We start from the raw sequence: 60,948 nt of genomic DNA, 5'->3' as shown, positions 1-60,948 counted from the left end.
ATATGCTAGGGACTGTCAGTTGGTTGAAAATGTTCAAAGGAGGGCCACCAAGCTGGTGCCTGCACATCTCAGCTACCCGATTGGCTGAAGCGCTTATACTACAGACGGCAGGGGACCTAGTTGAGGTTTACATCTCAGGCACTACGTTGGTGTCATTGAGCTGGCGGATCGCCCGGGCGCTAGATTGAAAGCCGCAAGTCCGGAACCGTGAGGGCAAACTTTTGGATGAGGTTTAAACTCTAACACACCAGAAAGTGTTGGAGCAGAGTGGGCTCTTTCAAGAAGACTTGACCAACACTGACAGTTCAGACATTCAGGGCGTATGCCAGTATTTGCCAACAGTGGTGAAGAGACGGAGATCGGGGGTAGAGGACTTTTGTGAAGAATATAAAGGAAAGAGTCGGACCGATCCGGCCAAGCATCAGTGGCAGAGGATAAAAGTAAAGTAATAAAGAACAGATTGTTGAGCTCATTGAAAGTGGTGCACGGAACATTGATATTGTGAGGAAATTGAACTGTCCTGAGTCTACAGTGCGAAATATTAAGAGGAACTTAGAGGAGACCAAGAGTAGTATTGCACTGGCAAAGAAATATTTCGGTAGTGATGGAAATGTGAGGCGAGCTATGAATGATAAAGGCTATAGAAACAGGTTGTTAGAGATAACAGAGCATTTTCTTGTGAAATGGTTAGGTTGTAGAATGAAAGACAGTGCAAGTGTTAGTGGCCCTCATATACGGAACAAAAAACTCCCCCAAGCTAAGTGTTATATGACTCAAACTCTTTAATTTGATGATTGAATAACAATTCTTTTTATTTCTGCTTACAAAAAGTGTTAGGAGGGCTTCTAAGGGGAAAAATTTGGTGAAATTCTTGGGGCGGCGGCACCGATACACCCTTTTTATATGTATTTTAATGTCACACAAATAACGTTTTCGCTAATAACGGTGTTTTTCAGGTACCTATTAGACGTTATTGGTGAGCCTACTGTAAATTCTTGCATGATTGAATATATCCAAGCAAAACTTTTAAAATGTGTCCATATCTGAACCGACCATAAACATTTATCATCACTAATTTAGAAAAATTTTTATCCTGACAAAAAATATTGTAATTAAATTTTCATTATGTGAAAGTCAAAATGTTAAAACTTAAAAAATCTATCATTAAGCAAAATCATGTTGGGTTCATTTTGTAAAAAAAAAAAAAATCTTAAAAATTTATGTAGAAATAAAATTTTAATTGATGAATGTTTATGTGGTCAAATAATAATTGGTAACTTTCCTCTAATATTAAGATAAATATCAATATCATAATACACAATTCTAATCTCAATTTACAATATAACTAGATGTACAGTACTGTACTGGTCATTCTCTTTCAAGAATTACTGTAACTCAGTGTCAAGCAAACAAGTCTAATCTCTCACCATACATCTCAGTGTAGAATTAGCTTAGTTTAATCCTCTATTGCATTAAAACTCCTATTGGCTAAGCCATCAACCATCAGCTTTATACCCAAAAATTTCCTGTCTAGAACACAGTACAGTACTGTACGTATACACTTATATATTCATGACAATTTGTTAAGATACTGCACTATGTAACTGCCAGGTTAAGACACCAATAAGCTAGATACTAGATCACACTTCTACCTCATGATAATGATATGAGAAGTACAAACTAATCAAATCACTAATGGCATCATATTCCATTATAGTTTGTCAAATAAAGCTGAAAAATATTGATAAAAAATTTTGTAAAATGTAATTTCATCGAAACAATTACTGTACTCAATTTATATTTTGTGCTCACAAACAAAAGAATGTGAAGTATATATTCTAATCTACTGACAGCCAATACATAACACTGCTTTAAATATATAATGTTTATGTAACTTGCCTCAAAAATATAGTATATTGTCAGTTTGCCAGATACCCCTGTACAAAACTTTCCATTATATAATCCTCAAAGTTATAGAAAATTGCTCGAAAGGTAGACTTACTTTTTCCATCAGTAGCGTTACCCTGAGAGAGCCATTAAAACAATTTTTCATAAGCCATCTGTTTACACCAGCTGGCTACATAAAGCACAGATTCAGGTAAACGTGGTGGAGCCATGACTCCGCATTTTTTCATAATTGGACTACTGTCTGATGAACAACTCAACCACTGTTTTTTGTTAATAGCTTCCATCTCTTCCAGCTTATTGTCTCTGACTTGCTGATGAGCATCAATGTTTTTTGATAATAGCCATGACTGTCCATTAGTCGATGGGCTTAGCCTGCCAGCAGGTGTGGTCAAACTTCTCCCAAATTTCACTGCTTGAGCTCATACTCACCTTTTTAAGAGCATCAGACAGAGCTTCTGTTGTGATTTGACTTTCTTTTTCATTGCTACATTTCTCTTTATCCTTTTCATCCTTTTCTTGTGTGTTTTTGTCTTTCTCTTGAACTTGTTAAGAAGCCAGATATTTGAGTGAGTGGCAAGTTTAACTCTTGGTGCCGAGCTGACAGGTGTATTACGTTCTAGCTTCAGCCACTTGCCCCCTGGAGCTTCATACATGGCACGCTTTACAGGCAGTGGTAAAATTGAATACGTTACATTTCTCCAACAGCCATTGTGAATTTTCCGAAGCAAGAATGCTCACCATGTGAGCTAGTATAGGTCTACTTCCTTCAGACTCGGACATCGTCCTCTTCCGACTTGTCTTCGCTCTAAAGTTAGCAGACTGTTGCAACTTCTCCAAAGCAGTTTCTCTGCAATTATTCTGGCATACACAGTCATTAAATGATGAGCAAGTCTCATTGGCTTGGCATACAGAGCTGATATTAACTTGCTGCAGCAGAGCATTTCCAAGATTTGTAAGCTTGTCACTCAGCCACCGGGACTTGTCACCAACAAACGCATGAAGATTCTCAATCTCACATTGCAGAACCTGGTGTACTGCATACATCCTGAAAGATATAAGCAACTTAATACAATCAAACAATTAAATAATTAATTACAGTACATGGTATAGGAAGGCATAATACAAAGGGAGAAAGATAACTTCACCACTATGTTCACCAAGGTCCAAGTGTATAAAGTTAATGTATATTTTCACAATATGTTCAGACCTACAGTAAGTGCCCTTAACCTTGATGATCACTGAAATAAATCACATCATCCTTGTTATACTGTACGCTAATTGATCAACTGACGGAGTTTATATCATGTTAAGCTTTGCTAATGGCTCCTGTGGGTCCAGATCTGTAGAATAACTCATTTTATATGACTGCCAACTAGTGACTATAAATATATGTGTGGATGCCACAATAACAGAGAAAATGCAGTGTGTGTGTGGTGAAAGGAGCATTGCGTTCCTGCCTTCCACATTGGGGTGTTGCCACATCTCCCATTGAAAACTTTCAGGAAACTATCTGACATACAATCTTGTACCTCCAATGAACATGTGTGTATATAGAGAACTAATCTTATAGTTATACTTATCAGTAAATACCAACTGCCATTAAACTAAGTAAGGAGCTTATAGGTCTTTTTCACTGTTACCATGTGACTTTGGGGGTCCTTTGGGTTAGGTTAGGTTGATACAGCCAGTTTCATTAAGATGGAAAAGCAGTTTGAATAACATAATGCATCTCCATTAGATAAGTACATATAAAAGAAAAATTAAACTTCTAAAAAGGATGCCAAGGTCAGCAACAGGCTAAGAAATATTGCAGCAGCTCTTCAAATCACAGTACATACATCCATCTCATACAGGAATACACCTAATGATACAAGTTGCAGTACAGTAACTATTTGTTGAATAGTCAGGGAAAGGCTGGGATACATCTTGACACTGGGTAATGCTTTGGCCAGCTGGGTAAATGTACTTTACACTGAAAGAGTGCAAATTCATGGAAAATAGGCACTTTTCTTTTCATAGCTATTTACAAAACAATCCATTATTTCTAGAACAATTTAGAGGAAATACAAAACTATCAGACACTGATGTATGCCTTGCAAATTTATTTAATTCAGATAGAAGTCATGAGTCATGATTGATAAGTAAAGTTGGAAAACTTAATGCTAAATTTCATGATACGAAGCAGTCACATCTTGCATTTCATATGCAGACCCTATAACCAGTTACTGAATGACATAACAGGTCAGTATTACAAATAGATGGCCAGAGGTAATTCTGTAGGTTCCTCCATATCATATGGCAGTACAGTAGTTTAAAAAGATAAAAAATATATTATCCTAACAGGTTCAGTGAAAGAATGAAGTATCTTCTGGGGGTTGTGACAAATACATCGCAGAACAGTTGGGCCATTCCACACATGCATGGTGTGGAGCCCATAAACAGTTAGCAGGCCAGTGAAATCTTGAAAAGTGGTTGCCAGTGACACCATTCAATGTGTTGGGTATTCAAGTTTCATTATATTTTGGCCCTAACCTGGAAAGATACTTCAGTCTCTCACTGCACATGTAAACATGTATTCCTGTTATTATTTACAATATGGTGCAAAATATTTTTTTTGTGCACTACTATCAAGACAATATGCTCATGTGTAACCTACCACCAACAGAAATAAAAATGCTAAATATATACTGGTATAGTAATATATTTATTTGAAGGTACCATAGGTATGCAAGAAGCAGAAAAAATATAAAACATGGGAAAATTAACAATATGAGCTGCTTAATATATTTATTTAATATGAAAAGAGCTGATCACTGATCTCCATGCACCAGTTAGAATATATCTTTATACATAATGATAATGACTAATTAATGTTAAGCAACTGAATAAAACTATCTCAACCCTGCAGGGAGCTCTCCTCTCAAAGGATGGCCACAACAAAGACACCTCCAGGCTGCCTTATCACTACCTGTTCTTTGCCCTTTCTATTACCCTTTCCACCTCCGATGATACATTCCTTCCCTATTTCTCCAATCACTCTCCTCCAAAATATTGTTTTCATCCTAATTTCATTCTCCATTGCACCATTCTTTCTTAGCATCTCTCCCAAATGCTTACTACCATTATACAGTACAGTATCCAGTGGTCCCTCGATTAACGAACACAATTGGTTCCACAGAGTCGTTCGTGAACCAAAAATTTCGTTAACTGAATCTATTATTTTAATGGGATATTGGGTAATTGGTTCTTAGTCACAGAAAAAGTACATACAAAGGACTGTATACCGGTAATAGAATTAACAAAACATTAAATACAGTCGGCCCTTAACATACGCGGGTTTATAATACACGGATTTGCAAATACGCGGATTGCCCCGCCGGAGGAATGTTCTGTACATTGAAGTAATTGAAGTACATTCAACTCGCGCGCGGCACCTCACACGGGACACCGCCCGCTCCCGCAACCTCACACACACACGCATAGCTCTCCCTCACTCAGTCAGTCTCGCTCTAACCACGCTTGTGTTGACATCAGCATTGTAGTTGCAAAAATATTACATTTCCGTGAATGTATTATATCAAGCACAGTATGAATAGAATATCACTAATATAAGAGTATTTTAACCGAAAACTACTAAAAACGAGTAACATATCTTGAACATCGGAAGGTTAGGTAAAGTCTCTTGTTTTCGTCATGTATTTTATCCTATTTTACATTGAAATACATCACGTTTCAGCAAAACTACTATTTATTTCTGAGAATATATTCATTCAGGCACAGTTTAGGTAAAATATACATGTGCTGTAACATTTTTTTTATTGAAAACGATTAGAAAAACACGTACCCTCTAGCCCTGTTCAAGGAGAAGACTGGGAGGAGCTGTTTGGTGCTTAAGACGATGACAAGGAAAATGATTTTGATGGATTGTAATGAAAATATTCAGAAAGACCCTGGCACTGTCAAGGAAAGTGGCTGCTGAAGGCTTCCAGGACATGGCAGAGGATGAGATTAGGGAGCTAATTGAAGAGCACGACACTGAGCTGACCGAGGAGGATCTACAGGAGTTAGTAGACTCAGGCAAGGAAGAGGAAGAGGAAGCGAAAGGGAAAGAGGAAGAGCACCAAGAAATAACGTTGGAGAAGTTGGGGGAGATGACCTGGAATATTGAGGCACTGAAAAACCTGGCCTATAGTATGGACCCCTCCATGGTGCGTGCCCTGAAATTCATGCGAGGGATGGATGACGTTTTTGCTCCATACAAAAACATCATGGAAGAAATGAAAGAAAGAGACGACAACTCCCCATCACCATGTTCTTTGATCACCGAAGGAGAGATTTAACACCATCAATCACTGGCGGCAGTGAGGAAGCAGCTGAATCCACCGTCGCCCCCACTTCACCACCCGTTATGGAATTCAGTGACGATGAGCCCGATGACCCCCATCCTGTCGCCGAGGATAGGTACTGTACAGTAAAGTGAAATTTTTATCTCGTTTTTTTAATAGCTTTTCTTGCCATGTTTATTGTTTGTAAAAATGCACAGCACAGTACAGTTCAGTACTGTACATAGGAAGTGGAGGTGCAGTTATTCACAAAACATATGTGTTTGTTGTCGGCAGTTGAGGAGGCGGAAGAGGTAGAGGAGGCTGAGGAGGGAGTGAGTTGGGAGGAGTGGTGACCTTGGTCGCGGGAGCAGGGACGAGTGGAGATGCCAGCCAGTACATTTCGGGTGTATTAATTGTTTTTATAGCTATTTTTGCATTTTAATATTAAATACTGTACATTACGTTTCAACAAAACTACCATTTATTTCTGAGAACATGGAAATGTAATATTTTTGCTGAAATGATGTACATATTACAGTGGAAAGTGGGATAAAATTGTGACGAAAGCAATGACTCTTTCTTTCGTTCAAAAGATGTTGCCGTAATCGCTTTTTGAATGGTTTTCAGTTGTGGGATTATAAGGCTAATGATAGGATAGAATATTATTGTAATACAGTACGAGTAAAATAGTTTTTAACTGAAAACCATTCGAAAAGCGATTACAGTAAAATCTTTTGAACAACGAAAGAAAGCGAAAGTCATTGTTTTCGTCATGATTTTATCAGTTTCCACTGTAATATGTACGTCATTCCAGCAAAAATATTATATTTCCATATTTATTTCTCAGTCACAGTTAAGGTAAAATATACTTGTGATGTAATATTTTAATGAAAATACGGTATCGTAGTTTTCTTTTGTTTCAAATTTAATTAACAAAGATTGATGTTTCAAATGTAATGAAAAAAAATTTATGTACAGTATCTATAAATACACTTTAATAAATGAATACTTTGTTTTACATCGTCCTGTGCAACCATACCATGGATTTGGCTACTTTGGGCTTGCTATGATGACGCAAGAGATCTGCCCTGGCAACTGTACCAACACTCACAGCTGGTGGAGCGTTGGTGCATCGTTTCCATTGTTTACTGGTAAATATTTTTCAACCTAATGAAACTATTACCCTTTTAGAGGTCGACCCCCAAATTTTTGCCAAATAATTTGGTCTTAAAAGCTCGAACTACACACAGGTATATACGGTAAATAAGGTCATGGGGGGGCAGCACATATACGCGGATTTTTAACATCCACGGGTATCTCTGTTACATAACCCCTGCATATGTTAAGGGCCGACAGTACAAACTAAATATAGTACTGTACTGTACGCTGTATAATAATAAATAAAAAACAATAGAATACTATATTTTAACTTACTTTGAGGAGTGTATGTCGTATTCCTGGCAGCTTTGTTTACATATCAAACAGCTGATTGTAGAGGCAGTCAATGATGACATGCCATATTCTTTACAGAGTGCATTGGTTCTAATGCCTTCTTCATGTTTCATAATAATTTCTGCACTGAATATTATCAATATGTGAACTAAATTTCAGAATGACCAATAATTTCAATGTAAAAATGCAAAAATATTCAAGAGACCAACAAACTGGATGTTCACACCACTGTGAACAAAGTTAAACTAAAAAGTGTTGGTGGGTGATTCAATCAGCTGATTGGCACACAAAAAGTGTTCCCTGTACAGTACTGTACATATTATCTATATGTTAACTAAATTAGAATAACCAATAATTTTAATATAAAAGATGCAAAAATATTCAAGAGCATGACTTTCTTGACATTTACTCCACTGGAAACGAATGTAAACATAGAACCAATTACCGCATTGGCGGACTATCCGATCAGCTAATGCGCACAACAATGTGTGTTTCTCATAAGGCTTTCGTCAATCGAAGTTTTGTTCGTAAGTGGAATTGAAAATCCTTATGGGAGCTAATTCGTTAACTGAAATTTCGTTAATTAGACCGTTCGTTAATCGAGGGACCACTGTATACCTGCTCGAGTATTTCATTCTTCTTCATACTTTTACATATATGCATCCCCCATATTACGGAAATTCGCTAATATGAAATTTGTAAATTATGGCCACTAAATTTGGGATACTGCCAGTAAATTAAACCTTTCGTAAATGGGGTAAATTTTCAACACAAAAATCACGATATATAACCAAAAAAAATATTTCACAAAATTATAGCTTATTTGGTAAGGATTCCTTGTTGTTTGCTACCAGCAAACATGGGTACACCGGTGTACCCACGCCGACTCGGTGTGTTATCACCCAGCTTGTACGCTTGACCCCAGCTCTTGGATTTATCAATAACATATCTTACTCAAGACTGTCCAGTGTATTACCCTTATTCAAGAGGAGTGGAAAGAGGTCATCAAGTGCAAGTGAAAGCAATACTGTAGTGCTAAAAGACCCTGCAAAAGAATTACGTTGGGTATAAAACTCACCTAACAGTGTTTTGTATACTGTACTGTACAGTAGGGGCAGGGAAAAAACACTTTTATTTGAGTTGCAGGCTGCACTTTTCAGGCATCGTTTGTATGGCTGTAACAAACACCTGTGCAAAATTTCATGCCATTTCATGCATACTTACCCTGCCGCATCGCGAACGACTTTTTGTCAACTTTTAGTGTATACCAAAAATTAGGTGTCATTTAATGTTTTCCAGGATAATGATAAATTTTACATGGGTGACCGATTTAATTCACATGTTATTTTACAGGTACACCGTATAGAAAATCATTACAAGTTCAAATTGAAATTCTTTTTTGTGCGGAACCTTGGCATCATTTTCCTAGACAATAATCTTTGCCTAATATATCCATCTCTCGATTCGTATCCCGTCACTTCAGTGCAAGCTTCAGTCATCACTTTTATGCCTCTCTCGACCGCCTGAGTGCTGTTTGGCCACTTGGGCACCACTAATGGTGTCTCAAGAATGTCATTAACCTGTAGATTTGACAGAGAAGCAATGTAAGGAGGCTCAGTCTTGAGTTCATTCCTCCAGTTAATCATGGAATGATAGTTTTTTGCTTGCCACTTTAGTTTCGGAGTCACCACCTTTCTCATGTTGACTACAGGAGGCACATCCTCATTCCCATCTCCATCTTTACCCTCCTCATCAGTATAGTTTAACAAATTCTCGTCAACAGCAGCATCAGAATCTTCCTCCTCCTCTTCAGATCTGCCAGTGCATTCTTCCTTTTGCTGATTCTCCTCTCTAATTTTTCTTATCATTGAGACAGCTTTTTCTCTAACAGTCATGTCCTCATCTGCACACATACCAAGAAGAAGTTGATCTGTGTGGGCGAAGTATGCATTTCTCTGGACAGCCTTCTTCACTATCGTCTCCTCCTCACTATTCAGGTGTTTCATATATAGCAGGGACTGGAATACGTTCCTTGAGCCGTGTGTTACGTAAGGGTGTATCTTGATGTAAAACCACATTGGAGCACTGAACTTTATTATTGTAATGACAATTCTTTTCAACTCATGGCTGGGTCTTGATGTTGCTACATACAGCCTGAGGATTCTACTCCATAAGGTGTTCCACCTTGACACACAGGGAGGACCTGGCTCAATAGCAGCCAAGTCATCTTCAACAACACCTGTGATAACTCCTTTACAAATCCTATACAGGTATTTCTGATCCCAGGACAGATCTTTCTCCACTTCATCATTAAACACAGGGAAATCAGGGAAACTGACTGGCTGGAAGGCAACAACTGGAAGCTCAGACAAAGACTCCTTGATCTGCTTTCCAATGGGACCACGCCAATGCTCAGGACCACTTGGTTTACCATCATAGTGATAAAAAACTGCGCGGAAAGGCAGCTCATTTCCGTGAAGCTGACATATGAAATAATGGAGCGGGTGACCAAGTAACATTTCAAGATGATGAATGACTCCATTTTCTGATCCTACATTTACATTGGTTCCATCACAACCAACACACACAATGGGCTGCTGGGTTAGATTTTTCTCCACCAGAAACTCGTGAATAGTTTTGGCAATCTGCTTTCCGTGTCCAGTCTTGGGAGTCACATGTGTGAGATATTCATTGCCAGGCTCAACCATGATGACATAATGATCTTTCACCATCATCCTCGAACTCCATTTCTCGGTCTTCTCATTCTTTATCATCACACGAGTGGCGGTCTTCTTACCATCAAAATAGAGTGACGTCAAATTATCGAAACTAGCCATCTCAATTTCTTGCCTCTTAAATCGGTATTTTTGTCTCGCATCCCGCAGCTTATGTGGTACAGTAACACAACATTGAGAAATGAAATGAGAAAAGGCTGATAATCAATATAGACATAGCACCATACTCATCTGCAACAAGACAACTTAAATGAAATAAGAGATATGAAAAAAAAGTTGATAAACACTGAACAGAACATTGCACCGCCACAGCGGCTGTTTGGCTAGTACTGTAGGTAAATTTAATAATTTCAGTAGAAAATGCGGCAGACTAAACCTCGACATATCAGCTTCAAATTTGGCATGGAGTCTTAGATATGTATAAGGAACAATGCCTGAAGAGTGCAGCTTTGAGCAAAATTTCACTGCCCCCTACTGTACAGTATTATTTTTATTTATTCCACATGTTTACTGGTGCAGTATATATTATTTTATGTACAAAGAATAGCTCCTCCCACGCTCGAACCATCCTCTGGGTGATGTGACACAGTTCAGCCGCTTAGTTGGGCAGTCACCCAGCTGACTCATATCGAAGAGGGAGGAAAGGGCAAGTCGTCTGCACAGTTACAGCTCACTGCCTCCACACACAAACATTCACTTCCCACACATACATACCCATGCTCATTTTTCTTATCTTATTAATGCTATAGTATTATATTTTCTTTATTTCTAAGCCACATTAGAGTACAGTATTGAAATGATTTTAATTATCCTTTTTTCAAATGATCACAGACAAGTGATAATCATGTTGAGCAAGCAAGAGATGATGGGTTGACTCAGGCAGGAGCGAGTCCCAAGTGTCAAAAACATATAAGCAACGTACAATATAAGTGGGATTGCGTACTATGGACACACGCACTCCGAGACCCTACTGTACTTATGGAAGTCAATGGGAAAATGGGGTTCACGTTAGTCAACTTTTCAAGGACACATCCTACTGCAACCTGAGGAATTATTGTATTACCTTCCTCAGATTTTCTTTTCTATATGATTATTCAAAACCTACTACAGTACTGTATATTAAAAGCAGTACAGCAACAGTACACACAGGTTGTCCTTAAGATTGTTGGTTCAATTCTGTAAAATTGGGGAAAGGAAGGTAGTTGAGGGCAGTGTCAGCCACCAAACCTATTTGTATAGAAAAGGCTTAACATCCAGTGTGCTATATCCACACTCCCTAACAGTCAGCCATGCCTATGGGACCCATTTTCCCTTTTTCCTACATCAAATCTCCTTAACAATAATAGTTAGAGGGTGTTTACATTCAAATTGCAAGTGGTTTGGTGCCAGAACTAGATACTGTACACAGACGAGTTAGTGAAAATTATGGGGGCATAACAAGCGGAGTAGGGAAAGTAACAATGGCATATGAAGCAGAGGGAGGAACAAGTGCCTCTTAATTATCTTGTAGTCCTTTGTAGTCCTGGATAATTTATAAAAAGTCAAATACATAAACAGCAATTTAGCTTACCTTCTCAGAGTCATAGTGGCTCGAAACAATTTCAATACTTGAACCATCTGAGGTTCGCACAGGACTATTCATGGCCACCATGTCAAAACTCCCAATACTACTTTGTGTTGGAACATCATCTTCATCCTCCTGTGCACCAGCAAGCTGAAGGCCACTTAGCCAAGAGGTAATATCTTGAGACTTGGCTTGCCCACCGATACCACTAAGAGCCTGTATGGGTTGGTGTAATATGTATTACAGTACAGTATTCTGCATTAAAGGTCCAGATTTTCTTAACACATTCACTAAGTAATTTACAAATCATGGCCATGCCTTCCACAGATGGTAAAATATTATACAGCACAGCCTCTTAAGTCAGGAAATCAAATAAACCCCACAAGTTATAGGCCAAAAGAGAGATGTTATGTGATTTTTAGATGCTTTAGTTGCCGGTGTACAGCAATTCAGATGAATATTTGCTTTCAATGAGTTGGTTTTGAAGAAGTTTCTTTTTTGAGGAATTTACTGTAAACCAATTTTCAGACAAAATATGTAACCAAAGACCAACCAAACTAAATACAAGACAAAACTCAAAAAATCAATACAGAACATCATGAATTGCATGAAATAGAAGGTCATTTCCCACTCATTGTGGGGCTTGAAGAAATTAAAAAAAAAATTACCAACACAAGTTTAAAAAATAAATTGTTTTTATACTTGAAAATATTACCATTTATGAATATAAAATCTATGAAGAGATAGATAGACATACCACCTTGGTCCAGTCCCTTAGATGGTCCAATTACAGAGCCTTTACTATATTTGTAATACTACAGGAAAGCCTCCGATAACGACGGTTCTACTAACGACGATTCTTATTTAAGAACCTGGCTAATTTAAGACCCAATTCAATTTACGCCATTATTTTCTTTGTATTTAAGGCGAAAATAGAATAAAAAATGAATAATTTATATAAATAACTAAATCCCGCCTTGCACATGGAGGCTGCCGGGCTTGTGAGTGGTGATGCCAGCATCACTAGTACAGTGGTCCCTCGGTTAACAAACGGTTCGATTAACGAATTAGTTCCCATAAGGATTTTCAGTTCGATTAACAAACAAAACTTCGATTAACAAAAGCCTTACGAGAAACACGTTTTGTTGTGCGCATCAGCTCATCAGCTAGTCCGCCAATACAGTAATCGGTTCTATGTTTACATTCGTTTCCAGTGTTGTAAATATCAAGAAGGATGTGCTCTTTAATATTTTTGCATTTTTTATATTAAAATTATTAGTCATTCTGAAATTTAGTTAACATATTGATAATATAAACAGTACAGGGAACAGTTTTTGTGTGCCCATCAGCTGATTGAATCACCCACCAACGCTTCTCAGTTAAACTTTGTTCACAGTGGAGTGAACATCCAGTTTGCTGGTCTCTTGAATATTTTTGCATTTTTACATTAAAATTATTGGTCATTCTGAAATTTAGTTAACATATTGATAATATACAGTGCAGAAATTATGGAACATGAAGAAGGCATTAGAACCAATGCTCTCTCTAAAGAATATGGCATGTCATCATCGACTGCCTCTACAATTAGCTGTTTGATATGTAAACAAAGCTGCCAGGAATACGACATACACTCCTCAAATTAAGTTAAAATACAGTATTCTATTGTTTTTTATTTATTATTGTACAGTATACTGTACAGTACTGTATTTAGTTTTTATTTAATGTTTTGTATACAGTACTTTGTATGTAAAGTTGTACCCCGATTTACGCGGTCAATTGAACCCACAGGGTACCGCGTTAAGTGAAATCCGCGTAAATGGAACAACAGAACATATGGGTTTAATTCCATTAGAGACTGGCCCGACCCCCAAACTCCACTTTTTGACGACACACAACTATGTTGAAGTAAAAATTTTATCTTAACTTTATGATGGTATGAACAAACAAGTAATATAGAAGAGGTTAGGTTAGGAAAAATAAAAGTTAGGTGTAACACTTACGTTAGTAGAAGAGAGACACTGCGCAACCTTACAGCGCGGCTTGCCCAGGCGGAGGGAGGCAGGAGGGAGGGAGGAGGAGGAGGGAGGGAGGAGGAGGAGGGAGAGGCGAGGCATGCGGGAGCAGCGGGTGGGGCGAATCTAAAAATAGCGTCTCGAGCCGGACACACTGCGCGTATATGGGTAGATGAACCGCGTTAAGTGAAAGTTCGGTTCTGGCGAGGCACCGCGTATATGAGAAATCGCGTTAAGTGAAACCGCGTAAAGCAGGGTACAACTGTATACTTTTTCTGTGAGTTGGAACCAATTACCCAATATCCCATTGAAATAATAGATTCGGTTAACGGACGACTCTGTGGAACCAATTGTATTCGTTAACAAAGGGACCACTGTACTGTATAACCAGTCGCAACGGGCGGGCCCTTTGTTTTCAGTCATCTGAACAGGAATAGGAGAAAAACTTTCTCAGGTTTCTTACGGCATTTCTGCGTCCCTATTCAACATGAGCAAGAGATGGTAGTGCGGGTTCAAAAGCTAAAAGAATTTGTATAAGCTTAGCCGAGATACTAGAGGTGTTAAAACGATATGAAAAAGGTGAGAGGTCTGTGGATATTATATGGAGCAAGCAATGAACATATTTTCTGAAGTGTATCCATTAACAAAACGAAGCATTAAAATTAACAGGGACATGAAAAATGCAAATGACCTCTACATAAAGATGTATAATGAGAAAAGAAAGAAGCTGTGCAAGGTTCTTTCAACACCTTTAATATTAGAAGGCCTAAACCACCAACTTCAGCTACACCATCAAATTCAGCATCATAAGCAGATTCATCAACAACTTCAGGTTCATTAACAGTTTCAGGAACAGCTTCAGGCAGAGTTGAACCTGAGTAAAAACTCACACATCATTGACTGTCTTTATGTTTTAGACTTTACCACCATTGGTGAGTAGAATTTTTTTTTACATTCATAAGTATTTTTATTTAAAATATATATGAACAGTAAATAAGTGTTGCTTTCATATTCTTATGTAGAAAAATGGCGATATGTTTTCACATGTACGCAATTACATACGTTGGCGTTCCCAATCCATCTTGCTTTATTTCTTTACCATTAGTGGTTAGCTACAGTACTTCTGTTCTATTTATCAACATTAAATAACATTACTTAAAAAATACATACAGATATTCATTTTTTTACATTAGTTCACTACAGCTACAACCAGGGTCTTATTTTCTTCAGTTTCTTATGTAGAACCATCGTCACTCACGAAAACAATGCCGTTTCGACTCCTCTTGTGTGTTTTCATATTCTACGTATTATTAATGAATTGCATTGTTCATTTTGCATACACTGTATAAACATTAATTCAATCAAATACATATTCAGTAATAAACAATAATGAATCTTTTGTGCATATTTGTACATATTCTTAAGATAAATGATGCTGTTTCTTTCAGTGCGCACAGATACATTGGCGTTCCACTATCACTCATTTTTTTCTTTAATACCAGTGGTTATTTCCACTGTACATTAACATGAATTAAGACATACATATTTTTTACATTAATTTTACTACAACAACAACCAGGGTCTTATTATCTTCAGTTTCAGGAGGATAAATAATAATAATAAACGGTTTATTAATAAAGTTGCAGCCGGTGACTGAAAATATACAAACTTACATGTGATTTAGACATAATAATATATGTTCAATACATTTACAGGGCTGTACAGAACATAAATCAGGAGCTGTTTATTACTTTAACAATAGATGGGATGGTGCTATTCTTATATCTATCAGTGCGGGATTTTATGGGTTGAATTTTGCTGTAGTGGCGGACTGCACGAGGTGGGGGGAGGACTGCCGGTGGCAGTAGGTGTCAATAACGAGGATGGTGCAGTAGTCCACTGCCAAACCCTCCTAGTGCGTGGTGGTGGTCACTGAGGGATGGCATTTCCAGGGTGGAGAGAGCGTTGTTGTAGCCGGAGTAGTCTGCACCGAGCATGATTCTGCAAGCCCTCTTCTGTACCTTCTCTAGCTGACGTTGTTGGGTAGAGTTAAGAGAAGACGACCAGGCTGGTGACGTATACGTTAATTTAGGGAGAATAAATGCGTTGTAGATAGTCCCCAGCTCTGGCGTGGGTGCCCCAAGTGACCTGAGTCGTCGTAGCATGTAGAGTCGGTACGAGGCTGCCTTGATAGTGTTGTTTACATGGGCCTTCCAGTCCAGTTTGTGGTCTATAGTTACACCCAGGAGTTTGGCAGACTGCACTAACTGGAGAGGATGGGCATCCACTGTAACTGCTGGAGCTTGCACTGGAGTGGTGACGGTATTAAGAACATACGAAAATAAGGAGCCTTACTACAAAGCTGCTAAGCTTATTCCACTCGTCCACCACCCTATTTGTGAACCAGTTCCTTCCTATCTCCCTCCTAAACCTAAACTTATCCAACTTAAATCCATTGCTCCGAGTCCTATCCTGCTCGGATATTATAAGAACTTTATCTATATCCCCTTTATTGATTCCTTTCACCCACTTAATTACTTCTATCATATCTCCCCGCACTCTTCGTCTTTCTAGGGAATGCAAGTTTAGTTTCTTTAACCTATCTTGATATGGAAGGTTTCTAAGTCCCGGAGTCATTTTCGTCATTCTTCGCTGCATCGACTCCAGTGAATTGATATGCATTCTACAGTAAAGGCCCCAGAACTGAACAGCATAATCGAGGTGCGGCCTGACTAGAGCAAGATATAGTTGCAATAAGACCTCTGCACTCTTATTACTTGCACTTCTAAATATAAAACCCAATACTGTTTGCCTTATTTCGAACATTAACGCACTGTTTTCTAGGCCATAGGTCCAGGTTTATAAGTATCCCTAAGTCTCTTTCACAAGTCGACTTCTCTAGGTTGATATTGTTAAGGCTGTATACATTGACAGTATTTGTTCTTCCAATATTAAGTACGCTGCACTTGCTGGTGTTGAATTTCATTTGCCATTTTTCAGACCACCCCTGCAGTTTATTTAAATCCTCCTGTAGTGCATTTGCATCCTGCCCTGAATTAATCTGCCGCCCTATTTTGGTGTCATCCGCAAACTTGCTTATGTCACTGCCCTTCCCAGTATCTAGATCGTTTATGTAGATTATGAACAAGAGTGGGCCTAGTACTGACCCCTGGGGAACACCACTGGTTACACAGCCCCACTCAGATTTAACACCATCTACGCTGACCCTCTGCGTTCTATCGGTGAGCCATGATTTTATCCAATTTAAAACTTCCCCTCGATACCATGAGCCTTAACTTTTCTCAGAAGCCTCTGATGCGGTACTTTGTCAAATGCTTTGCTAAAGTTTAAGTAAATAACATCGTAATTTTCGTTAGACAACAGCAGATTTGTTAGACAAGTATTGAAGTGCATGACCACGGTTTTGGTGTGATTGATGGTGACCTTGTTCGCCATAGTCCATGCCTGTAGCCTGTCCAGGGTGCCTTGTAGCGATGAGTAGTCCGGTGAGGTGTTGTCCACCTTAACCCCCACAGTACAGTCAAACACATATTTCCACCTGTGAGGAGTGTCCGATACAGCGTCATTGATCCGGATTAGGAAGCACAGTGGTCCCATCTTGGTCCCCTGGGGAACACCGCAGGTGAGGTTTTGGAATGTGGAGACGGAGCCCTGGTACCTGACAACGCTCACTCAGGAAATCAGTGAGCCATGAGACCAGGTTGGTGGGCAGCCCTAGTGCAATGGCCTTGTTGATAACAGTGCAGTGATCAACAAGGTCAAAAGCTTTCCTGAAGTCAACAAGGGCAACGGCCAGTGATGTCTTACGTTTCTCCAGGTTTTTGTGTAAGAAATCCAGGAAACTAATTAAGCAGTGATCTAGAGGAGGTCCTCATATTACCAAATTAATGTGGATGTAAACACTGACAGCAACAATGTCGTCTCTTCTCCTCTTGTGTTTTAATATTCTATGTAGTATTAATGAATTGTATTGTTCATTTCGCATATATAAAGATTAATTCAATCAAATACATATTCAGTAATAAACAATGAATAAATCTTTTGTACATATTCTTAAGATAAATGACACTGTATATATTTTGGCGTTCACAATCTATCTCGCTTTTTTCTTTGCCATTAGTGGTTAGCTACTTCTATTGTTCCATTTATTAACATTAAATAACATTACTTAAAACATATATATATTCATTTTTTACACTTTAGTACAGCTACAACCAGGGTCTTATTTCTTCATTTTCTTATGTAGAACCAGCGTACCGGGTGTAAACACTAACAAAAACAATGGCCATATAATTATTCTTTTATATTGTATTAGGTGCATTCATAAACATTAAAGAATATAGTTTGTATTTTTCAATAATTTTATTGTTTGGGGGGAAAAGAGGGTAAAAAGCAACACAAAAGATATGAAAAGTTCACACTTGGGAACGCATCTCATTATTAATGCTTTATTTAATAGTAATTCATGATACGATGATTCACCTTACACTGCAATATTGGAGGACATATTACCGTCGTTATTCGAGGCTTTACTGTACTAACCTTGGGAGATGCAGTCTGACTACAATTTTGTTCTTTCTGTTGTGCAAGCCAATTGTGGTTTGCCAGACGAGGAAATTGGACAGTGATGCGCAGAGGAGAGTCGGGTCCAGAAGCTGCCCCAGCAACACTCTTGTGCAACACATCATGCTCATCATCCTCGTATTCTTCAACTCTACAATGTGTTAATTCTGATAAATATATTAAATTTACCAAAACATATACAAAGAATCAACCAAAGAAATTAATTAAAAATGATACTTAAACTTAAAACATTATACAACCTCCATTAGCTTGTCTTACACAAGAACAAGTACATTATCATACTGTACATCAGTGTAGCTTTGGCAAATTTCAGAATACGTGTGGACAGGATTGAAGTTAAGACGTGTATTAATCTATCCCTCAACCATACTCCATTCTAAATCAATGGAACAGGACACCAATCCAAACACAAAAAAGAATTGATGGACCCTAAATTCCATTTTTTCTTGCAGAATATGTAAAGCATGAAACTTACTTGGCTGGGATGACTGGAGATGGGTGGTGGGTGATAGTGTCCGGTAGCTGGACAGAACCAAATTCCGAGACAGCGGAGCTAAGGGCAGTCTCATCCAGCTGTACTGACACGTGGTTCACCGGCTGAACATTCTTCAAGCTGAAAGAAGTCATAAAGTTGTGATGGTCAATTTGTGTACACGAATCACAAATGTAATGGAGAGATGGCATTAATATATAAAACACAGATGCTATACCTTGACACTAGCTGCAACAGACTACATTTGAGATGTGCTGATACCGATACTCATCCCAAAGGTGATACCATTACCGATACTTTATAGTTCAGCGGACTCACCCACACTGGAAAGGTCTATATACTAACCAGTAGGCATGAATCATTGCTTAGTGCCAGTCTTAATTTTCCTTTGTTAACTTAACTTATTAATTTAAGCTCTTACTCATTACATATATACTTGGCTAGTTATTAAAACTCATTCTGTTGCTAATAGCACTAAGTTGACAACTCTGTTTCTCAGTCCACACTTGAGGGTTGTACAACTGCCAACTCATGATTACTTTATATGTATTGCACTGTACTGTGGTTGTGCATGTTATCTAGAAGTTAGAACTTCAATATTGTGACTATTGTCCAATATTAAGTCTTGGCTCTTTAGATTTGTTCTTTATTATTAGTTTTGCTCGTTATCTTAAACTTAACCCTTAGGCCAATGGGTGACGTTCCAGAACGTCCGACCAGCGCGCCCCGGGTGACGTTCCGGAACGTCCGCCTATTTTATTTTCGTTGGGGAGGGGGGAACTTAATTTGTCCTCGATTTATCCCCGCAGGGGAGGGGGGAGAGGGGGTTACTGCCAGCAGCACCCAAACCCGAGGCTTAAGGGTTAAAGACACTAAGTTGTTTATCAAATTCTTATATCAATATTCTAGATCTATACTGAAAAAAAGAAATTTGAATTATTATGTGAATTTTACTTATACTAAAACTATTGATTTTATTAATATCACCATGTCAGTCAAGAATTTTATGAATATAAGTAAAATATGCCAAAGGTTGGGGGATGCAGTTTCCCGACAATTCCAGAATGACAGTTTCATATAGTACCAGTACTGTACATAATACACAGTCTGTTTTGTTTGTTTGCTGTGCAAAGATACAGTTTTGATAATAGAGTTGAAATTTGAAATAATGGTTACTCATGCATGCCAGAAGTGTAATGAAGGTGGAGTTTGGGGGGTTGCTACCCCACCCCTAAAGGTGGAACCACCTTAAAAACACAGCCACAGTTTTTAAGACAAAGCTGAAATTTGGTATAAATGATTCCGAGAATGCTCTGAGAATATAAATTGGGGGTGAGGGGTTGACCATACTAATAATTGACCCAACCACACTATACATAATACACTAACTTACCACTCCATGTCATCCACTTTAATCTTGGCCAGGGTACTGGTATCTGTTGGAGAGCAGCGCTCTAAAAGGTCGCGTGTGGCTACAAGTGCTCCTTTACCATGCATTAGGCCAGCCTGTTGAGTTCCAAGTAAACAAGTCTGAAGGGCAGTGACAACCTGAATAAAGAAACATACAAATAATGTACAGTAAATTTAAAAATACAAAATGAAATGAAGAATTTGGTTAAACTCAGCATGTGATATAGCAAGCACAAGAAATCCAATCAAAATCCTATAAGTACACTAGCTAGAGAAAGGATCTGCAAAGTTGGGTCCACTGGATGTCAAAATGAACACTACAACTCCTGTTGTCTCGGTAGGGTTGTCAAAACCCTTCATCTGTTCTCATATTGTCTTGTGAAAAATTTAGCAGATACTTTTTGTAGTGAGTGTACCTCATGTATAACATACTATAGCACTCCTTTCTCAATTATCTTTTCCACTCACACAAGCAATGTCTCAGTCAGTTTGGGGATAAAGTGTATCAACTCACTCAGTCCACCTGAATGATGTTCTTCACCTCTCACTAACAATACAGGGCTGCTTTTTACCCCTACGTAAATTCTCTTTCAACACCATCAAACTTAGAAATTACAACAACTTGTATTAATAATGGGTACAGCTTCCAGTCTGTGCAATGATTTTACGATATCCAACAGTCACTCATGCACCACAATGCCTCAATCCTAAATCGAGGCACCCCGATTGATAGTGACGAATCAACCAATGGCGCCCAAATCAGATTCTTGTTTCAACAGGAAGCCCGACTCTTTCTCTACCCAATAAAGGGTTTATTCGTCATCCTTCGACAGAAGGATTGAGGCATTGTGGCGCATGAGTGCCTGTTGGATACCATAATATCATTGCACTATCGTCACTATTCTTCATCCTTCAAAAGAAGGATGATTAACAAACCCTGTACATATTAGGTAGAGAAAGAGTCGGGCTTCATGTTGAAACAAGAATCTGATTTGGGTGCCATTGGTTGATTCATCACTATCAATTGGAGCACCTCAATGTTTCATAACCTGGCTTACAGTGGTTTGGAAAATAAATCTCATTAGTATTGTAAAACTAATCTCTTTAAAAATGAGAACAGTCAAATTCCTTCACAAATATTGTACCCCAATTTAACCTATCCATATAAATATTCTGAAACAGTAGCCGCTATAAAATATCTGTATTCTTAAGTATCCAGTTGGTATGTAACTCGAACTAAGACAACCTTGCATCACTAGATCTTCTCAAATTATAGAACAACAATTAAATATAACTACTGTACTTGTAAAACCATTACAAGTTGCAACATAAACCTATACAGTACTATACTGTACTTACCTCCACCTGCCGCACCAACTGTCTCTCCCTCACTCTTAGTGACCCAACATGTTTCTCAACAACCTCATGGATTTCATCTTTAACCTGTAAATATTTCATTGTTTTTATTATCACCAGAACTTCCAATATACAGAACATGGTTCTAGACATAAAAAAAAAATTCTGGGTTCATCTTTAACAATGTATTAACTGCAAGAATCAAAAACAAATGTGCTAAAAAAGAGTCTTGTCACAGCATCTCTGAGGCTACAGAAATCTTGAAAACCTAAAAGGAAATTTATAATGGTAATACTGTATTACAATAATATGTTAACAGGAGTATCACACATGAAACTGTTCAGCTGAAAAAAAATATCCTATACAACTCAGGATGGAACATACCTCCAGCCATTCTATTCATCAGTTCTGACATCTTCCATCATACACAAAATACCACAGATCCAAATTTTGATCAAGCCAAAATATCCCTCTTGAATTTTTTGTATATAATTTTCTTAACTAGAATCAAAGGCAAAAGCACACACACACACATTCAATAACACTCATTCATAATTACTGTTTAAAGTATCTGAAAATTTTTTACTTTTCTTAAGTTCGAGTTCTTTACAACATAGAAGTACTGTAGCTTGAAATACTTAGTGATCAACAAATTCAAATGCCTTAGCTGTAAATTACAATACTATACAGTACAGTAATTTGAAGACTGCCCTTTACAAGCAGCCAAGGAATCAAAAAATTTTTTTTTAATTAACTAAAGGAAAGACTTGTTCTTGATTTAGCAATAAAGAAGCCATTTCCAGCATTCTATATCCTCCACTACTTGAAGCAAATGGCCAAAACTACCAAATAAAACAATGACTACATTTTCAGCAAGTAGCCAAGACAAAAGTGTACTGATAACTAGCCTTCACCTTGACAGTCTACACGCTGACAAGTAGCTATAAAGATAAAGAGTAAATATTTAATGAGAGAATAACCAGATGTTTGGGATCCAGCAATAAAATATGAAATGCATGACAAATAAAATAATCTAGATCTCAAAATATTAGATACTGTATATCCAGAAAATAGAAAATAAAATATAACAGCTTTGAAATGCTCAATCTCTTAAAAGACTATCAAAAAATGCATCCAACATCAAAACATACTCTGGTTAGATATTTTCCTCCAATATGTAGCTCAAGAAAAATAAAAGAGATATCACCTAGACAACAAATCATTGTAGCCTTGACAACAAAATTATCAAATTTTATCTTGAACTATAAATAATCATCAGAACTACTCAATGTGTTCCATGTCAGTGAACTACTATACAGGATACTTTGTAATCTAATCTGTTTATGATAACCATGACAAATACACAAAGGGCATTGACTTATCTCAGGCTTTTATTAGCAAGTACTTCTCAAGCAAATGAAGATAATATGAAATGTCAACTTATTTTCATTCAATAAACTACTGTCTTAAAACAACCCTACATTTGATAAGCAATTCCTAATACCCTGTAAATGGAATAACAGAACATATGGGATTAATTGAAATAGAGACTGGGCCGACTCCCAAACTCCAGTTTTTCACACAATACTGACTTAATACCTATGTTGTAGTAAAAATAACATCAAAATTTTATGATGGTATGCACACAATTAATATTTAAGAGAAATACAGTCGCCAGGTTAATGTCCATTCAAATAATGGACTCAACTCCCCCCCCCCCCTCTTCCCACGCTCCCTGGCTCCTCCCTTTCTGAGAAATGTTTGGGTGAAAACACTAGATTTTAAGGTATAGAAATAAATAATACCTCAGACTAAAGTTAGGATAATATAATTGACATTGCTGGACTCCTTGCAAGGCCAAGAATATTTTGATTATAAATGTCATATATTTTGCACAAAAGATAACATTTTGGCTTTGTAATCAAAATTCTTAAATTAGATCTAAAATTTGTATGTCTAATGCAAATTCCATTATGTTTATATTTAAAATAATCACAATCTTATAAGAATTCCAGCAATGTAAATTATATTCTGGCCGGGTAATTTATATGAATTTTATGAGGTAAAACAAATATCTTCAGTAAATAAACAAATTATTATTCACCTAGACACTATCTGTCAATCAAAATACCCCCCCCCCTCTTCCCAGCTCACTGCGTCCCTCCCTCCCTCCCCCTCACCCCCCACCTTCCCTCCCTACCAGAGAAATGATTGGGAGAAAACAGTATACTATTTACAATTTTAGTAATAAATAATACCTCAAACTAAAGTTAGAATAATATAATTGACATTTCTGGATTCCTTGCAGGTCAGGGAATATTTTGAATGTAAACTTCATATATTTTGCACAAGATAAAATACAGGTTGTACCTCTCTAGTCCGGCATTCTGTGGTCCGGAAACTCCAGTGGTCCGGAACGATTTTAGTTTGTCCAATAGGTAGATAGGCAGTTTTTTTTTTTTTTTTTTTTTTTTTTTTTTTTTTTTTTTTTTTTTTTTTACTTATCTGAATTATTATTATTATTACAGGAGTATTAAATTTTTGCCCCTCAGGCCCTAATGTGGGTCAGTGACCTATTCCCGGGTGGGCTAATCCCCTTAAAAAAAAAGCCGCGGGAAATTAAGGTTTGTTTACATCCGGCAGTTCGGCTGCTATCTCTCTCTCTGCTTGTCTATACAGAGTACAACATTTAACCCTTCAATATATATGAGCAGTAAATAAGTGTTGCTTTCATATTCTTATGTAGAGTAATGACGATATATTTTCACATGTGCGCACTTACATACGAGCAGTCTCACTTTTTTTTTACCATTAATGGTTAGCTACTTATATTGTTCCATTTATTAACATTAAATAACATTACAGGTACTTCAAGCAACCATATTCATTTTTTACATTAATTTTACTACAGCTAAACTCAGGGTCTTATTTTCTTCAGTTTTATATGTAGAACCAATCAGTCACTGGTTTCGTAAGCTTTAACATAAACAATGCCGGCAGCGGTCTCGTCTCCTCTAATATTCCACGTATTATTAATAAATTGTATTGTTAATTTTGCACACACGTACATTAATTCAATAAAAACAAATTCAGAAACATTAATTAAAATATATATGAACAGTAAATAAGTGTTGCTTTCATATTCTTATGTAAAGTAATGACGATATGTTTTCACGTGTGCGCATGCGCACTTACATATGCGATCTCTCTTTTTCTTTACCATTATCGTTAGCTACTTCTATTGTTCCATTTATTAACATTAAATAACATTACTTAAAACAACCATATTAATTTTACTACAGCTACAACCAAGGTCTTATTTTCTTCAGTTTTATATGTAGAACCAGTCAGTCACTGGTTTTGTAATCAACGAAAACAATGCTGTGTCATTTCCTCATGTGTTTTAATTTTCTACGTATTATTAATGAATTGTATTGCTCATTTTGCACATATAAACATTAATTCAATAAAAAAGACATTCAGTAATAAACAATAATGAATCTTTTGTACATAAGAGAAATGACGCTGTTTAAACGATTATGCACGTCGTCTGCACGTTGGCGGGCCGTTCAAACCCGTCGAAATTCAAGTTTCCGCCGTCAAAATTTTTATTTATTTATTTTTTTGTGTTCCAATAAAATACGTTAAGAATTAAAAACTCGCGAAATTTGAGAAGCTACTATACGACATTTAACCCTTCAATATGTCTTCAAAGAGACCATGACGCAGAGAAAGTGGTGCTAGTGCTTCCAGGCATAAGCAAAAGTCACTATCTATCCAGGAAAAGGGTGAATTTCCATGGTCCGGCACCGGTCAGGTCCCGAGGTTGCCGGACTAGAGAGGTACAACCTGTATTTGCTTATTTTCATGATATCCTTAAATTGCATCTAAAATTTGTATGTCTAATGCAAATGTTAAGATGTTTATATTTAAAATGATCACCATCTTGTAAGGATTCCAGCAATGTAAATTACATATTTTATGAGCTAAAAACATATATATCTTCAGTAAATAAACAAATCATACTTCACCCGCGTAAATGAGTAAATTCACCGTGTAAATCGTTCATTATACTGTATATGCCACTTTAAATCGACACATTCCTAATACAAATGAAGATTTACAAAGACTGTACAGCAATTTTCTATTCATTTGTGTCTGTTAACATCACTGGCAGCAGTGTTGCCAAGTTAGACTTGCCACTACACACATCCACTTTGCCCAACAAACTGCATAGCTGTAGATAGAATTTAAATGGCAGTGCCAGATCATCCAACCATATACAGTACTCTGTTTTCAGAAGAGAGAAATCATAAAAATTATCTTCAATGGTGAAATATTTACAAGTTGCTGGTTCAGGCACACTACACATCTAAATAATACAGCACTGGCAGCCTTTATAGCACTTTAACATTCTAATTCGTCTTTCTCAACCCACTTTTCAAACGTTGTTCTTTATTAACTGCATAGAGTATAGAATTCATATACAATACCTGTACTGCACACCTGTCAAGATGAAGTGGTTGGTTGAGCACTTGTAGAATGATTCTAGACTGTCATTACACAAATAAATAACATCTCCCAAAGATACCAACTGATAACATATTATACTTGAGCATGTTTGTCAATGAAGCATGTACAGGTGCTGTATTGTATCTGCATGCCATAATTCAGTCACATTACAGTACTGTACTTATGAACAGCAATATGATTTTATATATTTTTCATCTACAGTATTATATTTTACAACTATCTTTACAATAATACAGTACACTTGACTTATACTGTACAGTACAATACCTGTACTAAAATAAAAGGTAAAACTGTACTTTATGACACTAACTCTTGAGAAGGAGCAACTTTAGGACAATTTTCTATAGAAAATTTTCTTACCACTTGAATATAATACCTGTATATTAAAAAAAATTTAGATTTTTTTCTCACTAGTTTTAAGTACAGTACTGTAATTCCATGCAAGTGTGCATGATGCCATGTTTGTTCCCCTCCTTGTGCAAATAATTCACTGTAGGTGCGTGTGATCCATGTAGAGTACTGTACAGTACAGTATATGCTGATAACATTATCGGAAAAAAAATTCAAGTGCTTTCGTGTATACACTATTTCACATCTCCTGGAGACAGCAGCTGTCCACCATGTCCTTATGTTGACAATAAGGCAAGATAACATAACACCCCAACCAACCCTAACAAATTTAACCAAAAATTAGACATTTCCACCCCATGATGGATACGTTAGGTAGGTAGGTTTATCTTATCTACAATATACCACCTCTGTTGCTGCAAGACAAAGGTGTACACCTGTCAGTAAAGTACAGTAGATTATTAATATAAGAAAGATCTTATAATCATCTACATACAATGTATACAAAAATATTCTAAAGTTGTTACCAATTTCCATATTGGTTAAGGTGTTACTGTATTTTGTTATTAACAGTTTGTACAGAATGTTTACTCAGCGTTAAGATCCCTTCACCAAATGTGGTGACAGCATCTGAAAATTTAGTTCCTCAATGACACAGTTAATGAAAAGTAAATACAACTCAAACAGTTATTTAATACCTTTTGTGCATTTTCCTGGAGATGTTGGCGATATTCTTCCACCTTGATAAGAGTGTTCTCCACAAAGGCCAGCTTCAGTGCCAAATCGAGTTCCAGCCTCTCTAGAGACATCTGTATAAAAAGAATGGTTACAGCAATTGATAAAACTTCCACACTTCCTAATTACAGCATAGTATAAAGTAGTGTATACAATGCATTCATTTATTAATACAGTACAGGTTTGTCTTAATACCAATTCTTTATTATCCTAGCCAAGAGCAGAGTACTGTACATTAAGACAATTTAAAAGATAACATACCATTAATAAACTGAGATTTAATTCAATTGGTACTAGCCAAAAAGTATCATCACTACTATTTGGTCTTGTTTAACACTAGATCGGCTGTCACGCTTTTTTGACCTTTAAGAAAAAATGAGCTACAGATTTTTTTTTAGAGAAATCTAACCAATTACATAGTCAGTTTAAAAGCAATTACTGCATTTCATATTACAGTAAAGTAAACCCTCGTTATTCACGAAGATTAGGTTCCAAGGAAAGTGCGAATAGGCAAAACCGCAAATAACAACTTACAGTATACTACCTTAATGCACTCCTGTTTACCTACACAGGTACTAAACAACCGACCAGCTGCGGCAACACTAGTCCCCTCTTTTAACTTATCTAATAATTCAACTTTCTTTTTCAGGGTCATCACTGACTTCTGCCTTTTACATTTCACTTCACTAGCACTGACACTAGGCAGTCTTTTAGGGGCTATTTCACACAGAAACACTAAAGTTTTGAGAGTACAACACGAGATGCTGTGTCACAGGCAATGGTTGAGTGCAAAAAGAGGGAGAGGAGATGCTACGGGTGCATGGGGTGACTCGTTGCGCTGCAGGAAAAGGCTCGCAAGCTAGCCACCATTTGCTTGCCGCAAATGGTCGAAATCGCAAACCCACGAATGGCAAGGGTCTAATGTACAGTATATGGATATTTATGCAACAATATACAGTACTGTACTGTATAATGTTTCAGCTTTATTGAAGACTTCCTTTACATTTGTTTTTCTTTTAAAAATGTAGTTCCAAAAGAAATTATTCTGAAATCAAAGATGCGGCCCATAAAAATAAAATGTACACCTAGCATGCTTAGCATTAGCTGTGTAAGTGTGAAGAATTCCCCATAACTTTCAGTGATCAGTACAGTTGATATAAATACTGTACACCTTTTGACAACCTTGCCAGCACACTTACCACATACTAGCTCCTTGCATACAAAATAAATACCGGGGTATCCATTGTTTTATTTCCATTACACATTGAGATTTGGCATTGGCATTACTTTTGCTTTACTGGGCAGCTTTCATAGTTGTCATCACAGCTCTTTTCTTCTCCAAGGCATTACTACAGTGGTTTTAGATAATCTGGCATGTGACATACGAGTCTCTACGAGTTGTGGCCAGCTTCAGAATGAAATCTAGTCGACTGATATTTTTGCCTGCTATTTCTTTGTACAGAATTTGAAAGTATTGATAGCTGCAAGATCTAAAATGTTATAGAATACTTGCACTGGCCATCATCATGATGCTTTGATTGAGTACTGGCGTACCATTTGATCTGAAACATCAACACCATACAGTCAAGGATGTTAAAACATTGTCAGCTGTGACATTTCTACTTCATCCATGAATGGAGCAAGAAAGCGAATGACAACGTTTTCAGAGTGACTCAATGCCCAGACATGTTTCATCTTTGCCCAAGATATGGAAAGCCATTGACAAGATGCTCTAACTTGACATCTACTGCAAGCCAGAATTTTATACCAAATTTGTCAGGTTTGTTAGCCATATCCTGAGTGAATGGACACCTAGCTTTTGTGGGAAAACAGCTGTTCATGAACAGTTATGTTATCACCAGCTTTATAGCAGACAATGCAGTTCTGAATGAAGGAATTCCACACTCAGTTATGTAAGCATGTTTGATTATACTGTAGGAAATGTAATGAATGATACAACAGATCTATAAAACCATTATAATAATGTAATTATAATCAAAGAATCAAAAAGTAAGAAATAATATCAATTCATAAAATTGGTCAATATGACATCTTCAGCCGTTCTAGGTACAGTACAGTTTAACAGTCCGTTTCTCAGACACATTTGAAACTAGGGGTGTACCAAATTATATCTTATATCAACACAACATTTTAAGAAGTCATAAAAGTTAGGGGCCTCTATATTAAGAACTATAGTAATGGTGGGGCAGACAGTTAGCACCCAAAAGCATTTATATATTCTGTTCAGTTTCTACAGTTGTTCTTTGGATATTAACTAATAAAATGGACAAGACAACTTTATATTTTAATAACATTATAAGAATTTTTTTATCTTTCTCTTTCAACCACATAAATCACCGGTAGTGGGCATGGCATTAAGGAAGAGGGAAATTATGGGGTAATACACAAGGGAAAACCTGACCATATGACATTAAAATGATGTTTCTACGTGCTTTGTATTCCAAAAAATCTGCCGTGTCCCCTTCGTATTGTTGTCCACTCTGTTTGTTTCAGTACAACAAACAAGCAGCTCGGTCCAAGTGTACAGCACTTTCACGGCCACAAAAAAACGTTAAATTAAACCATGCCACTTCAAGATAGTTCCTCCCATTGTTACCAGCTATCAAATTAAGTTCTTTTTGCTTAATTTATGCAGAGCCCCCAGCTAGGAAGTTAGGTAAGGTTAGGTAAGTTAGTTTGTTTAGTTGGGTTGGTTAAGTCAAGTTCAGTGCATTCTCATTTTCATGTTCAGTAGCAAACAAATATTATCTCCAGAAATTTTGGTTCAATTCTATAAGTTATTTCTGGTTAGCTCTATCCGTCTCCTCTAGCTATGCTTATTTGTTAATAGTTTTCAGACACATTCATATAATGCATAAAATACAAAGCTGGGGGTTAGGAAAAGCAAAACAAATGTGAACTTATGGCAATACAGTATATACTTTAAACCCTAAAAGAAAAGCCAGCTGTTTAGCGATAGTATTGGTCAGGCTCTGCCAACTGTGCTAAACCCTACTGACTACAGACAACATAATATTATATACTGTACACTGATAAACAAAAACTTGAAAAAAATAAATTATTAAATGCTTGGCTGGTTTATGCCTTCTGTGGTCATAAATAATTCAGCTCTTAAAGTCTATCACCAAACAGTCAACCAAAAATGGTCTTTCTAAGGAGATTAAAAACATAATTTTTGGTAAATTTGCATTGTCACACCATTCACATTTAGCAAGTAAAAAATACATTTTTTTTAGTGTAATTGTGTGTGTTTAGACCGAATATGACCTTCATTTTTGGCGGAAACTAGCCGGGGGTTTTTTGCGATTTTTTTTCGTTTGACGTTTTCCGAAAAAAAAGTGGCTAAGCGACTAAAAAATACACAAAAAAAACACTAGAAAAACAAAAACCTAACCTAACTTAACTGACTCTCACCATATGATGGAATCACCTATTTCTTACCTTATTGGCCTGGTTCTTGTTCGTCGTTGCATTCTGGGATTCTTACACAACGCCACATATGTTGGTCTTTGCAATATTTACATTCAGTCTTGCTCTTAGTACACTTTTCTGGGGTTGGAAGAACCATGCGATCGAAAAAATGCTATAGTTTCCTCGTTTTTTTTCCCAAAAACTCGCAATCAGCTCCATATACTTTGTGATATCCATCGCAGACTTCCATGGTAGGAACTGAACTTGAATTTCAAAATATGAGACCCAAAATAAAACTCGATTTTGATTGGGCCAAATATACTCTGAATTAAACCCAAAACCATTTTAATTGGTTCCAAAAGCAAAAACGCTTTTGATTGGCCACGTAATGTGATAGATGCAAATTATCTTATAATTAGACGTCTTATTCGAATATGATAATAGATTAGTGGTAGGAATGAACGGTGTGTAAACGCAATAATACCTAATTTTTATCACTTTATTTTTTTCCAGCTACCCCAGAATTTTCTGATAACAACAAGCATCTAAGTGGAGAGCCTATCAAAAGATATAAAGAAAATAGTGGTAACCCACCGTATATATTGTACTGTTGACTTCTGGCATCAAAGGTATTTACTTCTACCCGACACCGGCACTCAATTAATATAAATTCCAGTTTATACAACACACCCAAAATTTTCCCACTTAAACACTCCAAAAATAGAAGTTGCGTTGCATAATACCTTCTTATTCTTAAAACAACAGCATTTGAATATCATTAATTACGTCCTTCCATATTTACTGCTAGAAAGCATCAAGGAAGGTGAAAGTATGAGGTTTCATAAAAGCATATTTAAGGTTTCATCCTGTTTGAGGGTTATGATGTAACCCTTTTATTAACATTGGGTCGCTCAAATAAGCATGGATCATTTTATATTCAATAATGTAGTTGTAAGCCCTCAGTAAATCCATCACTGATTTAAAAAACAAACTCAAGTACTTCTGTTTAAAATACATATACTTTTATATCGGTCATGAAACTTTTTTACTAAACAGCTGATTGCTGTCGGCCATGGAGCAGTTCCCGCCCGTCACGTAGCCTTGGCCACCCTCTTATATTCCACTTTTAACAATATAATATACCAAATAAACCCACCCATTGGTAGTACCGCTAGCATAACTCCCACTAGTAAAATTTTTAGAAAAGGTTGTCATGCAGGAGACTAGAAACACAGCGAATTAATGTAAATACCTTCTGTCCTTAGCAACAGCACTTCTCCCTACAACGACTCTGCCGTTACTGAAGGGGTGGACGGATGGACGGTGGCGCCGCTGCCTGCGGGGAGAACCAATAATATGAATCAACACAATAAAACAACTTCAAACGAACTTGATTCAAACACATCGTAGTAATCCCTTTCAAGAACATTTGTTGACAGATAGATAGATTGATAAACATATATATATATTCAGTAAAAAAATTACAATATGCATACATGTTCACATTGATTCAGAGCCTGTGAGTGGTAAAGTAACACACACACGCTATTACTGCTCTGTACACACACACACACACACACTACTACTATTCTGTATACACACACACACACACACTACTACTGCTCTGTACACACACACACTACTACTGCTCTGTATACACACACACACACACACTACTACTGCTGTGTATACACACACACACACACACTTCTACTGCTGTGTAGTGGTTTCGTTATTTGTACATACACACCGGACCTTCTTGTGGAAAATGAAACCCATGGCAGAAAACATCCATCAATGATAGCGAGTGGTATCCCGTTCATTTTTTTCCATGACACCACCTAGCTTGTTTACCGAGTAGCCTTGATAACTTGTAGAACTGTAAAGCATTACTTAAAGCCTCTGATACAAGGGCAATATATATATATATATATATATATATATATATATATATATATATATATATATATATATATATATATATAATCATTGTATTGATTTCTCAAACTGTACTATACTACCGTTTGTCTTTGAATAATCAATGCATAGCTTTTATTTATTTATTTGATTTCATAAAAGCTTTAAGGATTCGCTGACCTTAATCAAAGTAAATTTGTCAAAGACAAGATAACCTTTGGTACACTATAATATTATTGATAGTTTAGGTTTACATCAGGTTTGTTGGTGCTCAGCAAGAGGTAAACTAAAGAATAGACCTGCATCTAGTGGTTCAGGGGCGGTTGCTGCTTCGTATCAGTTTAAGCATAACAAAGAAAATGTAAATCTAAAGTGTAATTTCATGATACACTATAGAATTTTTAAGTTAAATCTTGTTTTCTTTTTAATTCCTGTCATCTCATTAATAACACCAAGAGTTTTCTAATTCTCTTACAGACCTTAGTTGTTGAAGAGCAATAATAAAATCATAACTTTAATAATGTATGCCGTAAAACACGTTTCAATAAAGTATTGTCACTCTCGAGACTCTGGACGATGATCTGAATTGGAGAATAATTTATTATAAATTACTTACCGTGAGTTAATGACGTCTGCAATATTATCAGATATGAGAAGAGTATTAGCAAGTGTGACCCTGTTGAACGTAGCAAATTTTCACCTGAGGCTTGGGCAGTACACTATTTTTTTTTATAGTACATGTACTGCTCACTGGACCTCTATGGAGACCGTTTTGTCTGAACTATCCAGTATGACTATATCGATTGATTATTATTTGAAAGCCAGCTTCATTGTTAGTGACGTTGATTCCATAGATATTGTGTGAATAAAATTGCATTTCTGAGTAACGTTTCTACAGGAAACCTGATTTTTTGGAAGCATTCTTTACACTTTTAGAAATGCAGTAATTGTAGGATGAATGACTAATTAAAGTAAAACCAAGAATATTGTAGTGACCAGATGATCTACTTTTCCTTATAATATGTATTCATGATAACCTAATTTTATTTAAAGGCTATTTACTTTATCAATATAACGCTGACATTGAAACAGTTGCCTTATATAGGATATTAAATATCTTCTCTTAACAATTGTTTTATTCAGTACATAAATACACGTATACACTTCAATGAGCAAGTGAGAGTATAGCGAATAACGTCATCATGGTTTTATAATTTTGGTTTAGGGCAGCGAGGAGTAGTTCCCGGTTTGTGTGGGTACACACCACAAGCCAACCTATCCTTGCCACACGCTCCCCATAACTCGTACAGGAAGTAGGAAGTAGTCCTGTAAACTTAAAAGACACTGCACAATAAAAAAAAATAACATATTACTTCTCTGCATCAACTGAGCACTTCTTTTTTATGACTCGTCTCTGAGTTCTGATGGATAATTACATCAAAACTTACTGTGCAGTGTACTGTTGTCCGGGTGTTTGGTGTCTGTACAAAGGTTAATATTGGTAACACATATAACGATAAACAACACGGATTCTAGTATTTTTCAGCTCGTTCCATCCTGCAAAAATAACATTAGAAATAGAGCTGCCTCGACATTTCAAGAGTAGTTATATAAGCCAATGATTCTCATTAAATCATGTCATTTTAGTAATATCAATGTTGTTTAGGACTTCTAATTGTGAATTCAAAGCCCTATCGTCGAATTTAATTGAATAAACTTGGACTCCAACACTGCACGCGAAAGTTTTGTTGAGCTGAGTCTTATTACAAAGCCAGAACAATGTAAACAAAGCTGATTGACATAATGACAGATCCCTTCATCTTTTATCCTCGAGCTCTTTTCTTTAATATGTTTTCACAGGAATACTTAATATATATATATACAAATAGTTTATCCATTTATTTCATCCTTGAGTTTTCTTTTTCAGACTTCCACAGGAATCTCTGTCACATCCACCCCATCCACCGTGTAGTCTGTGATGGCGCCCTCAGCTAACAATGGCTTGTTTGCCTCCACTTTCAATGTATGCATAAATGACTTGACGACTGCCCAGGTGTAGAGGGAGATGATAAAGTGTGTGATGGAGAAGAGAAGGTGCGGGAGTGTGGTGAAGGGCAGTGGCACCAGTAGGAAAGCCAGGATGACAATGTTGTGCACACCCGTGAAGGCGACCCACCCCTTCAGCAGCGGCACAGAGTCCTGCATGAACGATAACATTAAGTGTTGGGTGTACAGAGGAGGTCCGCAGCCTACAGTACATTACACGATACTACATTACATGGTGTGGACAGATACTGAAAAATCTAGATATTTATTTGAAATATATCACATCAAATCAAGTGATAGAATCTGTATGAATGTTTCCGAAATAGTTTTACCAAATTGAATATCCAGAGCAAAACAGAATAAAAGTATTTCAAAAGTAATATTCATTTGTGGTCAGTGAAACTAATAAGAATAATTTCACTTTTAGTTCATCAAAAAGTCACACTAATATCTTGACGAGAATTACATTATCTCTCAGAAATTAATATATCTTTTAACTCTGTATCACCTCATTACTTGGAATAATTAAAAGAAGATAACCAGGGAACAAATTCTCTGAGGCTTGTTTGAGTGATTATCCTCTTGACTGGTTGAAGATGGGAGAATGCAGGTAACTGGTTAAATACAACACAAAAACAACTCCTAAAGTGGCATCAAAAGTATTCTGTGACTATTAATTGAACACTTCTTAGCACCAGTTTGAGCACAAAATTAATGTAGAAAATCTATTGAAGAATATTTTGTCTGGGTTCCAACATAAAATATAGATATGATAACATTTACGTAAGACCTCACGAGACCCCTTTACACTGCACAATTGGCCATGCGGGTACAGGTGACGCCATTTGTACACAGTTTCCACATATTTGAACCCAAACAAAACGGCTAAAAACGTCCCCTGGCAGCACTAAGCCCCTTTTCCCCATCACCTACCCCCGCCACTGTGTCAAAACCTACGACTGTTGTATCTTGGCGCGAAATGTCAACATTCTTGAGTCTTATTTAGTTTTTAAAGCTTCTGTCTAATATGGTTTGCTTGCTGGTCAACACAAAGAGCTAGTCATATTCTCTCTGCTCTTCGCTAAATATTAAACTTTATATTGTTCGCTTCTGATCATATAATTAAGCTTGTGAAGAGATGAAACCTATGTACAGTAGTGATCCATCTAATAATATCATTTTATTTCACGTTTAGCATTGGAATCATGAGTTATGAGGTGAAAGAAGATTATTAGGGAATGAAGAAAAGTGGTGAAACTGAAATACAGCAGGACTAGAAAGAATCTGGGCTCAACCAGATCGCTTCATCTTATCTATTGTTTTTTATCTTTGTTTTGCTCCCTCGGGTCGTCAGACCTTTGTAGTATTGGTTTATTTATATGGTGCTGCTTATTGTACAGGGCAGTGGCGGCTCGTGCATAGGGCTGCAGAGCTGCAGTCCCCCCAGACACTCACTGCCAGGCGTATGATTCCTTTAGAGAGACAGCTGAATAATACACTACCAACAAATATCTCATTTTATATGTTATTTAATTATTTTCAATACGTTGCTAAGTGAATTTTCATTAAAATCAGACCAAAATTTAAGTTACTTTCATAGTTGCTGTCAATGCTGTACGATTCATGTCTGTTATTAATTGGCGCCGCCGCCGCACTTGAAGCAGCTCAGTCTCGTACAACGTGTGGACGGTGTGGTTAAATCGTGCTTTCTTTAATTACCCTTTGACAATGGAAAATCGAGTGAAGTATTTGCAAAACATAAACTTTTCCCAGCTGACATTAAATGAAAAGACTGAAATCAAAGCAAGAGGAAGACCTACACCAGTTTTATCCATTCAACAGAACAGTACAAGCAGGAACAAAGAATATACACGCCAGTTTAACATCAGTGTTTATCAGAAATGTGAATGGCTCTGTGGTTGTGACGAGGCAAATACTTTATTCTGCTTTCCATGCTTATTGTTTGGTGGGGACTCGGCATGGACGAAAAGTGGTGTGACTGACTTGAGGCATTTGCCACAGAAAATAGTGAAACATGAGCGGTCAGCCAAACATATGAATAACATGATTAATTTATCGTTGCCCTGGGAATTCGTGGACATCAACTACAACTCATACCTGAGGTAGGTCAAATTTGTGTATCCTACTGTTGTGTGAGGCTTGCAGTCCCTCCATTTTATTTTTCACGAGCCGCCACTGGTACAGGGTGTCCATAAATGATTACCCTGATTAAAACGTGAGAGTATGCTGTTTTAGGGTAATCAATTATGGACACCCTGTACTTCTTACTTTGTATTTATATTTTTTTTAGCTGTGGTGGAGTTAGTGAATCCTCCCAGGTCCTTGTGTGGCTGAGAGGGTAGTCACATTTTTATTTTATTTTATTTTTTATTTTTTGCTAATGTATTAGTTAAATGTTAGTTGTATTAGTGTAGGGAGGAGAGGCCTGCCAGGTTCTTAGTGGAGCTGGTAGGTCACTCATCTTTTATTCTCTCTATTAATGTTTTATGTGTATATTGGGGCAGGAGATGGTTCAGTTCCTTTCTTTCTGGTGATTTAAACCAACCATGTTCTTGGATTTCTTCATTATCTATATTATTTATCCAGTTTTGGTAAGTTTCTGTGTTGAGTTCAGTCACTAGTTTTCTGGCTATCTATTCTACAAGAAGCTAACTATAATTATTGCAGTACAGTGTCATTAATTATATAAATGGTTTTCTCTGATTAGACTGTTAGTTTTACGTCTTATTTATTGGATTTGAAACTAATTCTTGATTTTTTAATGTTCCTAAATGATCTAAATCAAAGCAAGATATTTCTTCTGAATCATGTGGAATTCAGCGACCTTGTAAATGTTTAAGCTACGACAGGAAGGTCTTCATATTATTGTCAGTGACTCAACGCCATGAGCTGGCTCCTCTGTTTATCTCTATTTATAACATTCCTTGTACCCTCAGGATAAAGACAAAACGGTTAGGTTAAGTTAGGTTAATGGTTGCGACAGTGCAAATATCCCGGTAGACACAACCCCAGTTCGGTAGACCGCATACTATGGAGCAGGGCCGGATTAACCATGAGGCACTTGAGGCACTGGCCTCAGGCCTCCAGACTCTTAGGGGCCCCCAGATTCTAAGGATAAAAATATTTAGCTATACATGCAATTAAATGGTCAATTAGTAAGTAAGCCATTAACTATTTCGTACTTAATGTGTCCAATTGGATCATACATATACATTTTAGTGACTCGGTAGTGGCGTGTGGCAACTGTTAGTCTGTTCGACAACAGTAGCTGACGACACTCAGCTGACCCGGGACTCCATTGTGACGTACGGACGGTACGGTGCCAGACTTTCGTATAGGAGGACCATTTCAGGCAAACAATGATGTATATAACTTCAGTAATAAGTTATGAATGATCAAAGAATTATGTGAAGTGCAAAATAATGGATAATTTGGAAGGGAAATATGAGGAACGGGTATGTTTATATTGGATTATGTGGCAGGATGGATCACCTGGTCAGCTAACCATCTGGACAAGAAAAGTAGGTCGAATTAACCATGAATTAGCAAAGCAAGTTGATGTTGAATGTAAGTACTGGAAGTCTGTTGTACATCGAGTTACAAGGGTTATTGTATTTCTTTCCGAGAGAGGATTAGCATTTTGGGGAGAAAATGAAACAGTTGGCTCTTCCAAAAATGGTAATTTCCTTGGTATACTCGAACTACTGGCTCAGTATGACCCTTTTTTTTGTCAACTCATATAAAGACACATGCAAACAAGGGTAAAGGGCACACTTCTTATCTGTCATCAACAATATGCGAGGAATTAATGTCATTAATGGGTGCAGAGGTAATGAAATCAATTGTTCTCTCAGCGAAATACTTTAGCCTTTCCGTTGATTTGACACCAGATATTAGCCACTGTGACCAACTCACAATAATTATCCGCTATGTGACTGGAAATAGTCCGGTTGAAAGGTTAAAGACATTCCTTGATAACAAAGGTCACACTGGACGTGGTTTAGCTGAAACAGTCTTTGAATACTTGAAAGGTCTGGGAATTGATATTGCAAATTGTCGTGGGCAAACCTATGACAATGCTGCCAACATGACTGGTGTATATAATGGCATGCAAGCTGCAGTACGTGAAGTAAGTCCTCTGGCAGTCTTAGTGCCATGTTGTGCACACTCTCTTAACTTAGTCGGACAGACTGCTGTGAACTGCTTCACTGGAGCAGTCAAATATTTTGATTTGGTAAAAAAATCTGTCTTTCTCAGCTTCAGCAAATAGATGGCAAAAACTTTCAGGTGTGCTGAAAGAACAGCATCTTATTGTCGTAAAGCGGCTGGCAGATACACGTTGGTCTGTACACTGTGATGGTACACATGCTCTACTGTGTGGCTATAAATGTGTATGGGAAGTTCTTGGCACCATTGGTGAAGACATCACTCAAAATGCTGAAACACGGGTTACTGCAAAAGGACTTGCAGATGTGTTTGCCAAGCTTGAGACTGCAATCATGACCGAAGTTTGGGATTGCATTCTTACTCGTTTCAGTGCTACAAGCAAATCTTTACAGGATGACCGCATGGATTTGAATACTGCTGTCAAAGACCTTAAGTCATTGAAATCATTTGTTTTGTCTCTTCGAGATCGTTTTGGTGAATTTGAAGAATCAGGGGTGAAGAGGAGTAACAACAGTAACTATCAGTCTGAGGTTACGAGGGTTCAGCAGCGAAATCGCAGACTGGACTATTGAAACAGTTCTGTCTCCACGGGACAAGTTTAAGGTCAACACATACATTCCTATTTTGGATCAGCTTGTTACTTTATTAGATCAAAGTGTAGAGGCCTACCAACTTCTGAGTCAAAGATTCAATTTTTTGTCTAAAATTGGCTCAGATGACAGCAGTCCTGAAGCCATCCGTAAAGGCGCGCAGGAACTTGTCTGTGCACTCTGAAGATTTTGAGGCATCGCTCGGTGATGAACTAGTATAACTCACAATTTGTTTTACTGTGCCAAGATGAAAAAACACAAGAAGAATCAAATGAGTTGTTTATGTGTCGTATTATCAAAGATAAAGGACTGTCATCAACGTTTCCGGATGCAGAGATCATGCTGAGAATCTTTCTGTCATTAATGGTGTATAATTCAAGCGGAGAACGAACTTTCTCGAAGTTGAAGCTTACAAAAAATGAATTTCGTTCAGCAATGTCCCAGCCTCGTCTCCAATTTCTGTCTCTTATGAGCATTGAATTTTATATTTTGCGGAAGCTTAATTTTGATGATATCATTGATGAATTTTCAAGAAAGAAAGCTAGAAAGGTGGGTTGTTCAAGTTGCCAATAGTTGTGCATTTTGATTTTTGAATAAACAATAGTAACAATCAATTTAGTTATTTTTTGTTCTTGTTATTTATATATACCTTTAGGGTAGGGGGGCCCCCAAGCTGATCTGTGCCTCAGGCCCCTATTAAGCTTAATACGGCACTGCTATGGCGCACAGAGAGAGGAAAGAACATTTCACCGAAGATTTTATAGTTAAGAGGTAAGACGAATTAGTACCAATGAAAAGATTCCGTTATTTTAAGAGTTTAACTCCCATAGTATTAAACACCTTCCTTCGTCGATGGAGATTGTCGAGTTCATAAACATAGTATTGAAAAAAAAATATGAGTCCCAAAGGACACCGCACTAAAGCGCTTGGCGGCGAGGTGTGGCGGTAACACGAACTAATAATATTGGAATTTGATGGTGTTGCCGGTGGCTCTTCGTCAAAACGATCGTATTTTTTTGTATTAATGGATCTTTTCTATTAATAAAATTACTGAAAAAGAAAAATCTCAGTAGTTTTATAAACTATTTTACACTGTTGTCTTTATGGTCAGTATTATAAACTTTTCAAGAAACTTCTACCCGCCCACCTCACTTTAAAGTTGAAAAAGCCACAAGTTCTGAAAACTGTCAGGGTTAAACTTTTTTTTTCTGGAGTGAGAGTTGTGAACTCTTGGAACAATCTGCCAAAGAGTGTTGTGACGGCACCAAGTGTGAGCTTATTCAACACCAAACTTGACCAACACTGGCGCAGGTACAGATACATTTTGGAGCCAGTACATGCCTTGTACAGCACCTACCAACAATGCATAATGGTTGCCCCTCGTGTAACGAGGATGGCCGGCCCAAGGGCCACCTAGACGTGAATTTGTTTAAGCTGTAGAAGCTGTCGCCAACACAACAACCACACCCTGAGTTAACGAGTTACATGACCCAGAGTCAAGGAATAGTCCGAGAAGATCGGACAACTCGCCAACTGCACTGGCTAACCATTACCCCGGAACACAATCCGCAAATCGATTAACATCCAGATCCCCAATTATTGCTGGGTAGACAGAGGCAAATGGCGTAAAAAACTTGCCCATAGTTTCACCGTGCCTGGGGATCGAACCCGAGTCCATCCGCTTGCGAGGCGGGCATGCTGATGTAATGCTTAACAGAGAAGTGAATGACCGCCCAAATGCTATTAGTTATGAAGTAAGCACCTTTAAGATCGTTCCAAAAGTTTACATTTCTCACTCCAAAAAAGTTTGCCCTGATAGTTTCCTGAACGAGTGGCTTCTTCAACCTTAGATTGTGATCTCTGTCTTCCTGGTTTCTCTGGTTAGGAGGTTTCGTTTCGTCAGTTTTTTGCGTGTTTTTACCTCACAATTTCCTTCTATTTCAAATCCCTGCTCACTGTGCAACCAATATTGTTGTTGTTGTAGGAGTCATATCTCCACAACTACTCATTCCCGACGGAAATGAAGGTCAAATTTGTATGAAACACGATAAAATACATTATATAAACCTAGTTTCCAAAGTAATTTCCGTGCATGGAAACTTCTAAATATTTATCCTGCTCTATCTAAGTTATCCCGACCATCTCGCCAACCTTCCACAAAAGACTCTCTTTGGGGCGTGGCTTCATAAAAGTGTTGCAGATCTCTTGAAACTGAATGTCCCAATCACCCCAGACGAACCTATTAATGCCATTCCTCCTTGGCTGGATATATCAGTTCCTATTAATTACACTCCTGTTGGTAGTAAGCAAATGTTAAACACCAATGTGGTGAGATGTGTCACACTAGAAACTATTAACAGACACATAGAGAGTATTAAATCAAGTGAATGTTATGCTTTTACTGATGGTTCTGTGCAGACAAACACAGGTAGAACAGGCTGTGCAATTGTAATATATAAAGAAAAAGAGATGATAGTGTCAAACAAACAAAGGCTGAACAACTGGGCCAGCACAGCACAAACTGAACTAACTGGAATCTACTTAGCCACAGACTACCTCAAAGAAAATGGAGGTGGGGTGATATTCTGTGACTCTCAAAGTGCTTTGAAATCAATGAACAGCCCGTCAGGCTCTATGTCTAAAGTTGCATGTGATATTAAAAGGAATGTGATAACTGCCAATGAGAACAACTTTCGTATCGAATTTGTGTGGATTCCGTCCCATGTTGGAATCAGGTATCATGACCGTGCTGATAGACTGGCCAATGAGGCATGTAAGAAAGAAAATGTTGACCGTGACCTTGGCCTGTCCAATGCTGTAATTAAAAACATTCAAGTCAGAATCATGAACTCTGATCTAGAAGAAGTGAGAAATGCAGAGAGACCTGACAGTTGTAGCATTAGTAAATATGACAAATTTTGTGACAAGAGGTGCCGGTATGGCCAGCATAAGGACAGAACCAGACATTGTGATGTAGTCGTGGCCAGAATTAGGCTAGGATACAGACACATCTAGCAAGTTAGTAACGCTGTACCCATACCGGAACACTCAGCATGTAAGCTTTGTGATAAACCTTTAAAGCATACACTTGAACACTATATTATTGAATGTGACACTGTCAAAGACTTCAGGCCACCTGACTTATTGTATCTTGAACTTTGTAATTACTTCATTGAATGAGGTGTGCTTGAGGACATTCTTGCTGTTTATCCCAAATTTGCTAGCCCACACTGATTAGTCTTCAATTAGAATATGACTCCAGTGTATGTGATCCACTGACCTATATATACTGCTAATGAATATGATGTATTTCCTTCTTTGTGTACGAACCTCTGTCCTGTATGGTAATGAAGAGTGACATTACCCACATGAATCTGACCGACGTATATGTATGTATGTGTGTATATGTGCATGTATGTGTGCATATGTATATATATATGTACATGTATATGTGTATGTATATGTGTATATGTATGTATATGTGTATGTGTGTGTGTACATATATGTATATGTACTGTCAATGAATATGATGCATCTCTTTGTGTACGAACCTCTGTCCTGCATGGCAGTGAACAGTGACATTACCCATATGAATCTGACCTCTATACATTTATAGCTGTTAATGAATATGATGTATTTCGTTGTGTATGAACCTCTGTCCTGCGTGGCAGTGAGAAGTGATACCACCCTCAGTGTCAAGACCTGACTGAATTACTCAGAATAGGCAAACTGTACTACAAGCTCTGCCAATAAATTTGTTAAACTAAACTACAGTACCCTGGGCTGGAATTCTTAAAATTAATCGAGCCAAAGTTCACTGGAATGACATCGTGACCAAACTTTTTGATAATTTTATGAATAAAATGAGCACATTTAAGATAATTTATTCAACGTTTTAGCTGCCCTGTCTTTACCAAGCTTACGAGTAGGACGACCCACACTGAGGGGAAGGGTGGGGCGCGGTTTGCTACTATCGATGAAGGAACGACTCCTACTTGCTGGTTCTTCGTGGAAGGCGGAAAGAATTGTTTATACTATAGTCGAAAGTACGTTTTTTCTGAAAAGTATCTATCTACTGTGTATATCTATCCTACTTAATATAGGGTTTGTTTACCTTGATGGCGCCAAGCACAACGCAGAGGGAGAGGATACAGTAAACGCTGCAGTAGGAGATGAACACACCGGCCACCATCAACACTGTGGGAGCAACATGCCTTGTAAACACTGTACGCCTTATTGTTGCTAGTGAAGCGTTTCATAAATACAAAGATACAGAGTGGAGGATAGCAGGACAGTGTGTGGCAGTGTTACTGATACAGATGAACGTACAAACATTTAATTATAATAAATGAAAATAACGTACTCCATTCAACATCGTAGGAGCCGCTTTACAATTGGAGAGTTCAAAATAAATGAGTTAAAGAATTCTATAAACAAACAGCAAATTGTTAGCAACAAGAAACAAGTAAAAGAAATGTTGGTAGACTGAAATAAAGGACCAAAAATACAGAGGATGAATCTCCTACCTGATTTCGGATCAATTTTTCTCCAGTAAGTGGATGGAGCTTTGCACATATAAGCCTGACATAAGTGTTCAGTCTTTTAAGTATCACAAGTTTATATAAGTTTTCCTACCAGTTTCGAAGTCAAATCAAAGAAAATAACTAGTGTTTAGGGCAAACTTCACTATATCAATATCAATCTTGCTCTAGAGTCCGTGGTCAATAATTGGCCCGGGAATATATTAAAACAATTATTGTTTTATTATATTCTGTATATTTATGCTCATATCTTACCAAATAAAAATTATAGCATCATAGGGGAATACTCTGGAACGGGGGCGCGGATTAACCACCTATTTTAGATTTTTTTGGTTGTTGAAGATAACGTTTTTACCTTCAGTGTGCTGTATTACCAAAGATTTAAATGACACATTAGACCACTTTCACACAAGGAATATAGTACAAACATCAAAATATGTTTTAATTTACAATACTGGAGGGAGGAAGTGTTTCTTTTATCTTCGGGTGATACTGGTAGGCCCCAGGAGCCCCTGCCAGATGACCCACATAGTTGACATTGAAGGTGGTGACGCTGACGTATATAGGTGTTTAGGTCTGACCACTGACTGGTAAGAATGTGAGAAATCCTCCACATATATTTCTTTTCTCACCTCCTCTAAATCTTCGAATGTTTGCGTATGTGAGTGTGTGTGTGTGTGTGTGTGTGTGTGTGTGTGTGTGTGTGTGTGTGTGGCAGGGGTCAGGTCGGAAGTAGGAAGGCCACGGACAAGAGAAAGTCACACACCATTCATTTGTCACGAGGAGCGAGAGGATCGTGGATACATCAACACACGACCCCTCACTAACCAAAAATACTTTCCGACTCACTCTACTTGAAATAATGCTCATGTGGGGGGCTTAAATATACACAAAAATACACAGAAGAGGCTTTGTATACGCAGCTCCTCTTCCCCTTCCTCTTCCTCCTCCTCTTCCCCCTGATCCTTCACATACGCCGAGGGTTATTTATAAGGTCCGTGAGTATGTGGGGAATGTTATGGCGGAAACTACAAATGGGAGGGAGAATGGGAAGGTAGTCAGCAGGACATTCATCACTCGTGTGTGTGTGTGTGTGTGTGTGTATCGCGACATGAGACATAACGCAAGGGGGTGTAGGATTGCCTGTGTGTGTGTGCTTGAGTGTGTGTTTGTGTGTGTGTGTATGTGTGTGTGTGTGTCACAGTATCTGTCATCCAGTAAAAAATGTTCTAGTAATTTGGCACACTTGTTCTGTGGGTTGTCAAGCAAACCAATTTGTCTAATGTCTTCTTTACTTGTACTGCGCACATCATTGTCATTCCTAAAAACCCATTTAATTCATTTTACGCTATATAACATTCAAATCCACCGCGCTTGTAGAACTTCAGAAAACGAGAAACATTGATAAAGGATAACTCACCTACTCAATGTTACTAGACCATGTGTTGTATTGTACCCAGGTACAGTTATATCATATTAATTGTATGTATTCATAGCATTAAGGAGAACTCAGGGTATCCATAAGATGAGAGCAATGATCTGGAAAAAGGATAAATGTATCAGAACTATGTGAGGTGTTGGAAGTGACCCAGAAACTATACTTGAAAGGAAATATCTTGTATGCGTCGGTATGAACTTAATACACCTCGTATCCTCACGTGACATATAACCACGACAGGTACAGTGATCAGAGAATCTTATGTCTGTGTTCAAATAGTGCAATGTGTGAGAGGAGGATCCCTCATTACAGTCTTAAGTGAAGTTGATACACCCCCGCCATGATCATTCAGCCTTTGTTTTAAGGCACGTCATGTACCCGCCTCGGGTGTGCCGCGTTGATATTATAACCCAATGAATTTACCCACGAACTAGCAAACCAAGGCCTTACCTTAGTGTGTAATTTAGGATTAAAATATGTGTTTATACGGCATGAGTGACAATATACCGAAAAGTGTTCTGGTGAGAACCGTAAGAAATAAAAGTAAAAATTAAAGATTGGAAACTGTAGGCCTTCGCGGTGACGAGCGGCGGGGCACTGCCCTCAGTCCCTTTCGTTCTACCGTCACCTCAGGTCAGTGTCCTATCGGGCTATATCCCGCCCTATAATTAAGGCTTATATAGAAGTTATGACAGTTTAAAGCTTTGCCTGATGTATAAGTGTAATAGTAATGTGTTAGGGGGTGTGATAACCGCCCGTCAGGCAATATTTCTGAGTCCCTTTCGTTCTACCGTCACCTCAGGTTCCATGAGGTCGGAGTGCCTTGCTGCCCGGCAGCCATTATCCCTATGAGCGTCCAAACAGGTGGTGACTACTCCCAGCTATGTCAATCCACTGTGAACCAGTGGATTTCCAGCACCCCTCTCCAAATGAGTAGTAACAAATAAGGAGACCGTGAGAAACTCTGCGGTCGTCACTTGGAGCGACCTATAATACCAGGCGTAGAAATAGTACTGGTATGTCTCTGGGTGAAGCCCTCGTCTTTACCCACCGAGGGCGGTGTGCGAACGAGGTGCCTGTTGTGCATACCTGAAAGTTACAAGGAGTCCCATACCTGAAGGGGTGGAGTGTAACATGTGTGTTGAGATGGTGCTACTATGTATGATAACCGACGGTGCTATATTCCATACAGGTGGAGCAGTCTGATGTGTTAAGGGATAGTGTAAGAAGGAATGACCGAGGTAAGGTGGTCACAGATTGTTATGCAATAACTATGTGGATGACACGCCATTAATGTAAGACGTCTGGTGCCCATCTGGGTAACCAACATTTTCGTTGTTCTTCTGAGGAAGACCAATTCATTTGTATGTTTTTTACCAGTAAGCTTTATAAGGAATAAATTAATTAAGACATGTTATGGTTTCACCCTTCTTTCCCCTTATCGATCTGGTCAATGGAAAACCTAACCCAATGCCTAGTCCACTCTGCATGCTACCTAATGAGCTACATGCTGTCCAGAGGGGGTCTGGTGGCAGCGACCCTTAGAAATTAAGATTCGAGTTAAGTATTTACCCTTAGTATTAGTGACCCCCAGTCTGGCAGTATATACTGAACCCAGCAGCATAGTGATAACTCCAACTTATTCACAGCGAGACAAAATTTATTTGACTTTTACAGGCGTTATTTACTGTAGGTTAGGACGTAATGAGCTGTAATCATTCAAGTAGAACGAGACCGATATTTTGTTTGATTTTGCGCCTTTTTATAAAATAGTGAGTAAAAAAAATACACCAAGGCTCCTGGATATACATCTGTTTTTCTGTAGGATAATACGATAATCGCGTTTTATAAGTTAGCACAACCCATAAGTTTTAGAAACTTACAAATACAATATCCGGTGATCCGACATAAAAAAAAAGCTTGCAATGTTTCTGTCAGAGTGCAATTAATTATGTATGAAAAGTCAAAGGATTTCAACTAGAGTAGGAAGATGTTATTCCACTTGAGTGATCCACTTAAATGAGGTTAACGAGTCTCTGTTTTCTGTTATCGTTCCTCGGCTCTGACCTAGAAGTGAGGCGACCTGCTGCTGAACCCGCCAAAACAACTCATCAACTGCCGGAGATAAACGCCACCCAACTGTTAAAACACCTGTGTAGTGAGCCAGGGAGAAGGGCCGAGGAGGTTTCCTTGCAACTTTTTGTAGAGAATGCCTGTGGTTCCTAAAATCCAACCCTTAATTAGGGACACAGCTTATAAAAATAAAAATAAAATAAAATAAAACACCAGACGATTAAGGACATGGTGGAAAACCTGCATTTTCCACAAGAGTGATCTGGTGCAAATTACTGTGCTGTTAGTCCTTCATCTAACATTTCATTCATGCTTGGTGATATTAGTCACTGCTAAAAGTTGGCCTCGGCATGAAAGACCCCAGGGAAATTTCGCCAAATAATAGACCTCAAAACCTCGTCATAATAGTAAGACGACCAGTAGCTTTGGTCAGGAAAAATTTAAACAAACATCCACCCCCTCTTCCTCAGGATCCGAGCTGTATATGCCCATTATAACCGATAATTACTTTGCTGTCACTCGGAATCGAGTATGACGATCATCCAGCTATGATACAATGATATGAGTTCTTAGGGATGTCACCAAGGTTGGTGATTTTTAAGGTGACTAAAGAGGTCGGTCGATACGGGATCGACAGAGTCGTTCACAGATGTTGCACATGCGGGAGGGGCGGCGGCAGTCTCTTTCCGGCGTTGGCGCTTGTCTGCCTCGGTTTGCAGGGATAACTCGAAAGTATTGACACCTTCTCGTGTGGTGATCCTCCAAGCGTTACGGTGTGCAGCAATCGTCTCCCAGGTGCGGGGGTCGATTTGGCACTTTTTCAGGTTTGTCTTAAGACTATCCTTATACCTTTTCAGCTGCCCGCCAGCGTTATGTTTACTATTCGTTAGATGACTGTAAAGTAGCTGTTTTGGCCGATAATTACAACTCGCCTCGCTGCCTCCTTCCGTCCCCGGGTGCAGCAAGATGTGTCATGTAAACTCCCCGTAAGAGAGATAAACAATAAAGATAATTAGTTACCATCTCCCTCCAGCACAGTGTTGACACACACAAGAACTGTTCCTAACTTCAGTCATCTCACATGTCTATTTTCTTTTGTCTGACGTCTTGGATTCTTAATGTGATCTCACATATCTTACATCACTCTTCCATGTCCTTTCCGTGTCTCTCTTCTACTCATTCTCTACATGTTAAAATCCATACATGGATCTACATATATGCCCTATCACAAGCTCTCGGTTCTAAATCCTTCAATAATATTAATATTATTATGTATTATTCAGTACTTCACTACAAAAACATTTTCATGAATATATATGTATGTATAGCAGTATAGGCTACAGTGTGTCTAATTTGCTCATATCTCAACGCTTGAGCAATGCAGGTTTCTTCATTAATCTTACAATGTCAGTGATCAAAATAAATAATATAACAATTAACGTCAAGTGACCATCAAAAAATAATACGTTTCGGTAGTGTGGCTTGTCAACACAAAGTTCCCGATCTTTAATTTTTAATTTTAAGTGAGAACAGACCTCCCAGTCATCCACAAACATCAACATGTGTTGGGTCTATAAATGTACCACGCCTTTAGTTTGACATAAGTGCTTGTCATGTCTGTTTTTATCCGAGTAATGACATTAACACGTGATTACTGGAAATCTTTTCCACCTGCTGATAACTCGAGTACAAAAGTAACTTTAATTGTTTTATCTGCGTCTCTTTGCTCTTAAATTATGATATCCATTCTGTTCAAGCGAGTTAACACATTATTTACGCCCTTCTAACATTGGAACGCAATTTTACAAGTCTGTTCGTTCAGCGTTAGCTCACCCAGCTGGTAAAAATAGTCTACAGCAGGAATGGTGTGTTTACACTACGAAGGGGAAGTACACGAAGCGCAGAGGGATGCGCGCAAGATTAGTTAAATCCATTATCCAAGGTTAATGCTATTTCAATCACTCAGTGAATCATTCTTCTTATTCAGATATGTCTGCTGGTAGTTTAAGACACAAGATATTCATTTGTTTATCACTTGCGTATCTCTACACTAATGCTGATGCATTAGCCAAGGGACGAGGGTCTTAAAATACACATTGCCTACAGACCTCCGTTGTGTCTATTCAATTTCGCTGTCTTGGTCGTCCTCCAATATAATTATGACTACAAGGTTGCATTACCTCAGTCTGTAGTTATGTTTTGTGTCACTTCTTAAGAGACTGTGGGTTACACCTCTATATAACACACACATAAAAGACAGGCTCCTGTACAATAGTTTAACCACAAAAAGATGTATTTCTTCTATACTTAATGCAACACATCAGGGAGTGAGATCCACTTACATTTCTCCTTGTCGTTTATCCCCAACACCTCCGTCTCCGGCCCAGGCAGCCACGGGCAGCTGAAGTTGACATCGGTACCACTGTTGCTGCTGTTGTTACCAATGTCCTCAGTGACAGGCATGATGCTGGCACTGTCCTCAGGCACGCTGACATTATTGACATTATACTCAGGAACGCTGACCTTACTGGCACTATACTCAGGCACGTTGACTTTACTGGCACTATACTCAGGCACGCTGACATTACTGGCACTATACTCAGGCACGCTGACATTACTGGCACTATGCTCAGACACGCTGACAATACTGACACTATACTCAGGCACATTGACATTACTGGCACTATACTCAGGCACGCTGACATTACTGGCACTATACTCAGGCACGCTGACATTACTGGCACTATACTCAGGCACGCTGACATTACTGGCACTATACTCAGGCACGCTGACATTACTGACACTATACTCAGGCACGCTGACATTACTGGCACTATACTCAGGCACGCTGACATTACTGACACTATCCACGAGTACGCTGGCATTCTCGACAACACTACCGGCCTCGAGGGCGAGAGTGTCATTCGACTGGTAGAGGTTAGTGGTGACGGGGCACTCCACCAGCATCATCACCCCAGCCGCCACCATCAACGCCTGCCATATCTGGAAGATGGGGGAGGCCATGAAGGAGAGAGAGAGAGATGGTCTCCCTCACTTACAAAACATATACAATGAAACGATGAAAGATGAGAGAGATTGACAGAGATACAACATATAATCTCCCTCACTGACAAATCAATACCGTGAAACAGTGTTGATTTATATTTGTAAAGTCATACCATAAAACAGAAACTAAAGAGACAGGACTTATTTATCAGTTGGGAGGTGTTGCTACGCCATAAACAGGTCCAGTTACAACACTTTACACTCGCACAGTAACTTACCATTAACATACATGCATTATTCAGCCGGGTTTAGGACATGGATCTGGTCAAGTACCAGCTACCACAATACCATAATATCAGGATTATTAAGAGTGTCCAGAGGCGGTAGTAGATTAAGATGATACCAAAGATAGACGTAGCAATACCACAGGTTACCAATGAAGTGCTGGAGATGATGAATAAGTTACTGGTATAAATGTGGTGAATACGAGATGTGAGATTTGTTAGGTACCACACAGAGTTGGACTTAGTGGTTATGTTCTCACGCAACAGAGCACCAAGAGGTTGTTGATGTTACTGGTACTAAAGAGGGTCAGGCACCACAAACGGGGTCTTTTACATGTGAAAAGTGGGTCCCGTAGGCATGACTGCCCGTTAGCGACAGTGTGGACACAGCGCACTGTATACTAAGCCTTAGGTACACAAGGAGGCAGCATGGCCGGTACTGCACTAGACCCCCTTAATTTCCCTGAATTGTACACTTGGGTACCCATTTACAGCTGGGTGAATTGGGTACACCTGGAAATCGAACCACCGAACCTGGAACAGGAGGCGAGCGCTGTATCCACTCAACCACCGCACTCCTACACTTAAGGAAATAATATGATACCAGACACACCGAGTAACAAATACAATACCAGGAAGGGAATACAATTGGTACTGGTTAGTATACCGAGAGACGCCATATATGTACCACACACACACAGGAACACCTACCAGCGAAACAGTGCCAATGGTACATGCGCCCGTCTTGAGGGACCACCGCACACAGCAGTTGTCCGTAGACCAGTAGTCGAGGTTGGCTCTTGTGTCCATGTACATTGTTGGTTGATGGGCACAGCAAGAAGTTCACACCCTCCACATTTAAACCAACACCTTCTTCTCCTTGTCTTCCTCTTCCTCCTTCAGACACTTCTCTGAATCTCTTAAAGGAGTCCACAGGAAGCAGGAACCTCTCTTAGATGTTCATTACGATCTTTAACTTATAGCTCTAAAAATCAGTTCGCAGTGCCGCGATTCAATTGCTGTGTCGAGCGCAAGATGGCTGACTTATCTATGGGTTCCATCCATCGCCTCAAGTAATGATAAACAGGTTTTTGAGTGTCATTGTTTCACTGGTATACTATTTCACTGCATCAGTTTCAATGTTTCACTGTATCACCTCCGACACACTAATGAAGAGGTCCTACACTTCCCTTTCTTCTCTCAGATATTTGATGGTACAATATCTCGCCTTTATCTTATAAACAACAACGCATCACGAAACGTTAGTTCACATACATGACAGATATGTTTACAGCTTATCTTCGTAGTAAATGTTGATGGTGGTGTGGGTATACAGTGTGTCCGTCCCCCTCACCTGCTCGTCTGTGCTATCAGGTAACTCTCCATTAGCTCAAGAATTATTGTAAGTTATCCCTGTCTCTGTAAATGTATAGATAAAAGTAGGACAATTATATAAGTTTTATATATAATTGTGTAAAAAAGTTCTTCATATTATTTAATGCAGAAAAATAAATATATACATCAAATAAAATGCACATGTCAATGAATACATAACATTATAAAGGATACGATAAAACTGAAAGTCTCTTACGACAAAAAGTGAAGAGTGGAAGTTGCATAAGAGTGTTGACGTAGGAGGATCTCTCAGCCAAGAGATGCAAACACGAGGCTCTGGCCAAGACACAAACGTTAAAACACTGTAAACAAATATCGGAGGTGAATTTTCCCAATGTGTGTTTGCACCTTTAAACAAGATACCAGTGACCTCATCTTACTGTAAACAAAGTGGAGCCTCCTCCCGTGTCATGGGTCTTACTGTTTCTTATGTGAATTTTATTTTAGATTAAGTGGAGACATGAGATCATTTTTAACTCGCTACAAAGAAGGTCAAAGTGACATTGAATTTACCCCAGCTTGATGTTCTCCTTTATCCTCGGTGAGCGATGAAGCATTTAAAGCAAGTGTCTTTGGAAGTCCGGACTCTGAAGCTGACGATGTAAACAAACATGGCAGAGCAAGATTTACAGCTTCCTCGTGACTTAGTCCTTAGTGGATGCTCCTGCCACCTCGCCTGTGAGCACGTTTCGGCCTTAAATGTTCAATCAAACGTTTTTATCTCGAACGTTTAACTTTGACTGTTGTGTTTTTGAAAGTTTATTTCTCATACGTTTTTGGCCTCAAACGTTGCCTAAAATTACCTTCCTGTATAATTTAATCTTACCGAACCTTTTTAACCCAAAACGTTCATGGAGGAAAAATTCCACCATCTTTGCTCACCGAGACTCCCTCCGCCGCTGCACGATAAAAATCTGTTGCATAAACGCAACATGAAGCGTATGCTAGCAAGAGATACCCTGGTTCTTGGCCAACACGGTGCCTTCCTTTTCATTTACCAGGTGAATGATTGCTACTTTGTCGGGAGTGACGTTCAGTGGAGCCTCTGTGAAGCTGTTAATCTGAAATCGTGACCACCATAGATGGGAGGGCGTCCTGGGCAATGATTTATAAGTGGAGAACAAGTGTTGAGGAAGGAACAGCTTCGAGTGGCTGTTGGTTACTACAGGAGGTGCAGTTGTTTTGAGTTGAGTCAGAGTGAAGTTTGTTGCATGTACAGAGTATTGTATTTGTGTGTTATTATTATTAGTAGTATGTACAGTATGTATGTACAGTATGTATGTATGTATGTATGTATGTATGTATGTATGTATGTATGTATGTATGTATGTATGTTATTACTATCATCGTCTTATAGGGGATAATTTTGTAATTTTTTTTAAGGGGATTAGTCCAATCAGGCATAGGTCACTGACCCACATCAGGGCCTGGGGGCCGAAAATATAATAATAATAATAATAATAATAATAATAATAATAACTATTATTATTATTATTATTATTATTATTATTATTATTATTATTATTATTATTATTATTAATGTTATTATTATAATAATTTATAAAATTAATAACAAAATAATAAAAAAATAAAATAAAATGATATTAATAATATTAATACTTAAATACTAAAACGAAAAATAAATCAAGAGTGAGAAACGATATACACTATGTATGTTGTGTTGTCAAAGTAAGAGAAACAATTGAGACCCTGCAATTGTGTGTAAATGAGGCGGAAAGTCAGATCAGCAACCTGGGACTTAGTCACAATTTTTGTGATGCCATATGGCAGCAGGGTCTACCATTAGACACATTATGGGCCCTGGGGTTGATAAAAATGTGTGTAGTGTGACGCAGAGCCTCCACATTAGCAAGACACACCTGCCTGTGTGACCTTAGTTTATATTATTGTTTCACTCATTGGTTTAAGAACACCTGTTTCCTGTCACTTGGGTCGTGTTCAGCTTACCTTCCCTGTCACTCATGAGTTCATTACAGAGGAATATCAACAGGTAATGACAAAAGCACACAAAATAATATTATTTTCTTTGAAGTATAGCACATTAAAGGTACAACACTACGATACAGTACATTACAGGTACAGCACTAAGATACAGTACATTACAGGTACAACACTAAGATACAGTACATTACAGGTACAGCACTAAGTACAGTACATTACAGGTACAACACTAAGATACAGTACATTACAGGTACAGCACTAAGATACAGTACATTACAGGTACAACACTAAGATACAGTACATTACAGGTACAGCACTAAGATACAGTACATTACAGGTACAACACTAAGATACAGTACATTACAGGTACAGCACTAAGTACAGTACATTACAGGTACAACACTAAGATACAGTACATTACAGGTACAACACTAAGATACAGTACATTACAGGTACAGCACTAAGATACAGTACATTACAGGTACAGCACTAAGGTACAGTACATTACAGGTACAACACTAAGATACAGTACATTACAGGTACAACACTAAGATACAGTACATTACAGGTACAGCACTAAGATACAGTACATTACAGGTACAGCACTAAGATACAGTACATTACAGGTACAGCACTAAGATAAGCACATTACAGGTACAGCACAGATACAGGTACAGCACTAAGATACAGTACATTACAGGTACAGCACTAAGATATAGCATATTACAGGTAAGCACTAAGGTACAGCACATTAAAGGTACAACACTAAGATACAGTTACAGGTACAACACTAAGATACAGTACATTACAGGTACAGCACTAAGATACAGTACATTACAGGTACAGCACTAAGATACAGTACATTACAGGTACAGCACTAAGGTACAGTACATTACAGGTACAGCACTAAGGTACAGTACATTACAGGTACAGCACTAAGATACAGTACATTACAGGTACAGCACTAAGGTACAGTACATTACAGGTACAGCACTAAGATACAGTACATTACAGGTACAGCACTAACAGGTAAACACACACACACATTGAAAAGTAGAATTAAATAAGAACTTAACCCGATTTTAATTATTCTTTACCATTTCCATCACCATAAATTTTGTCTTGGTGGTTGCTAATCCCGTTTCACTCGCCCAGAAAAACCTCGGCGGGTATCCTTGAAAACCAAGGCTGGTGGGGGGAAGACAGTGCTATTGTTGTACTTTGGGTGTAGAGTGATCTTAGTTTTAGTGGTTTTACTGTTTGTTTTGTATTGGTTATATTGATGATATTATGATCATGATAATGGTGATGATAATAATAATAATAATAATAATAATATTAATACGAATATGAATATGAATAATAACCAGCTGATGTGTTATTTTACGGTACTCAAGTGTAAATAAAGGTCGGTGTCTTTCTTCAACATAATTGGCCAAGTCTTGGATTAAACTCTTGATAGCCTTTTTTGTATTCATTAAGAAATATATCCTTTTATCTATTATATCCAGTTACTTATGACTGTATTTTTACCTCTCAGATAGACTATAGTAATACAGTTACTACCAGACACTAAAACTGAAACAAAAAACTGAGCCTGAAGGCGTTTGTTATTGTAGCCAAATATTCTGGTGTCTTCCTCTTTTCTCCCAGCCAAGAAAACTTTTACAACGAGAGATAAAAAGAATGAAAGGGATAAAGACTATTGGCTTTGAGACACATGTGGTTGGCAGAGGAGCTATCTGCTGAAGACGTGTACACGGTATATTTACACACACTGGGAAACAAAAGAGCCACAGCGAGGTATTCTGGTGGTGGAGGCAACAACTGTGGCGTGAGGCATCTGACTCCCAGGAGCTGAGCCAGTTTATAGAAGCACTGTTGTTGATCATGTCTCAGGTTAAAGCACTGTTGTTCGTCTCAGGTTAAAGCACTGTTGTTCGTGTCTCAGGTTAAAGCACTGTTGTTCGTGTCTCAGGTTAAAGCACTGCTGTTCGTGTCTCAGGTTAAAGCACTGTTGTTCGTGTCTCAGGTTAAAACACTGCTGTTGGTGTCTCAAGTTAAAGCACCGTTGTTGGTGTCTCAGGTTAAAGCACTGCTGTTCGTGTCTCAGGTTAAAGCACTGCTGTTCGTGTCTCAGGTTAAAGCACTGTTGTTCGTGTCTCAGGTTAAAACACCGCTGTTCGTGTCTCAGGTTAAAGCACCGTTGTTCGTGTCTCAGGTTAAAGCACTGCTGTTCGTGTCTCAGGTTAAAGCACTGCTGTTCATTCCTCAGGTTAAAGCACTGTTGTTCGTGTCTCAGGTTAAAGCACTGTTGTTCGTGTCTCAGGTTAAAGCACTGCTGTTCGTGTCTCAGGTTAAAGCACTGTTGTTCGTGTCTCAGGTTAAAACACTGCTGTTGGTGTCTCAGGTTAAAGCACCGTTGTTCGTGTCTCAGGTTAAAGCACAGGTTGCTGTTCGTGTCTCAGGTTAAAGCACTGTCTCAGGTTTCGTGTCTCAGGTTAAAGCACCGTTGTTCGTGTCTCAGGTTAAAGCACTGCTGTTCGTGTCTCAGGTTAAAGCACCGTTGTTCGTGTCTCAGGTTAAAGCACCGTTGTTCGTGTCTCAGGTTAAAGCACCGTTGTTCGTGTCTCAGGTTAAAGCACTGCTGTTCATTCCTCAGGTTAAAGCACCTCCATTTTTTTATTATCGCCCCATTGAAATCGTTGTAGACCCATCGTTCACACTTTAATAAATCAGCGCTTATATTTACCTCACTGAAGAAGTATCACTTACAAATCTACGAGAATAGTGTGATTGAGAGAAACATTTGATACGATTTAAAGCCATGTTCAGAATATACATAAAACCTGTATACAAGAATATAGATATACTTACATAAAAATATGTTTTGAAGAAGGATCAAAGCCACTTCTTAGGTTGACATTTGATCATATCTTAGGTTCAAACACCCCCCTTTACGATGCTGTTACCACGTGGGAGTTACTTCACTTATACTTTAAAACTAAAAATGAACTTCTGTTTATATTTCTGAACAAAGTTTCTGATCCTGGGTGTGATTCTCCCCCACACGTCACCTTCACCACACCGCCTCCTTGTCTTCTTATTGCATCTGTCTTGAGAGGAGTAATAAAACACATCAGGCAGAGAATCATGTCATGGAGAGAATAATATAACGTGCAATGTGCTAAATTTAGTGATGGTGTGACACAAAGATTCACTGTATCATGGTTGTTAATGCAGGGACACGAGGCTGGGTGGTGGGTGGGTGTGTACGTATGTATGTGTGTGTGTGTATGTGTGTGTGTGTGTGTGTGTGTGTGTGTGTCAATAGTGTATGTAAACACACAGGAAGGTCTGTCTTACCGTGTTGGCCTGACATGTTCCTCACAGTGTGCAGCTCCTAATGTTATGTTATCTTGTGTCCACCTCACCACAGAACTTACCAGAGCAGCAGTCTGCCTCACTTGACATAAACAATTGATAAAAATTACGATAAAAAAGTATGTTTAACACAGTAGCCATTGTCATGACTCCCAGTAATACATGTTGCTGATATTCGTTTAAAGTTTCTCTCACAGATGTCTCTTGTTCCCGACACGGCAGCGAATATCATTATTATATTCATGGACCCAATATAATAAAATGTTGGCCTGCGGTGGACGTCACATTACTCAAGCAGTACCACGCTAATACATCATTTCCTTTGACGCCGAAGGGCATAAAACTGTCCCGAGACAGCTGCAAGCAGTAAGTCATGTAATGTGTCCGTCTGGGTGTGTGTCCGCATGCCTGAGCACGGACAGTGGGGCCCCACACTACCAACTCAACACCACTTGTTGACACACCCACCAAAAACACCGCTGCTCACGCCCCCACTCTCTCTCTCCTTCCCTCTCTCTCAGTCTCTTCAGGTGAGGGCATCGCCTGTGGTCATCTTCGGGAGGAAGAAGTGAAGGCGTGGTGACGCGGCCACACAGCACTGAGGTAGATGGCAGACTGGCCAAGTTGGTAGTGGTGGTGGTGAAGGAGGGTGTGTTAGATAGGTGGGGCCGTACCCTTAGTGTTCCCCCCATCACAGAGCTTGCCAACAACTACTGTGCCAAGCTTTCCTGCCCGTCGTCAGCTGTGGTGGTGGCGGTGGTGGTCGTAGTGGTGATGGAGTCCGTTACTATCAGGGGGCGGGGAGGAAGAGTGAGGGAGAGAAACATTGACTATGGGGAGTAAGGGGAGAGAGAGAGAGAAGTACAGCAGTAGGGAGGGAGAGTGAGGGAGAGAAACATTGACTATGGGGAGTAAGGGGAGAGAGAGAGAGAAGCACAGCAGGAGGAGAGGAGGGAGAGAAACATTGACTATGGGGGTAAGGGAGAGAGAGAGAAGCACAGCAGTAGGGAGGGAGAGTGAGGGAGAGAAACATTGACTATGGGGAGTAAGGGAGAGAGAGAGAGAAGTACAGCAGTAGGGAGGAAGAGTGAGGGAGAGAAACATTGACTATGGGGGAGTAAGGGGAGAGAGAGAGAGAAGCACAGCAGGAGGAAGAGTGAGGGAGAGAAACATTGACTATGGGGAGTAAGGGGAGAGAGAGAGAGAAGTACAGCAGTAGGGAGGAAGAGTGAGGGAGAGAAACATTGACTATGGGGAGTAAGGGGAGAGAGAGAGAGAAGTACAGCAGTAGGGAGGGAGAGTGAGGGAGAGAAACAGTAGCAGGGAGAAAGATACATTGAGCCCTCAGTATTTGTTTTCGTGGTGGACAAAATTATTATTTTGCTCTATCTGTCCACCATTTGCTCCTCTTCGGTTTTTTTTTAAATTTTATTTCCTGTTTCCTCTTGTTATTATATTTTGTCTTTAATGTTACTTAATATCTTCTACACACTCACACTCACACACACACACACACACATCTGATGCATCATGCAGACACACAAATATACACAGCCGATACATGCACAAGATACATACATATACGCATTAGACACACGTACACACAACCACTGACTAATGATCAATCAGTCTTCCTCATATATTATCATAACATTACGTATACTGTCACAATATTTATTATATACAACTAAATGTCACTCATATATCTCTGACAGCGTCTTTTGATAAATTTAAATATATGTTTTATATATTATAGGAATTTTAATATTCGAAATTTTCTGCCACAGCTCAGTAAACATAAAGTATTCAATCGCTCGAAAATAAAAATGAGTGGATCTGGACCGCCATCTCTTGACAGCGGGTAAAGTTATTCATTCAGTGGATCACCACATGGCGGCGGTGTTATCTCTCTTCCAAGATTTTCACAAAGCATCGTGTAACAATAGACTCTCTTGGTATCCTCCATATACTAACTTGAGAAGATTCTGCTCTAGCGTTGCTGAAATTATTGATGTGTCTATCAAGATTGAAAAGAAAATTGGAGTGACTTTGGTTCAGAGATTGAATAAAAAGAGAAAAAGAGACGATCGTGGTGTAGCGGAGCCATCAGATGGCTGCCGCCTCCAGCACCAACCCATGATAATGCGCCTTCCCTGCTGCGTGCCAGATACTCACTTTACTTCATCCTCTTTCACAGTACATCGTTCGAAATAAACAAATCTCGTTACCATACAAACAATCTATCTTAACGTCAAAGAATATTTCAGCTGTAATATGTTTTATTATATATCAGATATTTAATTTAGAGTAATTATTTGATCCTAAGTTTGTAAAATATTTGTTAATACTAAGGATGCACCTATGCAGTGAATGATGGTGCTGCAGTGTAAGCGATTATTAGTGGCGTGCGGGGGAGGGCAGTGGCTGGGCTGTCTGCCCTGCTGGACTTCTTCAGTAGAGGCGACAGTGAGGATGACGGCACTCGCCACCGCTCCGCCGCTCCTTGCCTCACACACATACTCTCATATTTATCGTTTTTCTCAAATTCTTCTGTTTGTTTACCCAGACAAATCCACAATTTCCCCTTTATTAAGAGCTCTTTAATTTTCCTGCTCAACTGTCCACATAAACACTAATTCTACCTACTTAACCAGACCTCTTAATTCAGCTGTCAATTCGGCTACATGTCGCGTTTTGCCTTTGCTCACGCCTTGATAACGAATGTCATTGAACAACTCTAGTGATTGATACCTAGAAAGAAAATTAAAATGATTTAGTGAAAGTAATAACAAAATAGATTCTTAGGAACTTTACTTACATGTTGTTATTGTCGCTATCTATCTATCTATTTGTCTATCTATCTATCTGTGTTTGTGTGTGTTTTGAGATGATACATGGGTGAATTAATTGAAGTATGGATGATGGAAGTACTGTAGATTGAGTGGGTGGAGACAGTGGTGTAGGTGAGTGGAGGGTGGGTAGAGTAGTGGGTGGGTGGAGGTAGAGTGGTAAGTTGGTGGAGGTCGAGTGGTAGGTGGGTGAGGTGGAGGTAGGTGGATCGGGTGGAGATAGGTAGGTTGGGTGAATTCAGAAAGGTAGGTGGGTGGAGATCTAATGGTGGATGGGTGGGTGGTGGATGTAGAGTGGTAGGTGGGTGGGTGGAGGTAGAGCAGTGGGTGGGTGGGAGGAGGTAGAGTAGTGGGTGGGTGGAGGTAG

General features: G+C 38.5%; 2 protein-coding genes across 6 annotated transcripts; both read right to left on the bottom strand.

Moving 5' to 3' along the window:
• Nucleotides 1–852: 852 nt before the first annotated feature.
• Nucleotides 853–32,244, bottom strand: LOC121867154. Its single transcript, XM_042366911.1, has 8 exons — nucleotides 32,161–32,244; nucleotides 27,440–27,550; nucleotides 21,864–21,947; nucleotides 20,488–20,642; nucleotides 19,077–19,214; nucleotides 18,560–18,731; nucleotides 11,991–12,200; nucleotides 853–2,953 (listed from the first exon to the last, which is right to left on the bottom strand). The coding sequence occupies exons 2-8, from the start codon at nucleotides 27,548–27,550 to the stop codon at nucleotides 2,921–2,923; spliced, it is 903 nt and encodes a 300-aa protein (XP_042222845.1). The 5' UTR covers nucleotides 32,161–32,244; the 3' UTR covers nucleotides 853–2,920.
• A 1,702-nt stretch (nucleotides 32,245–33,946) lies between these two features.
• On the bottom strand, nucleotides 33,947–58,359 carry LOC121867152. Of its 5 annotated transcripts, none has more exons than XM_042366906.1 (7): nucleotides 58,201–58,359; nucleotides 57,226–57,464; nucleotides 52,583–52,688; nucleotides 51,703–52,410; nucleotides 50,044–50,704; nucleotides 43,764–43,846; nucleotides 33,947–35,024 (listed from the first exon to the last, which is right to left on the bottom strand). In XM_042366906.1, exons 4-7 carry the CDS (start codon nucleotides 51,805–51,807, stop codon nucleotides 34,749–34,751), a joined length of 1,125 nt encoding a protein of 374 aa, XP_042222840.1. In that variant the 5' UTR covers nucleotides 51,808–52,410; nucleotides 52,583–52,688; nucleotides 57,226–57,464; nucleotides 58,201–58,359; the 3' UTR covers nucleotides 33,947–34,748. The 5 variants fall into 5 exon arrangements, with proteins under 5 accessions (XP_042222840.1, XP_042222839.1, XP_042222843.1 ...); XM_042366905.1 differs by having other exon boundaries at nucleotides 52,583–52,662; XM_042366909.1 differs by having other exon boundaries at nucleotides 52,583–52,662; nucleotides 57,226–57,460.
• Between the last annotated feature and the right edge of the window lie 2,589 nt (nucleotides 58,360–60,948).

This window comes from Homarus americanus, unplaced genomic scaffold (genome assembly GCF_018991925.1).
Source record: "Homarus americanus isolate GMGI-L3 unplaced genomic scaffold, GMGI_Hamer_2.0 scaffold6317, whole genome shotgun sequence".
NCBI lineage: Eukaryota > Metazoa > Arthropoda > Malacostraca > Decapoda > Nephropidae > Homarus > Homarus americanus.
The sequence above is the reverse complement of the archived record's forward strand: the minus strand, read 5'-3'. Positions and strand labels throughout refer to the sequence as shown.

Excerpts from the sequence above, each read along its gene's own strand:
- LOC121867154 (XM_042366911.1), bottom strand. The coding sequence starts at position 27,550 with ATGTCTCTAGAGAGGCTGGAACTCGATTTGGCACTGAAGCTGGCCTTT. Across the intron at positions 21,948-27,439 it reads TCCAGGAAAATGCACAAAAG|GTTAAAGATGAAATCCATGA; the intron begins GTATTAAATAAC and ends AAATATTTACAG. Across the intron at positions 12,201-18,559 it reads GTCAGACTGCATCTCCCAAG|GCTCTTAGTGGTATCGGTGG; the intron begins GTTAGTACAGTA and ends CAACCCATACAG.
- LOC121867152 (XM_042366906.1), bottom strand. The coding sequence starts at position 51,807 with ATGTACATGGACACAAGAGCCAACCTCGACTACTGGTCTACGGACAAC. Across the intron at positions 50,705-51,702 it reads CCATTGGCACTGTTTCGCTG|ATATGGCAGGCGTTGATGGT; the intron begins GTAGGTGTTCCT and ends CCCATCTTCCAG. Across the intron at positions 43,847-50,043 it reads GATAAACGACAAGGAGAAAT|TGTTGATGGTGGCCGGTGTG; the intron begins GTAAGTGGATCT and ends TTGCTCCCACAG.